Here is a 71,298-nt window from a genome sequence, read left to right as displayed (position 1 = left end):
AGATTTATCAGTAATCAGAGACATCGTAAGGAGCTACTGTAGTATACTTAATATTTAATGTGCAGCATACTCAATATTTAATGTTTAGATAAACATCTCCACAGCTGTAGTGTCATCCTCCCCCCATGTTTTTATGATCCTAAAAACCAGAGCACAGGACAAACAGCAAATTGTCTGCTGGCTTGAGAAAACCGTCAGGAGTCTCTACATCAAATTATTCGTTCTACTACCTAGACTAACGGGTTTTCACACTGGGCTCTGATCGGACACCTCAGGTATGAAAGGCCACAGTCCTATCAGAAATGTTCTTTTCTGCCATCAGCATCGAGCTTTTGTAAATGCTGTTTGTCTTACTCCTTTGAGGATCAAAGTTAAGGACCTAAATTAATATAAGCTTAAGTTTAATGCACAACTTAAAATTGGCTGCACGCATACCACCTACTATATAATCCTAAATCAAAAAGATAATCTCTTTGTGTTGCTGCTGCCTTTCTGGCCAACTACACAGGCTGTAACAACGTCCCTTAGCCCATACACGCATAGCAGTGAGCAAGCTGGACTCTGGACTAAAGCAGGACGCTTTATGCTAGAAATGATGGATGGAGAATACTTGCATCCTCCACATTCTTTGTATCTACAAGGCAAAACGTGGCTGGAAGCAACTTCCACAGCACTCAGTCATGCACCAAAGTCAAATCATGGGTAATGATTTCTGCAGCCTGGCCACAGCCCATTGAAGGCACCAGTCTCGGTTCTATTCCCACAAGCTGTGCTCGAACCTCAGTGGAGGGGCAAAGAGGCACACGGGTTTGATCAGCACAGCTCCTTTTAATGGGATTTCTATTTCAGAACTGTTTCTTTTTATGCCCTCAAGTCTTTCTTGGTAATATCACCTGTGGCCTAACGTGACAGCAATGCTAAATTATATCTTGATGGCTAATTAGGGTAATTAAAGTGAAAATAATCAAATCAAAGTAATAGGCAAACTCTTAATAAAATGTCAAATAATCTCTATTCATCATAGAGGGTTTTTTTTCTCTTTTGAACGTCAAAGAACATGGATAAGAGAAAAGGTGGAGCTCAGAAATGGCCGCAGCTTAAAGGAACATCATCAGTCTATACACACTGAAAAATGTAACTGATTTACCGCTAAAAAATACTTTATTCTTAAAAAATAAGGTTAGAAAAGTAGAGTTCACCACAGAGTTTCCTGGTTTGTAACTAATTCACTTTAATAGCGACAGCAAGGGCCATGGGCTCGGCACGCTTCTCCTCAGGTAACGGTTTCTGTTCCCGCCCGCCCCCGCCTCAGCCTGCCAGCCCTCAGGGAAGGCGAAGAGAAGCCAAGCCACAACAGCACATCCCGCCCCGCTCCGAGAACCCCGACAGCGGGGCCAGGCCCTCCGCAGCGCCGCGCCTCAGGGCACAACGGCGAACGGGGCTGCAGCCCGGTGCCCTCAGGCAGGCGGCATGGCGCCATCGTGCCCCGCGCTGCGCAGGCCTGCGGCGGCTGCCCGGCCCGCCCGCCAGCGTTTGCGGTCTCCAAGCAACAGGGAGCCCGGCCCCGCTCTCCGTCCCGTCCACGGCTGCCTTGCCTCGCCTCACCTCAGCTCGCTTCTCGTCGCTTCACCTCAGCCCTCGCCTCACGTCGAGTCGCCGCAGAAGGTTCTGGCGGGAGGAGCCGGCGCTGGGCCCTAGCACTAGGCCCTGGCCTCGGTCCCGCTCGGCGGCCTCGCCCTCGGCCCGGTCCCGCTGGCAGCACCCGGCAGCCGCCCGCGCTCAGGTATTTGTGGTCTCCGCCCTTCGTGGCCGTGCCCTGCCCGGAGCTTCCCTCGCCCCATGGAGGGCTCGGGCTGGAGCGGGCTCCCTGCATCAAACCCCGGCTCGTGGGGCAGAAAGGTGCACGTTTTGTTCCTCTTTTCCTGCCTCTTGAAGGCAAAGGAGGAAAGGCAAATGGCAGGCAAAGCATGAGGCGATCTTCTGTGTCCTCTGTGTCCACCGCCAGCACTGATGCACCATTTGATAACTAAACACCACACTGACATCTCAGCCAGGGAGGACACAGCCCAGGCCCACACCCTGGGCAGTCAGTGGTGCTGGGAACCCTGGCACAGTTGTGGGGCTGCTTTTCAGCCAATGTTTCATGGCTGTGGACTAAGAACCTCTGTGGTGTTCCTTCTTGTGGCTTTGCTCCCTAGTAAGCCTGTCAATGACAGAGCACTGGCTTTTTACAGCACCTAGGCCTGCTTATGTCTGTCAGTTAGAAAGCAAAAGCCAACCTTCCCCAGAGCCCCTCACGTTGCTGGTTTTGTTTTACAGGCCTGTGTGATGCTGCTCGGTGAAGATGCAAGCACAGAACATGTCAGCTCAGGAGCTTGCGGCACTGCTCTGCAAAGAAGGGGACCACCATCTTGCTCGGGAAGAGTTACCGACAGCCACTGCTTTCTACATGGCTGCCTTCAGCTGCAGTGCCCCCACGGCGGTACAGAAAGTGAACTCCTTAGACAAAGGCCTCTGGGAGAAAGTGATAGCCACTCTGGAGATGTGGTGTGAAGGCAAGAACCAGATTCCCAAGATCCAGAGCAAGAACTTGGCCATTGTTTCCCTCAGTGTGGGAATTGCAGCCATCTTTCTCTCCACCCTAAGTCCCAACAATGTGGTATCCTCAGTATACAAACTAGAGACCCTGCTCAGGCGAGGGTGTTCAGAGGAGGTGGTGAGTAAATGCAATACCCTGCTCAAGGCTCATCCAAAGTACTCAATGGAGCTGCTGCTGCTGAGGGCATTGGCGTGGGTGCTGTCAGGGACACAAGTCAGCAAGGGAATTGTGGATTATATCCAAGCCTTTGCGATGCATCGGGCTGAGGCAGTGGCCTATGTGTGCACCAGGCAAAGGGGTCACCTGCCACAGGTCATCCAGGCCTTCGCTAATTATCTCCTAACGTATCAGGAGGAAAGCCCAGGCAGCGGTTCCTTGGACCAGTGGCTGGGCAACTGCTATGACTTTCTGTCTGCACTGGCACCGGGTGATATTTGGGTGTGCGGGGTGCAGGCAGCTTACCTCTTGAAGAAAAGCAAATTTGAGGAGTGTGTGGCAGTTTGTAGCAAGGCCCTCAAGGGCTTCTCATCTGATAATAATCTCAGAGATGAGAAAGCTTTGGGTCTGCTCTTGGAACGGGCTGCTGCTTATTTCTTCTTGGGTGGAAGGATGCAAGAAATGGTGCAGGATTTAGCAGAAGCCTTTGCAGCAGTGCCTGCCCAGGCAATGAAACACTTTGAAGAGCTTTTCTCACCACACGACACTGAGAGGATAGAACAGCAGGCTAGAACTGTCCTGGAGGTGAAGTTCGCAGCCTACAGGGAGGCTGTGCGTACTCGAACTGAACTCAGAGGCAATCATGGTACTGAACTGCTCCCTTCTGTCATCCAGACAGTCCATTTGCTCCTCCAGATCTCCCCAGGCTCCAAACGTGAACTCAGTGTTCGGCTAGCAGACTGCCATCTCCAGCATGGACACATCGGGACTGCCCGGGATATCTGTGACCACCTCTTGGCAGCAGAGCAGAAAACTTACTACAATACTCTCTTAGCATTGCGAGGATTCTGCTCCCTTCACACTCAGGACCATCAGCAAGCCCTGCAGGACTTTCAGAGGGTCATTGCACATGATTCCCCACATCCTAACAGCTGTATTAAAGCCTTATGTGGGCGTGGACTTACCCGGATTTCTGGTGGCAGCAATTACTTGACAGCCCTGGATTACATCACAGCTTGTCAGTTAAAGCTGGAGGAAACCATCTTCACAATCAAGTCCTATGTGCCGTGGAACCAAAGAGGACTGCTGCTGAAAGTCCTCCAAGAGGAAGGACAGAGGATGCTCCAGATGAAGAGGTATTCAGGAAGTAGTTCAGCCTGTGGGCAGAAAAAGGAACAGGGCTGTGTAGATTCTTAACAGAAAGAGAACAGCTTGAGTCGTAGAGAGAGTACTTGCTTCAGCTAACTATGAATAGGATACAGACCCTTTTAAAGTTCCTAATTAACATAACAGGTTGAAATAAAATCACATGGGTATGGTTATTGCAGCAGAATATTGTGATAGGATCCACGTAGCCAAATCAGCTCAGTCTTTCAATGGAAGCTAATCCATGATACACCAATTGGCCTTAGCTAGGAAAGTGCAGAATTCTAGTGGGAATATGACAGATTTGTCCTTCAGAGTTATAGCTAAACCCATAATAAAACAAGTTTGTTGGTCGCTCTCAGCTCTGAACTGAAGGATTTGGTGGGCCGTGAAGTACCAAGCCCCTAGAAAGTGTCCTTCCAAGACAGAGCTGAGGTGCTACTGTGCATGCACTTGGTGCTGGCAATCCAAATGCTTTTTTCAATGCTAACTGTATGAATGTCATGTTCAAAGCTGGGAGATCTGAGATGGGAACACCGAACTATTCCAGCTAAATCCATTACAGCCTGAGTTTTCAAAAGTAATGAGTTTTTTTCCTTCAAGGTGGTCTTTCACTTTTTCTTCTTTTGTTTTTTCCTCCAGAGATGCCCCTGGGGTTTACCAGCTGGCTTCTCTCTTGGTGGAGCTGGACACTTCTGATGAAGCATCACGGATCCTTTGTGCTGACGCCCTGTACCAGATGGGCCGTGCAGAAGACGCTCACAAGCTCCTCCTGGTGGCACTCTCCAGAAATCCACAGCGGTCTCCCATCCTGGCTAGACTCGCGCTTCTGCAACTGAAGAAAGGTTTCATGTACGATGGCAACCAGGTAAGGAGCTCCTGACTAGCAGAGAGCATGACAGAGTGATGAGTGAGCAGGGAAGAGGGTTAGATGCATGGTAAAACTTAAAAGGGATCACTTTAGAGATGTAGTCTTGCCACAGAGTGTTCCAAGGGCTCTCAGTTTCCCAGCACAATGCTCTGCTTGCCTCCTGCTCCTCAGTGTTACATGACAATCGTAAGGCTTCAGGTACAAACTGCACTGTGAGGCCACCTCATCACATGCTGTAGAGTTGGAACCCATCCCATCACACAACCTGTGATGGGTTTTCCAGGAGCTGTACCTACCCCAAAATGTGCTTCAATCATTTTTCAGGAATGTTGGTGAACTGGGCAGAGGTCTTTGAAAAGGACAGGAAATAGCTGCATTTGACCTGACTTGATACTGCTTTTACGCAGACTGCAATGAAATTACGTATTACATTGTCATGCTCAGTGGTTCGTATGCATTTCCATCTTAAAACTGAGCAGTTTGCTGTTAGAAGCAAACTTCCTGAATAGCAACAGTGAGGGCTGTTGACACAGTGAAACTTGAAGGTGACGTTCAACCTCTAGCAGAACCTTTAAGATCTAAATACAGGCCACGTATGTAGAACTTTCTGTCTGTAGCACAGGCCACACAGGACTCCTACCTAAATACAGTCCATTTATCATATGCTATTTAATGGCACTTCTCGTCAGAAACTTTAACTAGGCAGAGCATGACTGAGCATCCTGCCCCTGGTGACAATATTGATGGGATTGGTAATTTTCCCCTAGAGAAAAGAAGGCAGAACTGATAATGACTGATTATCCTAATGGAGCATTGTAGAGGTGGGGAGGAGAAAGAAACAGAACCAGAAGCTCAAATATCAGTCTGCGGTTTTCTTTCTTTAGTGGCTAATGACTTGTGCTTCAAACCGTGAAAGAGATTCCGCCCAAGGATTGCAAAGCTGAATTACCGGGTTCTGCCATCAGAGGGAACTATTGCATTTTTTAAAACTCCATGCCCATTACTGCTGGCACAAAGGTTTTATTGCCATCACTTCCCTACTCCCTATGAAAAATAAGAGTTCTGTACAATTTGCTGCCCTTGGGAAGGCTGTAAATGGATGACATGACTTTATTAGAGTCCATACATTGCCCCTGGAAGATGGATTCTCGTCTGCAGCTTCTGCTACAAGTTCTAGCTGGAACATCTGTCACCGAAAATTTGTCTTCAGAATGTTTTTGTGCACCTGCCTGTCAGCACCCAAACACTTGTCTCTGTTGATAAAAATAATGAGTTCAGTGCATGTGTCTGGTGCATCAAGATAACTTTGTTCTTGGCCTGCCTCAGATTTGAATACGGAGAACCTGCTAAGCACATCTGCTTTACTGGAGGAAACATCTTTTGATTCCTCTCTTTGGGAAATCTAGTAAGAAAATGCTGGGTTATTTTCACTCTAGTGAATGGAGACAAAGATGTCAGGCAAAATTCTTTTCACGCTTTTTCCAGATTCCCAATAGCAATCCTAAATTCACTGGTTTCAATTTTACAACCAAAAGGGGTCACTGGAATGCTTCTGTTCCACAGAAACTGTCTCTCTTTGGGGCAAGCATCCTGTGGTTCAGATGTATTTATAAAAGGAGCTAATGCTGCCTAGGTAAGCAAGGCAGCATTCTGAATTTCCCCAGAATTTCCAGAACTGCAGTGGTGGTGGGAGAAGATAAGAATTAATCTTTCCTCCAACATGCATTTACAGTGGGGCCAGCTGAGAAGTTAAGTAAAAGAGATGCATGGTCCTCGGCTGGATGAAGCCCCAGTGAAAGGTGGGGAAGCACCGGGTAAAAGCATACTTGTCTCACTAGACAGTAATATTTCCAGCTTTAGCATATCTTCGTTTCTCCTTTCATGCCAATCGTTCTCTTCTGCCTTTTTCTCTTCCTTTGTTAAGCTGCTGAAGAAAGTAATCAGAATAGGAGATACCTCCTGCCTCCTGCCAATCATGGACATTTTCAAAGACGAAGACAGGAAGCTGATGCAAACTCACTGCCATTTCAGAGCGCTGACCATCCTGAAGAACAAACAGGAGGATGCTGACCTCAAGGAGGCCATTGCCTACCTTTCCTTTGCCATCATTGCTTCAGGTAGGGTTATTAACATACTGATAGGAAACGCAATGTATGTCTTCTGTACACTTTACTACATGGCCCCTAAATTCCACAGACTTATACCATAGTTTTCTTTCTACAACTTAAGTTAAGCAAAAAGTACTTTAACTCTATATTTTCCAGGCACTGGCGTTTCTTATATCAAGCCCCCTGTATCAAACATACTGATAGGAAACGCAATGTATGTCTTCTGTACACTTTACTACATGTCTTCCCAGAGCTATTTTATGTCCTATGCTTTCCTTCTTTACTGTGGTTTAAAAAAGACCCTTTTAGGATAAGCAGTGTAATGGTGTTCTTCTGTTGGTCAAGGAAAAGCAGATTGGCAGGGGGATTCTTTTGTACTTAATGTAGGGAGGCTGTTTATCACAGCAACAGATACATGCTCAAAATACAGGGAAGTCTCAAGAAATTACTACAGAATTATTATTCCTTCTATAGAACTTGATTTTGCAGTAAGTGACTGCACACAGATGACTGAGTAATGTCAAGATCCTGGTGTCCAGCTGCTAGGTTGCACTGTTATAACTTTGAAATGTTTACCCGGAAAGTGAAACTTGATCTAGGAGATTAAAGCTTCTTTGAAAAGACAGTATAATTGTTTCCTAAGGAGATCAAAGCCAAACTAGTGATAAATGAGAGGAGAATTTTGTCCCCTGAACACCTTCCTACCAATGAAATGTACATGGTACCTCCTGTTTCATGCAAATGAACAGTCACTGCAGCAAACAATCTACCTTCTTGTTCCAACATCATGCATCATTATCCTAGCTTTTCCTAAGAAGTGAGATCAGGCTAACATGGAAATGCGTCTGGCATGTTCCAAGTAAAACCATGTTCGTATGGAAATGTGCCTCTCACTCCAAGCAAATGTTATGACAACAGCACTGAGAAGAAAGAGAAATTGGTTTATGAAAATGGAAAAAGAAAACCTGTTAATTGCTTTGAGCTAGTTCCATTTCACAGCCCAGGCATTCCAGCTCATCCACTCCCCACCTGCTAGAGCAGATGCTTTCTTCTCTCATTTGTGCTGCTCCTATTCCATCCCAACAAAATCCCCAAGGGTTCCTTCTAACTAATTGGATCCTAATCCAGCTCAGGTCCTGAGGTGATGGTCATGCCATTGGTAAGTTGTCTCCAGTTGCTGTACATTAATGATGTCTTTGGAGAAAGTTGTGTTGGAGGGATAGATGTGCAGATACGAAAACATTCCCTCATTTTCCTTTTGCTGCTTTCCCGAGCAGCATCACAACATTGTCTTTTAGAGGTCCCCTAAAAATACCTGGAAGACCTTATGGCAGAATTGCAAAGGACAGAGGTTTGCAGACCTCAAAAATTCACAGCTAGTTTGGTGACAAGTGGCGAACAAGGAATTCTCTGCACTGTCAGCTAGCTGAGCCTGGGTATGCCAGAGGAGGCAGAAACACACTTGCCTGCATGGAAAGTTTGAGTGTTTAATAACCGCAGACCACTCCTTTTGCTTCCGTTGGCTGTTCCTGAGGAGTCCCACTCTTGTTGAGACAAGGGGCAATCAGAAAAGCAGCCATGGATATTTGAGGAGGAAGTGTTGATGGACATATGTATGTGTTTTTATTAGAAACCAGCAAGCTTTTGAGCTAGCTAAGCAATGTGATTTTATGATTTTCATTCTGTTACCTTTTCCACTCATTCAGCTTTTTATTACAATGTTCTTTTGGCATGTTTAACTAGCCTGAAGACTCTTTGAAGTGGGGCCTGTGTTTTTGGCGTGCCTGGCACAGTACAGTTCCTGTCTGGAAAGTTAGTTGAGTCACAGTAGGACAGTTACAGTTAAGAGTATGCATTAGCAATTCCACTGGCAACAGAAACAAAGGTAACTGTCACTTAAGTACTTTCATATACTTCATCAAGCAAAGTGGCATTTTCCTACAGCTTCATCTGGATATCCTTGGATATCCTCTCCAGCACCCTCCTTATGCTTCTTCCTGTCACATCTGTGGACTGCAGTTCCTTACCAGAGCACATTTGCCTCCACCCAGCACACATCTCTTATTCCACCACAGCTCTGAATAAAGCATTTACTTTTCACTCCTGCAGTCACCACAACACAACATGAAGGTCTACCACATCATTTGCACTTGGCCACTTTGAGGCCACTTTGAGGCCCTTCAGTGGGGTTTATAGTTGTCACACGCTCCAAGTAAGCATGGCTGCATTTCTGTTCTCCAGGGGGTTATGCTGAAGATTGCCTTCTCATCAGGGCTCGATGCTATGGGCACCTTGGTCAGAAGAAAACTGCCATTTTTGATTTCAATGCTATCCTAAAGGAGGACCCTAGGAATGTGCAAGCTCTGAGTGGACGAGGATTCATTTACCTTGCTCTGAAGCAGCAGAAGGTATTATCATATATTGATTTGGTGGTGGTATTTCTGATGGCATTAAGCAGTATTAGTGTAAGGTACCACAGGTTTTTCATGGACTGACTGAAATCAAATGAGTTTACCAGAGACTTTGGGCAGTGAAAGGCTCTTGGCTTTGGCTGGTGTATCAGTAGTCCACCTGACCTTATTGATTTGCTTTCCCAAGTGTAGAGAGAGAAAAACAAAACCTTAATCATAGCTCTTACTGGCACTGCCATGCATTGATTTGCAATGCAGCAAACTCTCCCTTATATTTGATATCACATTTTCAGGACATGATGTTGCATTAGATGAAATGTAGCAACAACAAGAGGAGAAAGAAAGAACAGTTTCAAGGTTCAGTGAGTCCCTGTCCATCATCTACGAAAGCTTTTGTGTACAATTAGTTTTACAGTGGACTTTGGAAATTGCAGTGTATCACTGCCTGGAAATCATGTCAGATGTCTGCATGGTTTATCTGCTTCTAATATGGTCAATAGCTTTACACTTTACCTGCATATCATACCACTGATTGTGTGGATTTGTGCTGGTTTATCCTGGCTGGCCCAAATCCTGCACTTACTCATTCACAGCATCTCCTCCTTGTTGCTCTAAGATGTTCTTTCAATGATAATCCAAGTTCAAAACATTGCAAATAGTCATTTGAACCTGTCCTGATGCTTATATATCAGCTTTGCAAATGAAAACAATGCATCACAAGGACAGAGAAGAGCAAAGAGCTTCCAAAGGTGGGCAGATGACTTGTGGGACAACAAAAAACTGAAAACATCTAAAATAAAAAATTATCAATTCATAGTTATTGCTGCCATTTCATTTTTTGGCCTTGTTTTCACACAGGAAGCAGTGCAAGATTTGATCTCAGCACTGAAGGTGGAGGCAGGAGCTGTGATCCCAGCAATCCTGGCTTTAAAGCACGAAGCCCAAGGTTTGATCACTCAGTGGCTCCTTCAGCATGGCAGAGCTGCATTAACTGAGCTTGTTGCTACTGAAGACCTTTCAAAGGAAGAAACCCTCAGGGATCTTCTCATGCTTGCAAAAGCACTCATTAAAATTGACAGGAGTGCACCATATCACATCTTCTACACAGATGTTTTAATTGCAAATGGTGAGTTCCAGTTCTTTCACACTGCTGCTCAGAGTAAGGGAACGAAAGAAAGCCAGTGTTAAATGGCAAAAGTACTGCTGTAGAGTACTTTCCAAGAGAAGCTTGCAAATGTTTTGGGAAAGGGTATGAAGTAATTAATATCCTTGGTGTGGACAGGCTACTTAAATCCTGCTTTAGTAAGTTTTCTTTATGCCTCTCTCTCCACATGGAATGGGTTATATAGCTTGTACTGATGTTAACCCCCAGGAAGGTATGAAGAGGCCCTCAAACACCTCCAGGAAGCATTTGGCTGCTCTCTTGCTGATGACTTTGGTAGTGCAAGGCTGGCGGTGCTGCAGCTGAAGAGGAGGAATGTGACAGCAGCAGCTCACTCACTCAGTGTCCTGGCTAAGAGAGATGAAAGGGAGCTGGGGTTTCTCCTGAACTTCATAGACGCTAAGCAACAGAAGCATCTTGCTCAGGTACAATCTGTTTTCAATGCCACATGGGCATTCAGTGGGGAAAGAAATGGGAAGCAATCCTGCAAGGCTGCAGGGATTTTCCCTGCCTTGTCTTGAACAGAAGTGTGTGGGAAGACCATTTATCAGAGGAACGAGGAACAAACTGGCTTCTGCCTCCAGCCTTCACTCCAGCCAGATCAGGGAGTTGAATCCAAACTTCTTTCAGTACAGTGACCTTGCTTCAGTCTCTAATAATTCATCATTACCACTTCTTGCTGCTTGAGGGAATTTCTCCTTGGTCTCTCTAGTATGAGACCTGTTTAATCCCAACGCTAAAATGCAGGGGATGTGAGGGGCAGCAGCTAGAGATTTAACAAGATCATTGCTCGACTGTTCTCTGTACGAGTTACACAGTGCTCATAGCTGCCTTCGGGGGAAGGGGAATTTGTCTTTGTTCATTTTCTTGCTGAAATTAAACTCAGGGTTCTGATTCAGTCACATTAAATGCTTCGATTCTTTTTGCTCTTTTGTGTAACATTTAGAAATGTAAATATATTTGTGTAAAATGATGAGCCCTTGAGATTGGCATTGGTTTTCTCAGCTGAAACCGCGTGACACAAAAATGGCACATTGTTCTAGCCCACAAAGTATGGATTTTTCAGTATTTTCTTCAACTTTCTCCCCCAAAGCACATCGAGCTCTGAGAAAACACCTCCAGTAATACAGCAGGACAAGGTCAGATTGATGGTGAGGAGGTTTAACATTCACTCAAGCATCTGCAATTCTGATTACTCAGAAGCTCCGTGTTCTGAGAATCAGTTTGCTTTCCTTTACTCAATTTGTAGATTGGGTGCACCCTGGTGAGAAGCTATATTGTTATGCTTTCTCCCAGGTTATAAAACAAACAACATGCTGCTATACTTAATGTATCTTGAGAGGAGTGCTTTGTGAGTATCTTAGCGAAACAGCAGGAGGATATAAGTAAACAAGTATTAATTTGCTGGTCCCTAGATAAACCCCATCACAGAGAAAAGAGCCCCTCTCTTCTGATAATGTAAAAAAATCAGTCTTACGGGAAAGAGTTTTAAGAGTTCAGAGCCAATTTGCAATCTTTCACTATATAAAGTTGATAAAGATACAATCAAGAGTGTGTTTAAGGAGGCCCTAAGGAGGTGTCTACAAGTGAAGATACATTTTACAGCTGAATTTCCCTTGCTGCCACATGACTCGTTCTGTGTGGAAGTCACAGCTCAGTCCATCTGTGCTGCTTTCTGAGCAAACACAGGAGGGATGTTCTTACGCTGTCAGGAAGGAAAAAAGAGAATCAAAAACCCCAAACAAAGTTGTGTATAGTTACACTGCAGTGATGGTGCCACAGGTTAGTGGAACCTTTAACAGGGCAGAGGCACTTTATTTCTGTCTTTTTTAGCAGCTGTGTAACAGGGTCTGGAATAAACCCCTTTTCCAGTGGCTCATTTATCATGACAGATTCCCCTCCTGCTTGGGAGGATAAGGGTGGCTAGAACTCAGCCCCAGTGCTGGAAGTCAAATAGAGTCGTTTTCATTTTTTAATCTTGTGCCTTTGTTCAGTGAGTGAACACTTGGACTCAAGCACCAGGAGCCTGTTCATGTGTTCTAATCTTTTAAAGAGTCAATGGCTGTGATTACTTTTATAACTGATCAGCCCAGAATCACAGATCTTTTTCTACATGTATTTTGTGACCAGGGGATAAGTATGGACCTTGCTGGGTTGGGGAAGTAATTGGTTAATTCACCTGCCCAGTGCCTCAGAGGATTTCCCAGCAGCACTTCCTTCTGCCTGCGAGGTTATTGCAGTTTGTGTGTGAAAGGAAGATCTCAGTGAAAGAAGAAAAAGCTTACAGACAGCATTAGTGCCCAGGGATGGCCTGACTTTGCCAGGGCTTCTAATGACACTCCAGAGGAGGTGGCTCTTGCTATTCCCTCCATGTCACAAATAAGGAGACTGAAGCAAAGAAGGGTTTAGTGGTTTAGGCTCAGCCTTTCATCTCAGCACTCCATGTACAAAAGCATTGCTGCCACATTGTTCTAGAGTGTTTGGAGATTACAGGCATTATAGCAACGTGTCATCATTATCCTGGAGTCTGATCTGAAAAGCTAAAAATAGTTCTCCAAGAGCTGAATAGGAAAGGGTGGAGGAAGGAGAGCTCCTTCATGTACTTCATGAAGAACAAAGCAAAGAACCACTTGCATTATTTATAGTTAAAGGGGTCCCATGCTAAGAAATTTGTAAACAACTGGAAGAGCCCCATGGGAGTAGGAATCTGAAAGATTTATCAAGCTGCAAAAGGTCAGAGGAAGGGAGTTTGCTTGCTGCTAGTGCAGCTTCAACCCTCCAGTTTCCTATGTCAGAGGTTAAATGCATGACAGATTGCTAGCTCCTTGCCCAGATCCTCGGAGCTGCGCTCTCTCTTGGCTGTTGACATGCCATAGGGTATCCAGAGCTGCTTCCTACAAAAGCTATATATGGTGTGTGACAGAATTAGGCCCTCAGCCCAATGCAGAAGTTGCCATTCCATGTGCCTTCATGGGATATGGACCCCAAACAAGGTCTGCAGGTAAAGAAGGAAAGACTTGCTCTGAACTGTTCTGAAAACATCCAGTCCACTTCCAAAGCCCAGTGCTTATCAGGCCATCTTCTGGAATTTACTGCCCAGAGACTAAATCTTGGCCAGAATTCCATGTCCATTAAACTCCTCATTCCTCATTCTCTTTCTAAGGAGGTGAACCATGGCCAATTTCAACACAAGATTAGGCACTAGGGACTGGAACCACAAATGCACCAAATACGGGTATTTTCAGGTCTTGATTACACAGTGAGGTAATTAGATGGTAGAAAGGAACACAGAGACCTAATTCAGGAAGCAGTCCAATGCCCAGTCACTGATGGCGCTTTCCAGATGGCACCAGAATTATTTCAGTCTGGAAGTCATCAGCTGGACTGCAGTTCACATCTGAATGGACTACACAGCCTGCCCTTGGCCTTCCAAAGTCACCTGCAAGGAGGCTGGTGGCAAAGTGTTTCTCAAAACCCAATGCAGAGAGCAGCCAAGCTCACTTGTGTAATAACCTTCTGGCTTTCCATGCCCTTCCTATTTTTCTTTCCATAAGTCTTCATATTTATCTTTGTTCAGAAGATGATGAGCAAGGAAGATGCTAATTAATCTGTGTTATACACCAAAAATGAGCCCCAGCTCAGTCCCTTTAAATCAGGAATGAGACTGAAATTGAAGTCCCAGCTTGTTTGGCTCAGCTTTCTGTAAGACATAAGCTGGTGGTGGCAGCCTTGTTAAATATTTGCATGTTAAAAGCTTTATTTATTGCCAGTAAAGAGAAATAATAAAAAAATCCATTTGAGACAAATAGTTCTAATGGAGTTTTCTTGATCTTTGTGAACCTGAGTTTTTGTGGCTTTTTCTGCCTTCTCTATTTTGTTGTTTTCCCCTTCAGATAGGGGCAGACTTGCACTTGAGAGTCACGATTAGCAAAGCCATCAGTTGGGTTTTTTTCCTATAGCTTGGGGAAGCTTCAGTAGAGACCACCCTTCATAATCAGCACATGCAAATGTCTGTGGGCAGTACGTGGGGATGCAATTTCCATCTAGTCACCTTTGTAGCACAGCGTGGCAGGAATGTGGTTTCATGAAGAGAACACTATAAACTTTTAGCAAAACCTGCCCAAAGAGTGGTTCAGAAACTGCTGAGATAAAAGTAAGTGCCCATAAATCTAAGATTTATCTGCATGCGAAGATATGTGCGAATTACACGTTCTCCAACTAGATGCAACTTCAACATTTGAGAAAGTATCCACAATATCTTAGTGTCTGGGTCTACCTGTGCCCAGTCCAGACCACATATTTCAGGTGGTTTCACTTTTAATAACTAATAGTAAGTTACTTTCTGTCCACAGGTAGCAGCCCAGCAAGGAAATTTGATGATTAAAGAACATCACTATGAGAAGGCTCTTGGTTATTATACCCTTGCTGCTTTGGCAAGCAAAGATAGCCCAAGGCATCTTCGACAGAGGGCTGCTTGCCTTATGCACCTGAAAAGATATGACAAAGCTTTACAAGACCTGGAGAAGGTGATCCAGCAGCATGGCCAGAGCAGTCTGCAAACACGCGCTGAGGACCACTGCTCCAAAGGACACCTCCTGTTGTCAGTGGCTGAGGAGGAAGCAGCAGTTAAGCAGTATATCGAGGCACTGAAGCTGCATGAATCTGTGGCATTATGCAGCATCACGAATGGCCCTGGCAGTGAAATGTTAACCAAAGTATTTCTTAAGGTAGCCCAATATAACTTTGAAATGCAGCATTACGAAGAGGCCTGGGAAATCACAGCCTATGGGCTTAAAATTGATAAAAATGCTGAACTGAAAAAGCTGAAAACAAGACTTAAGCGAGAGGCATCAAGCTGTAGCATACATTAATGTGTGTGTTTGGGGATGTGTCTGCTTTCCAAGACTGCAAGAACAAGGGAAAGATTAAAAGCTCATGCTAAACGTGCAATGGACATGCCACTGAACACGGTACAGCAAGATTAGAAAAGAGTTTCAGGCAGTGAAACTAAACTGACCAGGAGATTGCTAAGAAAAAGGCAAATTGTAGTATTCAGTAAGCTTTTAAAATTGCTGTGGGTGTATGCAAGCTCCCCTTGGGAAGAAAGTGTTTTGTCTGGATAGGGTGATCTAATTCTAACACATGGGTTCCAACCATAGTGAAGGAAAAAGAACAGCTTGCAGCTTATGAATAATCACCATGTATTTCCTTGCTATTTGATTCATTTTACACATACTGTTCTAATAAGTACCCTCATTTTCATGGGCCAGTCAAAAAGATCTGTCAAAACTAACTTTTGTAATGTAATTGTGAAGGACCATACGTGTTACAGCACTCAGCTGACCTGCTCCTGAATGGAACTCCCTTGTCATCATCCAGTGGATTTGCAATGATCAGCACAATACAGGGGAATGGAGCAGTACAAATGCCAAGTAAGCTGTTTTTCTGTTCCAGGAAATATAGATAATATGAAGGATGAGACTCAGAGATTAAATATCCAGTCTAGTGACTAATGCACTGTTATATGGGATACACAAATATCTACACTACAGACTTCGCTTTTGATTACCAGATCCCTGTGTCTGTTACGCTGGTCTCTCAGCAGAGGCGCCTACTTAATATCATCTGCCCCATCCTGGATAGTCGTGCAGAAAAGACAGCACTACAGGAGCCAATCGAGAAGTGCTCAATGTACAAGGAGGAGGTTAGGGCTGAAGGCAGCAGCCAAGATGGTAATGTGGTTTCTGCAGTGGTTCAGCACTCATCCTTCACCATCCATGCTGCACAGCATGGGAATCAGCATCTCACCTGCTGTCGAGGGTTCTGCCTGCCATAGCTTCAACACCCGTAAGGACAGTGAGACTCAGGGGGCACAGAGATGGTGCTGATAAACCCACAGGGTTTCATCTGTGCAAAAGGAGCCCACAGCTTCAGTTGGAAGCAGTGTGCCCGTGCTGTGCAAAAAGGAAGCAATGAGGTGGGGCCCAAAGCAACAGACTCGTGTTTGTTTTGACTGCTCCAACCGAATTCTCCCAATCTTTATGGAGTGTGATAATACAACCACGGAGAAAAATAGAAACTACTGTTGAAAACAAAGGTTAAAGCAATGCTGAGACCTGCTCTCCTGCTTTGATTGGGATGAAAAGGAAAGGGAACATTTTCGTTGCATTGTTTTCTGAAAGGCAACATTCCAGAGGGAAACTTCATCCAGCAGCCATGCAGTCAACCCAATAAGCACTCTTATAATAACTTAATAACCATCTCTACCCTTGTGTCTTTTTTGCTTCTCTGCATGCTCTTTTGGTTTTTCTTCCCTAAGAGCACAGGTAAGGCTGGGCTTCTTTTCCTCTTAAATTCAAGGAAAGTTACTCTGCTTTAATCCTAGTGACACAGATGCTCCTAACTTCTTCCTTTTTGCTCCTAATTAGCATCAAGATGCTACTGGATAGCTTCCAACTACCTGACCCCTTTAGGGCTGACCAAAAGATAAAGCATGTCACAAAGGGCATTTACCAGTTGCCTCTTAAACACTGACAGACTCAGGGCATGACCACTTTGGGGAAGCTTGTTCCAGTGTTTTACCACTCTCTCAGTAAAGAAACTTTCCTAGTGTCTAGTCCGAGATATGTAGTCAGACCATGAATCTGGTTCTCCTTCCACTTATCCATGCTGATAGATAGGAATAATATCAGTACAACAAGTGTATGAAGAAAGAACCTGCTGGGTTAGTAGCCTCTGCTGACAGCAGCAGTACCAACTTATTTTTTCTTCTCTGTCCTCTTTCTGTACCCACTAAAGCACTGTGATCAAAGTCCTTATCTTTGCCTGTGCCCAAGCTTCTGATTTTTCTTTATTCCTCCCTTATGTGCTTGATTCTCCAACTAATTTCTTGGAATATGCAATAGATTTTTGTGATTAGTCACAGAGAGGGGTCTGATGAGCAGCATTATGCATGCCCAGCACAATTTCACACTCACCACAACCTGTTCTGACATGCATTTCCCAGAGTCCTGAGGAGCAGACAGGATTAAATGTGACCCATCTACTACTATTACACTGATGGTATCTCCCAGAAATCCAACATGCTGCACTTTGCAGGGGTCCCAAGTACCCACCATTTCTAACAGACAGTCGCCAACACTGGCTTTAGTTATAACTCTGGCTAATTGTGATCTTCCATGCACTGCCATGAAGACTGTCTAAGATGCCCTAACAGGATCACTGCAGTTGAGGCTGGCTCTAGCCAGTGCTGCTATGTGAAACTAGCTATCACAGCAATCAGCAGAGGCCATTACTCTCACTAGGGAGCTTTGGCTGCTTCCCTTTCAGCCTGCTCTCCACCGCCAGCAATAGTTACACACCAGAGATCTATCAGTATTCATCAACAAACATCTCCCTCCCCTCCAGGCTGATAGATCTCATTCTCATCTGTTGCCATACCCATATCAAGGTCTGGGAGCACTCAGCTGAATCCCCTACTTCATTATATACATGCCATTTTCTAACAGGATATTGTTTCCACTTCTTCCAGATTCTGGACGGAGTCTGAACAGCAAAACTGCAGTGGTCATTTCTGTATGTTTCTTTAACATTAAGCTGCAGTCCATCAGGACTGGAGCTGTTTCCAACTGCTTTGAGACACATCCCTCATCCTGTGCACACAGCCAATGGTTTACTTCAAAAAGGAACTCTGCTGTTACTCTTGCTCCTTGCAAGTCTCTTGTGCAATGTGCTTTAGGACATATCCTTGTGGCATGCTGCTGTAAATGTTAGATAACTGTGAACAATTCAAGTGTGTTTATGTGAATCAACACGAATGTAATCAAGAAGAGAGTATGGCCTGAAAACCTATGTAAATAGTGGATCTGGATACCCCTTCATTTGTAATCCAGCTTGAAGCTACATTCATCCCAAGGAAACATTAAATGGCTTTAGTTTAATCAGCTCTGAGCTCTATCCAGACACTACCAAATACTTTTTTGCTCCTTGTGAATTTTGTTCTTTAAAGTATTCCGTAACCTTTCTGAAGCTGCCATATTGCCTGGAAGTCATCTTCCGACTTCCAGCCTAATTCATTCTGCTTCCCAGATTTAGCTCCTGGTGGAAATTTGGCTCTGGCTCACAGCCATACAAACCCAGTAACTTTAATGAGCTTCCATGTGCATAAGTCAGGACGTTCCACTTGCCTTGCAGAGGCAGACGTTTCACTTTAATGACAACTAATCTAAAAGCCATTTCTTTCACTGTCATTCCCTTGCAGAAGATTAACTGTGTTATCATTGTCCTGCTCCTGCATCAAGCAATTGCCAATTTGCCAGCTCTCTGAGGAGTCGCTGTCACCATTCAGTTAATGTGGGACATTAAATTATCACTGCCATTATAGCCAAGACTCAAAGGCAGACTATTCCCATCATGTGTCAGCTAAACTCATCTGTGTTGGAATCTGGTGGTGCAGTCAGCCACTGCTCAATGACACCTTAAGAGACTCATCAGTTAGAAGGGGCAGCACTCCAAAACTGTGGGATTTGGGAGGCTCCTTCACCTCCTACAGGTTGCAGGAATGGCTTTTTCATATTCATTGGCATTCTACAGAACAAGAGAACACTGCGGACCTGCACCTGCCTCACAGATGTCTACAACTGACACCCCAAGCACAGTTTATTTGGTCACAGGAGTGCTGGGGGGGTAGGAGACAAATACCTGGTGACATTGCTGATCGTAGCATTCAGCACTTCAGAACTTATGGGGACAAGGAGGGAACAATTCTGAACATTCTGGTCACTGCCATTGCCCAGTCTTGGCCTTCCCTTTTATCATAGCCTGGTGCCACTAGCCCTCTGGGTTCCACACCTCAGTACAGAGATAACCTGTGCATCTAAGACAGGTGCAGCTATTTAATTCTCAATTAATTTCATTTCCACAGTATATTTCAGGCACGTGATTCATGGCCCAAACCTCCTTGAGACCTTGACATGTATACTCTGTGCTCCTGAGAACCACCAAGTACTTGTTCCGCATGTTCTGCAATGCAAGACTGAGTTTAACCTGCCAGATTAGCTGTGCCTTTAGATGTCTCACCATCCAACCCCATCATTTTTCTATTTGTATGTTGCCTACATGGTTCCAAGAAATCCGGAGTTAGAGCATAAACTGGCATGAGGATTCCCCCACAGACTGTAAAGGAAATTAGGAACACTATCTGATAATAAGTTTGCATGCCTCATTCCTGAACTGTATCACAGTAAATGAGAAAGTTTAGCTGTAAAGCCAGAGGGGGAGCGGAGCAGGGAGCACAACACACAGGAGGATGTTAACAATTCCATTCCAGTCCCAGTTTGCATTTTGTTATGCCCCTCAGTTGTACTTTCATCTCCAGGTCAGTACTGCAGATGCCTAATGCAACCTAGCAAATATGCTTCCTGGGTGTCACAGAGCATGCTGGCTGGGGGCCTGATGGCACGAGGGAGCCACAGTTTTAGATCCAGATCAGTAGTGGATGAAATGAGAAACTGACAGTGATTAGTATTTTCCCACTTAAAATGACCATCTCATGGAGCATCTTGATTGCTTACAAACCTCAGATGCCCTATTATAGACATTGAAGCACTGGCAATACACTTGATATTATTCTCTAAAAGTCACATTATAATCTTACAATACTAGGAACACTCTGAGTGCTGGTAATGGTGTAGGGTTTGTTCTTTTAGTACAGAGCTTTAACAACAGGAACATTTATTCCTTGTCATTTGCTCTTTATTGCAACCTTGCCAACAGGATTTTTGCAGTGCTCTTTCTTTTCTTCTCATGTATCATTTGTCCATTCTTGGGCAATAAAATCTACTTACTGGAGAAGACAGGCAACCAGCCATCTACACAAACTGCCCTGTGTCTACAACATTAATGTGTGTGGATGCTTTAACTGATTGTATTCTCAGCTGGTTTGGATGGCTTCAATGCCAGCTAATGCAATCCAAGTCAACCTCCTAATAAACCTGACTGATGCACTGCTGTATAATCACACATCAAGTAGAGATGTAGATGAAAATGCCACAGAGCTGACAGTTCAGAACAGACTGTATCATTCTGAAAGACCCAAATCGCTTCTCAACAGGGAAACTTGTAACTGACTGTAGGTGGGGGTGGATTTGGTACCCAGGACACCTTTCAGTGCACACCTAAGTCAGTTCATGTCCACAAAACATTTTTCATAGAATCATAGAACAGCCCAGGTTGAGGGACCTCAAAAGACCCCCTGAGCCAAGAGGTCATGGCAAAGGGAACCTGGATGAGATCATCTGGCTCCCTGTCCAGCTGCATCTTGAAAACCTCAAGTGATGGGCACTCTGCCATGCCCCTGGGGAGGCTGTTCCATTACGTGTGTGTTACAATGCACACAAACAGCAATGCACATAAGACCTTACTAAGGAAGGCTCTAATTCTACAAATCCTGGAGCACTGAGCTTCCCAAAGGTTCTCATACTACAGGCATTGCAATAGGGGCTAAGAATTAAAAAATAGAAATAAAACAGACAAGGTGGGAGAGAAGTTAAATATTGTGGACACCAAAACCCATCCATTATCTTCTTAAATACTGAAGAGTCCTGTTCCCTAAAAGAATGAGCCAAAGAAATGGGCTAAAGGAATACTGCTTGCTCTGGAGAAGGCAGCAGCTTGGGAATTATCTGCAGGTAACAGAATGCAAAGGAGGTTTTAGGCAATACAGAGGCCACTTTAAAAAATATAATTCAAACAAAACTAAATGAGGGAGCTAAAAGTTAAACAAACTCATACTGGAATATGAACTTCCAATAGTGCCCTGCAAGCAAGTCACTTAAAGATGGCATTCGTGTCTTCATGTCAGCTCTGGAGGTCTTTTTCTAAGCCCAAACAAAGGTTATAGATTTAATGGAGCAATCTGTGTGAAACTCTCTGCTCTGTGCTGCCAGTTCCAGACAAGACATAATAGCTCCTCTGGCATCAATGTCTATTAATCTAATCTTGACTGATTCTCTGTGTGACTTTCTTTCATCTGCAAAGTGGGGCTAATGCTCCCTCTCAGATGCCTGTCAGTGTCGCTCAGTGCTGGGTACAAAGTGCTTTGAAGATGACATTATTTTTACATTTCACATTATCATAAGAGCTGTGGGTTGTCAGCAAGCCCTTGCCCCAGTCAGTGATGCTGGTGAAGGTCACCCGTCTGTCTGTGCCTCATACCCACTTGTTTATTTGTACGACTGTCTTTGGCACAAGCACAGGCAGCCACTGGTACATGTTGTGTCTTTACTCTGTTGGCATGGGTTAAGGAACAATAAAAACATTTAGATACCTTCCTTTAGGCGTGATGCTGCCTAAGTTGTAGCCCCAGAGTCTTTGGTGTATGTTGGAACCCACATGCCAAACAACAAGTACCTTGTGGGAAACTCTAACCAGAAGCACACCTAGAATCTGAATCCTCTTCTAGTGGGCATGCGAGATGTGAGGTGTGGGTGAGAAGGGGAGGTTTGCTAAAAGCTAAGCATATTTATAAGCATTTTGATAATTCAGGACTTCACACCCAGACAGTCTTGCCAAAAACCAAGTAATGATTTGTTGAAGAGGAGCTTATGGTTTGCTCTTCCGTGTTCCATAAAATGCTTGGGGTTTAAATGACTAGGACTATGCTTTTATACTCCAGTTTTTGTCAACTGGTCTGAATATTTTTTCTTGGGACATGGAACTATCTTCTGTCATTTGTAAGATATAAACAGGACATTTAATGGATATTACAGCTGAAATGTGAATGTGCTTCACAGCTTAAAATAAAGTGAAATATCTTAAATTCATTTTGTTTGTAGTTCATCTTCCCATGCAGCAAAACAATGCAAAAATATACCTTTTAAGTCATGCACACAGGATTTGAAAGCATCGTGTCATTAAAAATGTAATTGCAGTAATTGTCACTGCACTGAAATGAAGTGTATGGAAAATAAGACACTGCCTTCCAACAGGAGTCTTCCTGCTACAGATAACTTGCACAGTCTCTTGGGAAGGAAGTGAAGCATGTCCATAAAATAAGAACTACCCTAAGAATTAATTACTGTAATAGCAGAGACCTTTCTAAATGCTCCCCAGCTGGAAATCACCTTGACCGCCTCGGGACAGGATTGCTCGTGCTGCTGCACAATCTGCTCTCCAGTCTAGATACAGAATCAGCTGATTTCAGGTATGTGGAAAGCGTTAATTCTCCCTGACAAGTCTGAGCAGAGCATTAAATTCATTGGGCATTCTAAGTCACCTGTGTGGGAGAGTGTGAGGAGGAAAGAGAGAGGGAGATTTAGGCACAGTTCTTAGCAAGAGCATTACCAGGGAGAGTCTGTTCCAGATATCAGTGCTGGTAACAGGCATTAGCGTTTGGTTCTGACTGCCAGACAAGGTAAACATGCGAATTCCATCCAGGAACTGCACCAGGCTCCTGACCCCTGCAGCTGGAAAACGTTCTCCACAAGGCAGAGGTAAGAGAACTTTACATTTTCACCTGCTTCTCTGTGCAGAGTGCATGCATTTACAGACCCGCTGCAGCAATCACTGCACACCTTTGATACAGAATACACTCATGTCTGCTATTCTTTTTCCTGCTTCTGATGTTCAGAGATCATTGTCTCTAAAGGGAGGGGGAGTAAAGAGTTCTGAAACATCATCTGAACTTCAGGGTTTTCCCAATTCTAATCTGCTCCACATGTGCATCTACCAGGGCTTATTTACCCTTCACACATCTGATGCCAACCACCTATAAGAAGGTATTTGAGTAGTGATTTCTGGGGTTTTTTAAGCTAGTTGACAGATGACAGCCTTACACCAGCTCTCAAAGACAAACCCATTCTTTTTGAGCACAATGAGTTATCCTCAGTAGTCAACATCCCTGCTACAATAAATCAAAAGGAAACATCCAGCCATTGTCCTGGAGTCAGGCATTGTGCTGATTTACTGGGGGCTGTTTGGTAGTTTGGTTCTTTTAATGTCACCCTATAGCTTCAGATTGTCTTCTGTATTTAATGTGCAATACCAGCCTCATTTCTAGCACAGTCTCTTCAATACTCCTTTCACTCTCGAGAAAGAAGCTGCTTAGACTGGAACATACTGGTTTGGTTACTGAACAGAACTGGTGATGTTGATAGCAAATCTGGCACTTTTAGACATGCATTATAAATCTTGGTTCAGATGAGTTTTCCTATTTAGACCAATCCATATGCACAGAAGAAACACATCTTTGCATCTGTGTAACTTGAACACCGAAATCCAGGTCTCAGCAGAGATTAACTATCTGTAATGCACTAAAGACAAAGAGGTAAGCAGCAGGACTTAAGCAGCCTCTTGGAAGAGTTTTGAAGCTGTTCCCCATACCTCTGCCTCACACATACAAGGAAGTGGCAATTTGTAATCTGCACTAAAGAAGAAACGCAGGCTCTTTCACATGCAGGTGATTTTGGCTCTGGCACTGCACTCCTGCTGCGATATGGGGACAGATGCAGCTGCTGGATTGGACCTGGTGAATAAAACTGACTGAAAGAGAGAAAAAGGAAGATTTCCACTTGTAACCCATCTGTTCCGAGTGGGAAATAATTGTTTTCCATCAGGAGAAGCCAAAGCAATAGAATCAAAGTGAAATGCAAAGCTGCAGTGCAAGGTAGCATAAGGATGTGCTTTGCCTATTAACACATTCATTTATATTCTTTACTGTGCCCCCACTAGAACTACAGTGTCACCCTAAAACTCTCCTAATACAATACCCCATATTGCTGGTTTCCCTCTATTGAAAAAGGGAAGGGCTCCGAAAGAAACTGGAAAGGAAAATAGCAGGCACTTGGGACAAAAAAGTGTGAGATTCACTGGTAACTACTTGTCTGTGTTCCCTCACCTATGGATGACATTTCAAAAGGAGCTGCTTTTGCTGTTTGTATTAGAGACAAGGAAAATACCTTTCCTCAGAGCAATTCTTGTTGCTCTTGATTTATACGTGTCTTTCTGCATGGGCAGAAAGTACAGATCCCTGGCATCCAGAGGTATGTGGGTTTCTCTCACATCTTGGTACAGACCAGCTTATAAGGAGACACAAAGTGTAACAGATAGAGATGGTTGTTTCCATGGTAACAATATTTAAGACACATCATACTAAAGATGTCAGCACCGTGTCCTGTTTGGTTCCGATTGGTTTCGGACACTAAAGGAGCTGCTTATACATCTGATGTAGCTGATTCATACCTGCAGGAGAACTCAAAAGCACTGGCTGGGAAATAACCACCTGGTTGTTCACGCAGCCCCTGATTTTGTTGGAGCACGCAGAGAGCAGCAACCACCAGAACATCTGTTCAGCTGACCCAGCACATCCATCTCCATCAACACGAAACACAACACACCTAGTGCAACCTGAGTAAGTTGTTGGGAGAAGTTCAGTCAGCACTGAGGAAAGACTGTGCAACGCCTCAGGATGGCAGGGAACTAGATCAGGCAATACATTCTGATATGGCCCTAGCATTGGGGTTTTGAGGTACACATCACCTCATTTAACCACCTGATTAGAGCAAACGTATGCACAGGGGAAAAAAGGTATAACCCTTCACCATTTTTCTCTTTAGAATCAGTTCCTTCTAAATGAAGCATTGAAGGTCAATTTGACATTGTAAGCAACTAAGACCCAGCAACCAAACTTCTGAGAAAGGTGGCAGTATCCTTGAATACATCTTATTCCTGTGCCATGTCCCAGGTATAGCCAGATTCTCCCAGGGGAATAGGAAAGCCCATAAATTCCTTCCCAAGAAAAGAGCATTGCATAACAGCTCCAGAGCAGCTCCCTGCCTCTGACCAGCACCACGGTAGCCGTGGGTGGTTTGGGATGCCTTACGCCTGCGGAAGTACCTCTTCAGTAAACAGTCATAGGTGCACAGTAAAAGCATCTAGAAGAAGCAGCCATCCAGAGTGGCTGCTCAAGTCCCACCTCTCCAGCATCCAGTGTACAAATCAACCATCTGGGGCTTTTCCAGAGCTGTAACCCTGCCATTGCAAACTCCACAACTCCAAATGGCAGGAACAGAACTTCCTTTAGTTACAGAGCAAGCAAAACGGGAAAAATCCTTTTGAAGCAGCCCAATACAAATAGCAAATGCCTCACTGCTTCATTTGGGTTTTGTCTACATTGCTTTGTGGAAAAGGCCTGTTTTCCAACAACTGAAACCTACTGAGTCTCAGTTTCTGGAAGAAGAAATCCCCAGATCAGTGTTCACTTTCACATTATTGTAAGGAGAGATAACACTTTTTAAGCTAATGTGTAAAATAAGGGTCTAATGAGTGGTGAACTAGGCCAGCAGATGAAAGAGTGGGACAGGAAGGTTTCTGCAGTCAGCTATTGCCACTGTAACTCTGAAAAGTTGCAACACTTCCCTGTGCCTCAGTTTCCCCATTGAGGTATAAAGGAACTGAACTTCTTTCAGCACTTTCTGGTTGCAATACACTGCGGAAAGAAAGCAGTTTATGAATAACTTTGTCAAATATGGGATTTTAGGGAAAAAGAATAACAAGGAAAAAAACATTTCCACTTTGCATCATCAAATCTCCTTTGCCAGAACTAAAATAGGTCCTTCCCCTTAGAAGCAATGAAGGGAACAGGGACCTCACTGCACTGGTGGGAGGTGTCAGAATGACAGATCACTCTATTTCAGTAAGCACACAGAGTTGCTCAAGACAATCAAAATTAATGATTCTGCAGACATGTCCTTTACAGCCACTGAAAACTGCCTGAGAATGGGCAATGGAAGGACTTTTGTACTGAGCAGGTTATTTCAGAGCTAAGCTGCAAGAGTAAAAGAAATACAAACTACTTCTCACTACTGACTTTCCAGCCTGATGCTCAGATTGGCCTCAACTGAGCTGCTTTGAGTCACATTCAAATCATTTGTTGATTCTCCACCTGTGAAATGGACACAGTAACACCGTGCAGGATCTTACAGCCATGTTACAAGAATAACTACATTAAATCCTGTGCAGTAATTATCTATTGCAGTATTATGGACCTTAACTAAGTCCTCAGAGCCACACTGAAACACCACCACTCTTCTGCAGTGAGGAACATGACCATACATAGGAAACCAATCTTTCTCTAGCTTCGTGCAAACACAAATAAGAGATCACTTAACTCATCACTAAAACCATAACTTTATCCTTAAAAGCATCCTTCCCTCTGTAGCTGGTTTTCACAGATGGACACCAGGATCTGCATACATTTTTTTCACTCCTCTTCAGATGGTGGGATGGGAATAGCTGCCTTCACACTTGACAGAGCCCAAGATAACATGACTTGGAGAAAGGAGGCAAATCCTCACAGGGGCTTTGAGGCATAACACAGACCAGAAGAGGAGACTCAAGACTCCAGCAGAGGAAACTGGCACTCGTTGTTTCCTACTCCATTCGCAGAACAGGTCTGCTTTTCCATTCTTGGAAAACTGTGTGTGCACGTTCCCAGTAAACGAGGCTGCCATAGAGCAATCCCTTCTTTGCCCTCGGCACTTCCTCCTGAGCACGCACAGAACTTGGAGTGCTGGAGAAGCACTCAGGTCATGAGAGGTACCAGCCTGAGAATTTATATAGTGTGAACTTTGGCTGCGACTTACACGAGCTGCATAAAGCAGCCTGCGAGGGGAAAAGAACCCAAGCAAACCGGCTTCTCCCTCCTTCCAAAGTCAGTTCTGGAAAAGAATAACCCCCAAGGGAAATCACATGCCTATCCTGCCTTCTTTCACTCTCTTCCCAGTTGTTACCGGACAGATTTCCAAGCAGGAGCTTAAAAGAATCCTGTTCCATAGCCTGCAACAACCTATAAATCAGTGCGTTTCACACCAGGAGCTGTTCCCACAGACGGCACCGACCGCCGCCAGCGCTCCCGCAGCCGGAGGGACTCGGTGGGTTTGCACTTCCTGACTCCCCGAGAGCAGCCGCCGAGCAACCTGGCGGCAGAGACCGGGGGGCTGCAGGAAACGCGGCAGAAGCCGCCGCGGAGCTGCCGAAGCGCCGTGGCCGGTCCCGGCTGCGTTGCGCTCCCTCCGCCCTCCGCGGCGCTGCCCTGGGGCTGAGAACTGCCAACGGCAGAGCGCGGGGCTTGGAGCATGGCCCTGAGGCACTGGAGGTCAGCGGCTCCTGCAGACACGGGCTCTAGGAGCGTTCTACTTGCCAAACCCTTCATCTGTGCCAGAGGCGGAGCAGACCGAGCTCAGGGGCACTCGCACCTCGAAGAAGCTCTGCTTGGACTGCTCCTGCTGACAGAGCCCCGCAGACCTGCTTATAGCCACTGAAGGAGGAGGAAGATTCTTCCAAACAGCAAAAGACTTTTCCAAGCGGGGAGTGGAAGGAGGCAGTTTTCCCCCCCTCCTTCCCTGTTTGGGAGAAAGGAGTTGCCCAACCTGCTCATGAGACTTTTCCACACTTCCTAAAGCAGGCTTCTGAAGTTATGACGCTGCAGCATGGAGAGGCTGGGGTAGTGCAGTCCCGCACAGCCCCCCAGCAGCACACCCCGAGTGCTGACAGCCTGGCAGGCACAGGAGATGGAGAATGAGGTTGGCAAAGCTGCGGACAATCAGATGGACAAATACGTGTAATAATTTGGAAGTTTCCTTTATCTTTGCTTTGATTCTGCTGCCTTTTCCCTCCCTGATTTGCCATGCATTCATCCCTATATTGATTTAGCTGTGTTGTTAATGCTTCCTTACCATTCCCTCCTCCATTTAGAGTTACAATAATGGGGAAATCAGAAAGTCAAATGGATATTGTGGAAAAATCAGCGAAATCTGGAAAGAAATCGTGGAGCTTCGTATCCATCGGTCTGGCTGTCTTGCTGCTCCTCATGACCTGTGCAGTGGTGGCCCTGGTGATCCTCTATGCCAGCAGCAGAGGTAAGGAATCTGGGAATAAAGAATTCCCCTCTTCCCTCTGCAAAGGGCATAAAGTGTTTTTGCAGAGCTACATGAAAAGTACAGGGAGACAGCGAGGTCACCCGTGTGAGGGATGTGGCTGCCTCTGCCTTGTGCCAGGCTCAGGCATGGAGAGGGTTAGCTTGGATTTTCTTTCATTTTTAAGTTCTGTGAGTAACATTCTATGTATTTAATTCATTTCATGCATTTGACTGAGTGCTGCATTGTTTTGACAACAGTTCTTGTACTAGTTTAGAAGGAAGGTGTGTGTCTGCGTGCTGACATTTCCTTATCTCATAGAAGCCTGAGTCAAGGTTTGTTATTGCCAGCAGTTGTAAAGCTGCAGCTGCTTAGCAGATCAAAAGGGAGGCTGCTTATTACAATGGTGTGCTGCTGAGGAAGGGAGACTACTTCACTATCATATCAGGCAGTTTGATCCCTAGGAGAGATTTCAGTGACTTCCATGCAGAAGTCTTGCCAGGAACCTGACAGTGAGCCACATGAAGGTGCTGTGCCTGAATACGCCAGCAGCAGAGCATGCTCACTCTCAAAACTAAGTTTTCCCACTAGCACATCAAATGCAAAGTCCTATTTAAAAGCTCTGTGAAGCAGCACTGGTAGCAGCAGCTGCTTCATGTTCCTCATTTCCATCAGTGCCTCTTGGATTCAGAGCTTTGCTAAAACACTAGGGAATAAAACTGAGTATGAATAGCAAAACTGAAGTGAGGCATTGTTTTCTCCTTACCTTGCCACTGCATCCCCTGCCTACAGGGAACTGGTTTCCTCAGCACCTGTAAGTAAAACACTGCACAATGCTGAGCAATATTCACAGGAAAAGCCTTTTTACTGCTCACTCCTTTTGCTACCAGCAATTCAGTGTTACCAGCACTTGTTTCAGTATTCGATTAAATCTCAGAGCATTTGGTGCTGACAGTACTCATCAGAAAGTTTATTTTATTGGTTCAGGAGATGGGAGGAAAGAATTGCTCAGGGCTGTGCGCTAAGATAGGAGTTTCTGTATCAAAATATTGAGCTATGCAGAATTTTGTTGCATGCATGCCTAAAGGAGGTGAGAAATCTGCTCTACATCTTTGCTGCTTGGGTGCAGGCAAATCAGAGTTCAGATACCAGTAACATTTGCCGAAATGCTGGTGTCTCATCCCAATCCATGTGAATCATTTGTGCACATGAAGCAAGTGCTGCTACATTTCTTTGCTGGAAGGCTTATCTATCAGAAAGCAGTTCCAAAATCCCAAGCATTTTGCAGGCTCCTATCAGCAGTTAAACTTTCATGGGCAACATTTCCTGGATTCAGACATCCCTGTGCACAATGTGAGTGCGAGGTGATTGCAGAGCTCATGTGCTGCTTGTCCTGTACAGCAGGGAGCCCCTCAGGCTCTTCTCTTTTGCCTTCAAGGAGTGTTTGCAGCACTGACCTGGAGGCAGCTTCTGCCTGTTTATGTTTGGGTGTGCATAGCTCAACCATTTCTAGCAGCTAGTGCCTGTAATACTTGTAAATACTGACTGGGATGTTCGTCTACGTACCTAGCCAACAAACACACTGAAGCTCTCACAGCAATACAGTTACATAGTTCTAGAAGCAGTTTGGGGATTTTTTGACATCTAAAGAAGTTTCCATACCCATAAAGCCTCATCTAAATAAGCTAAAGGAAACTACTGTAAGAATATCAGAGTAATATTTGGGTGAGCATGGAAAAGGAAGCAGACAGAACTGAAGTCATTTGGTTTTGACACCGAACACACCATGCTCTCAGTCTTTCCATCACACCCACACGTACATCTCTGCAGCCTTTTCACAGCTCTCAGCTCTGTTCTACAAATATTTACTAACCTCCAGGTCTCATCACTTCTTGGAAAGGTTGCAGGCCAAGGAGCACCACATCACTGTCAGTGACTTCTCCAAACAACTTCTTTGTTACACACAACTGCCACTCTCACCTCACTGCTGGTCCTGACTGCTCAAAGTCATCTTAATTTAACCGATATTTTATTCACTTTCTGGCTTCCCAGTTTGTAGGGTTTCTCAGAAGCAAGATGCACAGGTGTTGGGGGGTTGCTTGTGTCTGCATCCCCACAGGTTTGAAGATGCTGACATCTGGTACAGCCCTCTCAGATGAAGAGCAGTTAAATTTGGAAGTGACATTATTTGTGGCAAACAATTCAGTACTAGAATAGCAACACAGGCAGTCTGCAGTGCTGACAGCACTTGTGCAGATGAGATCTGTGCGATAAAGAGAGAAGGTGCTGAAAGGTAAAGCTCACACTTGACTGCCTGGTGGCAACTGTGGATCTAATTGTTTCAATGTGTGCCATCCCCAGCCATCTGTGGCCCTCAAAACACAGTGAGAAAACATTAAACACAACCTGTGCTTGTACAGAATGATTTGCTTTGCTTTTGTTGTCTAAAAAGGAACTTCAGAAATGCTGTGAAAAGCAACATGTGTTTTAAAAACTGGACATGCAAGAGATGAACTGGTGAAGGGTGGTTGGTGCTCGACAGAGCTCAGAAGTTACTCTTCAGCCTGCAGAGTGCTCAACGATTCTTTTCTAACTACAAGACTATTGACAGAGCAAGAGTGTGACCTCCTTAATGAAGCAAATGCAAGGGTAATGCTGCAGAGGTCTTGAATTTCAAGAGCCAGGAAGGAACTTAGTACTGCACAAAGTAGCTCCAGTAATTAAACATTCCTTGTCCACTTCTGTTCCTTTGCATCCCTCTCTGATTGTTTAAGAGGTGTACAGAAAGAAGGTATCTCAGGAGGAAGAGGTAGGGAAATGGAGTGATTAATTTTAAAAGAGGAAAAAAAGCCTGTAAGGATCTGGATGAACTTGGCTGTGGGAGAAGCCAAGTGGGAGGTGCGATTTGATGGGAGAAGAGATAAGAATTGATTCCCTGCAAACCCTTCCACTGATGTCTTCACTTTCTCTGCAGCAGGGGGAACATGGGATTCAGAGCTGAACAATCTGTGCCAATCTTCTTCTACAAATCACTATCTTCATGCCTTATATTAGTGTCAAACATGAGGCCATGTCCCACTTATGATCCCACTCACAACTCTAGGTTCAGTAATTTCCCATTACATCCACAGGATTTAGACATTTGTTTTGTTTCAGCTTTCAGGCTTTGAAGAACATTAACCCAAGTTGTCCCTCCCACACCTCTATTGCAGCAGTCTTTGTCCGTGGCTATAAAGTAGGAGTCTTTATGTCACAGCTCAACCTGTCGGCAATATTTAACTAGGGAGGAAAAACAAGTACATAGAGAAATAGAGGTTATTTCTACTAAAACTTGGGCGGCTGTTTTTAGCAAAGTAGTTTGAGAAAATGAAGCGCAGAGTTGCCTGGTTCAGGCTTCAGAAGGTGTGGTTTATGTTTGTTTCCAGTGGTTCGGAGCTCCAGAGGTGCAGCAGGCAGGGCATCAGTCAAGGGAGCAGAGACCCAGTGAACACATTGTGAAGCAGAACAGGGCAGTGTTGGTCATCTGTCATACAGTCAGGTTGGCTTTGTTCTTTGTCAGGAGTGCTGCTGAGGCATAAGAGAGAATTGATAGGAAGACAAAGGAACCCCTTTCAGAAGTAGCTGAGAGCCCCTCCCCAGCCATTTCTGGGGTTGTGGCACAGTTTCAGAGCCCTGAGTGTGCAACCAAGGTTTCAGAACAGATTTGGCTTCCCTGTTACACAGCTCAGTTACATTTCCACAGTCACAAGGGTTCTGTGAACGTGGGGATTCAGAATCTTGTTGAAAGCAGTTGGGTTTCAGAGACTGAAGTGAGACATTGTCAGGTTACATTAAAGAAGCTAACCAATTGTTGCCCATGCTTTGCTCATCGCATGTTCAGATTGCCAGACACTGAACTGTAATAAAGCATGCAGTTATTCTAATGCAGATCCGCTCTCACGCAGCACGACAGCTCACGGCTGAACCCTGAATGGTACATTCCCAATCACAGTGGGGGCTTTTTATGTTGCTTCCACTGATGAACTTCAAAGTCCTCTTCTCCTCCCCACTGCTTTATTTCTCTCTGAATTACTGTAATCTTGTTTGCTGTCACGTAAACACTTTAATTGGAAGGGTTTTTCAGTAACTCTTTTCTGCAAACATCCTAGCATAAGGGTCAGACAGAAGTTTAAAACCACAGCTAATCCTGTTGTAAAGGAAGTGTATCAGGTTTTCCTTTTCCAGTGTGGAACCAAGTAGTTGTCTATTTAACACCATGAGCTACTGAGCTAGTTCAGGCTCACAAAAGGAAATTAAACCAGCAAAATTAATTAGTTGGTGACTGGGGCAAAGGCCACTCATGAGGCTGGGTGCTTGGATACCCCCACCCCAGTGCCATAGGGAACAGCACACAAGTGGCCTGACCAGCACCACAAGCACATTCACTTCAGTACTCAGCATGAAAAATTATACGTTCATGTGCAAAGGCTTCAGTGTAAGTCCACAGCAGAACTTTGAAGGTCATGAAAGAGCTTGGATGCTTAAAACATCTCAATAGATCTCAATAGAAAGGGATCTGATACACTCAGTACGTGTCAAGAAGACTGTGGAGGCTGTTAGTACATATTCTCCTTTAGGAGAGTTCAGACTCACTATCAGGACTGCTGTAATACTGCTTCCAATAAATTCCTCACAAATCTGCAGATAAGACATGTCTTCACAGCTGTCAGTTGGTACCATTTACTGGCACTAACATCCACTCACTTGCTCTAAAACTAAATAGGGCTGTCACTGAGGTTGGGCTGCTGGCAAGTGACACTGGTTGCTTTTTCTTTCCAAAACAAGTAAGTTACCTGCTTCCTTGTTCCTCTTCCTGCAGGCACTCACTATGGCACCAATTCAGGCAGTGTATGTACCACCCCTGGATGTGTTACAGCAGGTAATGATTGTTACTGTGAATGACTATTGAGAACTTTCCCTCAAAGAGAATGCATTCGACACATGGAGCTATTCCCCTGCTTATTTTTGGCATCTGCTTGTACACCTCAAGACAGCAAAGACCGTAGCACAGATGTTCCCATCACTGCCTTCATTTATGGGTACCTGAGCTAGGGCCCTAGAGGAGAACTGGCCTGCCATTCAGAGGCTCCCTCTGGAAAGCAGTACAGTTGCACTGCAAGTGTCTGTCAGAGGTTTCCTTGCATTGCATGAGAAAATAGGATCCTTTGAATTATAGTACAAAAGTCTTATCCTCTATAAGTAGCATGAGCAAGGTGCCTTCTTGCCAAGCAGCTTCTTGATAGCCTTTGGTAGGCCCAGAGATTACTGGGCAGCCTCTGGAATTCACCTCTCCAATTCTGATACCCAGCTGCTAGAATAATCCAGAACATGGACCCAACAGCTGACCCATGCAAGGATTTCTACCAGTACGCCTGCGGGGGCTGGCTGAACCGGCACGTCATCCCAGAGACCAGCTCCAGATACAGTATCTTTGACATCCTGAGAGATGAGCTGGAGATCGTCCTCAAAGGTAGGAATGAGGCTCCTCTCTGCTTGGCTGGGTACTTGTGGTTGGTTTCACATGTTACTTACTGCATGTTTGACAGAGAAATAAACTTCCATTGAAGTGTTGTGTTGATTGGGAGTTTTTTCTCTCCTTTAATCTCCACATCTCTTACTACAGCCATTTTGTGGGAACATCCTGCTCCCACTAAAAATTAGCCATAGGTGCTGTGGTAGTAACTTCAAAAGGAGCACAACAAGCTGTAGCATGACCTTTCTGACACTTTCTCCATTAATAGCCTCTTTAAAGAGCACTCTAGTTGCACAGTGATTGAAGCCTACAATAACAGGCACTTATCATTGCCCTGAACTCTGTGATTTCTGTGACAAGATCAAAGCTCTCCAGAGCAGAACTCTCACTGGTTCTTTCCCCAGGTGTGCTGGAGACTTCAGATCAAGAGGACAGAGAGGCATTTCAGAAAGCAAAAATACTTTACAAATCATGCATGAACGAGAGTGAGTCTCTTCTTTTTCCATTAATTCTCTTATTCAATACCAGATGTACAAAAGTACCAATGTACTCTTAAGCAAAAGGCCAGTCAGTATCCATCTAATCTGCATGGCTTTGCCTGGAGAGCTAATCTTCAGATGAAGATGCCTTGGTACATCATTAAGGCTTAAAAGACGCATTCTGGGGTGTAGAAAGGACAGATTTATTACCTACCTTTATTAATAGAAAGCCTTCCCTTCTAAATGCAAAAATGCGTCCCATTTCCTCCTTTCCAAACTTATTCAGGCAAAATCAGTACTGAAGTCAACATAAGTACTTGATTAATTTTCTGAAGACCAAATGTAGGATGATTTAACTATATCTTTTATTTTCTGCTATGACAAGCGCAGTTTCAGATTTAAAATGTCAGGCCTGTTACCTGTGTTAATTCATTCCCCCTCAACCCCCATGAAAACAATATAATGTCTGGTTTTCCACTCTCAGGTCTTATAGAGCAGCGAGATTCATTGCCTCTGCTAGAGGCCTTAAGGATGGTTGGAGATTGGCCAGTGGCTTCTACAGACTGGAATAAGACCAAAGGTAATGCTGTGCCTTAGAGTGCAGGAGTGTTAAGTCAGAATTAGGAGACTACTGTCATTGAATTAGATCCTCATTTTAACTTTTCCTTCATTAATAAAAATCAGGGTATCATACATATTTAGCAGTGTCCTGTACAAGTATTCCCACATCATGTCCACTCTGGTTCTAAATAGTTTCAGCAATAAGCTTGAAACTACACAACTGAATCAGTCCTCATACATATTGATAAATGATGTATGTTTTCCCTTTTATCTCCCAGAGGCAAACTGGAGCATGGAAGAAAAACTCTCCATAATGAACTCCAGATTTAACAAACGTGTCCTCATCGACATGTTTGTGTGGAATGACGACCGGGATTCCAGCAGACACATCATTTATGTAAGGAAAACATTTCACGGAACTATTTATATGCCAGAATCATAATGGATGGCTATTGACACTGCATAGAGATCAGCTTCCCTTAGTCAGGAGGTGTGCACATCACTGGCAAAGTCTGTGCACCAGTTCTGAACCTCAGTGGCAGTCCTGTTGGGAAACATTTGATGGAAGCATAATTTTTGTTGTAGTCAAAGAAATAAAATAATCAATGGACCTTTGCTGATTTACAGCATTTAAGGGCTGTAAATTCTTGTGTCCTGCAAAGTGGGGTTTAATATACAGCAGGAAACCATGCTTTTAAAGTATGTAGATAATTCTTCAGAGCCCGTTCATGTAGCTCATGGAGGAATTCCAGCCCTCAAGTCAAACAACTTATTTTCTAAGTTGCTTAAATTTATTTTTAGGTCCCAGAGGTTACTGAAAGCTTTGGTTAATGACCCACAGCAAGCATCCATCCTGCCCTTATCTAAAATCCAGAGACAGAAGCTGCACTTTCCATCTCACCCCAGTTCCTAAAGGTCTTTGATTAGAGTGTACTAGTGTCATTCCAACACTGAAAGGATGGCACAGGAAGCATTTTGCGTTGCCTTTCAAGGATACTTTTGGACACCACCAGTTCCTGTTCCTCACTAACTAAAGAAATGTATGATTTCCTTCAGATTGACCAGCCAAGCTTAGGAATGCCATCCAGGGATTACTACTTCAATGGCGGCAACTATCAAAGAGTAAGTATTCCTTCTAATTTATTTACAGTGTACTACTAATACAACTTTATTACTTACCCCTGTGTGTTGGAAACCTCAAATACATGAATCATTATGACGTGTGACAATCAGAACCAGACTGTGATGCTCATTGCGACAGTTTTTCCTAATTACACCAAAATTGGAGAGTTTGCTACAGGACTGACAGCTGCAAGTATCAAACCTGCCAGACCTGGTCACTTCATACGATGAGGAGGGTCTCAGAAAATAAAATCATCACTGTTTAGAGCTTAAAAGAGTCTCTAATTTTGAAGGATAGATTCATGTTTTCAGTGCAGATTATCTTGGATTCACTTATATTTTCTTCCAAAGCCACTGCTTCTGGCTACTATTTTATAAACTACTGGCAAGATGGATTATAGACATAGGAGAACTATTGTCATACTGGATCATATTTGAACATATAATACCCCAAAATACATTGGGTGGAACACCAAAATATTCAGAATTTATGTGTTCGTTTAGCAAGAACAAGTTTAAGGACAGTGTTTTACATGAAGCAGCAGAAGCTGTATGAATGGAACAGATCCTCAGCCAGTAAGAATCTGCTGCCATTTACCCTGCTTTCTCTCCCAGATTACATGAAAACACAAACCAAACTCTGTGCAGTTGTGCTGGAAACTGCAGATAGCTGCTGGAACTGGGATTCTGTTCTGCAAGTTTCACCTTTATAGTGCCAGATACAGTAGAAAGGGGGACATTTGTGCATCATCACATAAAAGTCAGACTTAGATTGACTCGTAGGAGGTAGAAAATCAAGTACAGAACATAGACAATCCTAAATTAGCAAAAGAAAACTGGTACTGCTCAATACAGTTTTAATTTGAAGCTATAAAGAAGAAGGGCAGAGGCTGTGGTTTTAACCTTAATGAATAAGGGGGAGACACGACCCCTTTCTGTTTGGTATTTAACAGCTCACTTCCCACAGACAATGAGCCAAACTCTGATGACCCAAACCCCCCCTGTGTTTAGGCCAGCATCTTTTGGCAGAGCTCCTGCTGAGGCCTCTGGGAACCTGGCCTGATTAAGGCTCAGCATTCAGCCTCAAAACACAAATCATCCTCATCATGGAAATGCCCAGACTCCATTTCGCAACAGTTCCTGTATTTATGTGGTTTCCAAGGTCTATGGAGGAGGAGAAGGATGCAAGAATAGGTAGTATTAAGCTTTCCTGTATCAGAGATCAGTACTCCCTCAGCAGCCAAGTATTTTTTCAAGGCCCATTCTGAAGCATAAATCACAGCCATACCCTCCTACTAGAAATAAAGGAAAGGTATCACTGGGAACCATCTGAGACAGAGCTTTTCTTTCAGACAATAAAAACAGTTTAGAAGATTTATGGTATTACTTTCAGAGAACTTGAATCCCTCTATGTTTACCCTGGTATTTGGCTAGTAGGGATCACTGTTCCCACAGTGTAACTCGAAGCACAGAGCTTTCTTTTTTGCTCAAGTAGTAATTCTAACTCAGAATGCCAGAGTCAGATTGCACAGGGAAGCAGAAAGTGTTGCTTTCACTCTGTATTTTGAGACTGCAGACTGCACTCTAAGGTATTCCAGGATGAACTAAGGTCTTAGGTATTGCCGTAGTATCTATAACAGTGGTGGTTCTGGGGGAAACAGGAAAACTGGAGGGGGGGGGTGGCACTGGAGGTAAGGGCAAAGGCTGTGACTCTGGGCTCAACTCTTTCACAGCACACCTTAAAGCTAAAGGAACAAGAGGAATGGCTGCTCAATGAGAGATGATAGACAGCAAACTTTTTCTTCACAATGCTATGCACATGCTCTGTTTCTTGTGTGCAGGTGAGAGAAGCTTACCTGCAGTTCATGATCACCATTGCTAAGATGATCCGGGAAGACAAGAATATGTCTAAAGATGACTCCTTTGTCCAAGAGGAAATGGCAAAAGTTATGGAGCTGGAAACAGAGATTGCAAATGTGAGTACAGAAATCGAGACCTTCTCTGGGTCCTAGGGAGGGAGCAAGGAGCAAGAGGGAGAATCTGGTTTATTTGCATGTTATCTGAGTGTGTGTATGCGCACCTGCATGCATGTGATTTCAGCCATTGTCACTTGTGCCAGCTGATTCTAGTAATAACCTTGTGAATGTCTTCAGGCAACTACCCCAGCAGAAGAAAGGCATGATGTAACCCTGTTGTACAACAAAATGACCTTAAAAGAACTACAGGAAAAGTTTGCATTGAATGTAAGTGTTTAAAGAGCAGTCTGATACTTGCAGCCTCCTCTTACTGCCATGCCCATTGGAAATGGCTTTATGAATTGATCAGTGATGCAACCAAGAGGTATAAAATCATTCCCGTTCTTAATCTTGTATTCAGAGTCTCTTACAAATTGTTTTTCTACTGAACACCACTACAACTACATTGAATCCCATAGACTGCAGAAAGTCCAGACAGCTACTAAGGCACTGAAACATCTGGTATTAGCACATGCCTTTCTGTCTGCCTAGGAATTTAACTGGACCTTCTTCATCCAAGGTGTCATGTCTTCAGTAAGTGTTCAGGTGGACCAAGAAGAAGAGGTTGTTGTATATGGCATGCCCTATCTGCAAGAGCTGAAAACAATTATCTCCAAGTACTCAGCAAGGTAAAGAAACTGGAGAATATCCAAGACAAAAGTCATGGAAGTATTGTGGGAATGTACATGATTGGGCCCACTTGCTAGTTGTGGCAGAGCCTCTGAGAGAAATGACACCACTTCTCTATGCAACATAGGTAATGTCTTCAAAGGTCCTTGGATACCAAAGTCTCCGTGGCACTGGGTGTCTCCCTGCTCAGAAAAGGGTAAATGGGAAGAAAAAAGATACATCACAGGCTTATAGCTCTTGTTGTTCTCTAGAAAGAAATTAATCCCTAACAGATGTGGCAGTCCAGTCCTCAGCCTGGAGGCCTCTACAGCAGGTTAGATAAGAACACTCACCTGCAGATGCTATGAAAGTGAGGACTGGCAGCAATCATTGGCTTTCTTATCTCCTTTCAGAGTTAAAATCCTCCTTTGCCTGCACTAGTGTTGCTCTTCCCAGGGGATTAAGCTTAGCTTTGCTTTCCCACACAGCACCATTCAGAACTACTTCATTTGGCGACTGGTGATTGATCGGGTCAGCAGCTTGAGCCGGCGTTTCAAGGATGCTCGGGCCAGCTACAGGAAGGTATTTCCTCTCTTCCTAAAGAGATCATAGAGCATAGTACTAGAAGAGAGTCCCAGAGTCACCAGATCAAGTCCTTGTCAACACAATGACATCTTTATGTCATGTCATCCCCATAGAAATCCAAGAACAGCAGTCACAGCAATGGAAACCCTTGTCTTAGGTTAGCCTCCTCTTTAGGCAATGACTTAGGGAAGAAACGCACAGGCAGAATTAATCCTGTGCTGCTTTGTATGACAGGCACTTTACGGGACAACATTGGAGGAGGCTCGCTGGAGGGAGTGCGTGAGTTATGTCAACAACAACATGGAGAACGCAGTGGGAGCAATGTATGTCAGGGAGACATTTGCTGGTGAGAGCAAGAGGATGGTATGTAGTTTACCCTTCATACTACTGTACAACCACAATGTCTGCAGTGCCCATTCCCCTCCACCCGATCTCCCAACCTGTTTTATCTGTTAAAGATGTCAATCAGCCAAGAGTCAGAAGGCACAGGGATGCATTTACGATGCCTTTTTAAATGCTGAGTACCATTTTTCAGGGCACAGAATATGGGGACATCATCTGTCAGTAGGAAGCTTTTCACCCCTCCTTAGCTCCGCCTGGGAAAAGCGGCATGGAAATGATTAGTTTCTTACTGCTTCTCTTTAGGTCCGAGATTTAATAGACAAGATTCGTGAAGTGTTCATCGAGACTTTAGATGAGTTACAGTGGATGGATGAGGCATCTAAAGAGAAAGCTCGTGAGAAGGTCAGAGAGAACAAGGAACTTCAGTATTCCATCATGAATACGTAATCTTTGGAATTTTGTAGCATCACTATTCCCAGTTCCTCTGCAAATCACAGGAAGGGACTTTGATGTTTGCTGTCCTGTTCTCCATTATCCTGTTATATTGTCCTTTTCTTTTTAATCCTTTGTTAGCTCACATACATTTTTATTTCCTTTTAATGAGTCTTGTGAACCACATTAAGTCTCAGTAGGCAATAGGGAGCATTTGAACAAGGTCTTTAAATATTTGCTGCCAGTTTCTCACAAACAATTCAGAGGAAACATTAAATTCTTTTCTTCTAGGCAATGGCAATTAAAGAACAAATTGGCTATCCAGATTATATTTTGGAAGATCAGAATGAAAAACTGGATCAGGAATATGCCAACGTAAGAATGCTGTGCATGCCTCCATGTATAACAGCCTACACTTATTTTCTTGCCACTTGAAATACCTAAACCTGTGCAAGTGTGATTTCCAAGTGACTGGACAGCACACAGAATTGATTGTGTTGAACATGCTAACCAAATAAATGCATGCAAAAAGCTAACTAGTAAGTGGTACCTTGTAATCAAAACATTGTGTAGGAGATAGACTCTGTGGTATGAGGAATCCCTCTGTCCCCGCAGCTTACTCATAAACACACTTGGTGTCTGTTTCTTCAGTTAAACTTCAGTGAACACAGCTACTTTGAAAACATTCTGGAAAACCTGAGAGCTGGAGCCCAAAAGAGCTTGAGAAAACTTCGTGAGAGAGTTGACCAGGACATGTAAGTTACAGCCACAACTCACTTCCGAGGTAAGGGTGACGAAGGGTAAGTCCTACACTGTGGATAGCAGGGAACACTTACGTCTGAGAATGTCGAGACACAAGTCTGTCAAACACCTCTTTGCAAAGCCTACAATATCAGTTATTAATAAGCAAGCAAACAAAAACTCCCCAGAGAGAAGCATCAGTCAAATTAATTGTTGCAAAGCCTGTTCCTTTCTTCTGTCCCTCTTCCTGTGACATGGTTTTATCTCAGAATGCAAGCACACAATGCAGACACTGAGAAACCCCCAGGAAGTCACTGGTGAATAATTCACCAAGGGAGTCTTCTGATCAGTCAGCTAAAAACCAGCATTTTCTGCTCCCTCATTTCTGGAGGAATCAATCATGGTGCTCTTTATAGCAAGAATTCTTGCACAGCACTGGTGTCCTTAATCCACAAACTGTTATTGATCTCTGCTGCCTTTTACAGTCTGTCTGCAGACAGATGGTAGCCCTTCAGCCAGAATTCCCAACATCCCTGCTCATTCAAGGCATGGTTTAAAGCACATTTGTGGGAACCCTTTCATGAATTCATGAATTAGGCCTTTTTTGCCTGGTAGTTTGATGATATATGAAATACTTGGCACTTTTTCCAAGTAATGAACAACATCTTACTAGTAATCTCTCTCCAGCAGCTTGAAGGGTTTCCCCAAGGAGACATAAAACCACTTATCACTCCAGATCACTGTTTAATTACACTGAAGTAGAGTATCTAACCACTATTGGCTGACATCATCAGCTAATCATTGCAGTTAAGAATACTAGCCATTGCTCATATTCAGAGCCTTCTGGGGAGGGTGGGGGCGAGTTGTTAGAGGCTACCTGGCCAGCTGCAAGCATTTCATGTCAAGCATGCCAAGGAGAAGCTTATGGACCAAGAGCATGGTCTGAACTGAAGGCCAGTCTGCTTTCACAACAGACTGGCCTTCGGAGAAAAACTGCTCTGAAAAACCTGGGTACCCCCTTGACCTCAGGAACAGATTCCTACTCCCGCTTTATGCATGTGTTACACACAGGTTAGTGCCATACCAGCACGTCTACCACTTACTCCTGTTCCCAGGTTGAGGTGAGCAGTCCCCTCTATTCTGTTAGTTCAGAATAACCAACTTCTCAAGAACTAGAAGATACAGACATGTGTTGTATTTCTTAAGCAGGAAATTTCATTCCATCCCACAGCAGCCCACAAGTAGTTATGTCAAAACACTGGCACCTGGGGCATCACAAGATACTATAAGGACAAGAGATGTGGGAAGAATATCACAGGCTGATGCTGCTGAATACTTGTCATGAGTTTATGGCTTCAGACTGTTCTGCATGGTTCATGACAGCACTATATGTCAGAGGTAGAAGAGAAGGGGAGGAGAAAGAAAAATATAAAGACTAAGAAGTTATCAAGGTATTGAAGGAAGTTTCCAGAAGCAGCCTACTCAACAATTACTTCTCAAAGTTAACACTCATTATCTATGAAATATTGGACTCCAAATACAGACATTTAAAACTGAATAATCACAATCAGATATCTAATTTTTCAAGAAACCAATTTGGCCTTAACTTACTGAGTAACAGTAAGTAAGTAACTTACTTACTTACTTAAGTAACTGAGTAACAGTAAGTAGCCTTCTGCTACTCAGTGTCCTCTAAATGCCAACTGTCTTTTGAATGTAAACTGTTGGTTTCTTCTCAAGCTCAGTCAGCATTGAGATGAGCTGGTATCACATTCTGCCCCAATGTGGCTGTTCAACATTCAAGAGAAAAAGCATTTCTAACTTTAACTTGGCATTGTTCTGGGTAAAAAGTGCCCATAAATGAGACACCAGTTATTTCCTGTGTTAGTATTTCTTTAAGCTGTGTTCAATGGCACCTTTCTTCCTACCTCAGTTCTTCCCATTTATGCAGCCTGCAGTTTTTATCAATAACAACTCAATAAAAATGATGTCTAAATCAGGACTAACTTTGGTGCAATGTTTGTTTTCAGATGGATAATTGGAGCTGCAGTGGTCAATGCATTCTATTCCCCCAACCGGAATCAGATTGGTAGGTTCACAGCAGTTTCAAACAGCTCTGTGGAACTGATTCATCAGTCTGTTATCCAGAGGCAAACCTGCCTGTGTCCGTGTGGGAATTCTGGGCAAGGTGGACAAGCTGTTCATTTCAGGCAATCACTTTGTTGATGAATATTCAGCTCCCTGCTGGGCAGACATAGTTTATAGACTGCAGTTGGAACAGCTTTAGGTTTGAGAGCCCGAGACAGTAACTGCTACTATACGAGTGCCAGCTTCAGAGACTAGAGAACACTCACAGTGTATGCCGGGCTGTCTGTACTCATGTTTCCACATTCCTGATAAACATATGGGCAGCTCTTCAGTTTGCCATCTGTACAGATGGTACTGAAGTTTTATCAATAAGAGGCATACCAGGCTCGAGAAACCTGCCTCTGCTTGTAGAATGTCAGAGCTGGGAGCTGCTAGGCTGACCTTCCTTGTTCTTAGCAGAAAAGATCTACAGACTTAAGACATAGCAAGTATGTCTGGCTGCCCATGCTCTCTGAGCTATGCACATGGCCAGAATACTCAGGTTAAGGGTGAAAATGCTGTAGAGTCTTGGGTGACTTCTGAGTATCCCAAAAGGGAGAGGAACCAAGTAATTCCCAGAAAGTAGTGCTTATTCACATTCCAAGGCTGCAGGAAGATCTACTATCTAAGTACTGCTAAATACCATACAAAGAAAAATACATGCCCTTTTTAGGCCAGACACCAACTGCATCCTGCTCACAGGGCAAAGGCCAGAAATGGAAAACAACCCAACCAACAGTCACAAGGGAAAACTTAGGTAATTGCTAAAAGCAGAAACATCGAAAGCTTTAGCACTCTAACCTCATCAGAAAGAGCCATTTTCCATTTGTGCAACTTCCACTTACCTCCATACTGCAGGTACAGCAAAAACTGTGACCAGTCCTCAACCCGTGAGTGTGCATCACCCTGCAGGCAAGCTCAGGCTCTGTTTTATGATGATGGTAATCAGCTGTGAGCCAGCTTTGCAGGCAGGGAAATTGACTCTTAAAGAAACCTGGTTCCTCTACAACTTTGCCTTTTAAGTAACATGGAAGTAACTGGTTTAAGCAACTCGAAGATGAATGTATAAGCCAAAAATCCAAGCACAGCTACCCACAATAGTGTAGATGTCAGCTAAATCCTGTCTCTAGTTCGAGAATTTTCCACACTAGTTTTGGTTTCCTGCCTCTGTCTTACTCCTGTCTTACATATTTCTCCCTGAAATTGTACGTATTAAACTTTCTATATAGTCCGAAAGGGGTTTGTCTCTAAATGAAATAATTGCTATATAATTTCAGTATCTCACTTCTTACAAAGTATCTTACTATAATTAATTGTTTTCAGTCCTAATTCCTCTAGAAGCGTATGTGCTTTTCATCTTACATAGGTGGGATGGAGACTAAATCCCACTGATTCTATATAAGGTTTTTGCCAGTAGACTGAAGAACAGACCTCCCAATGCTCCCACCCCAGACTGGCTTCCAAGAGCACTTGGTGGTCTGCAGGAATTATCACCAAGTGTTACTGGTAATCAGCATGTGATTGCCATCCTTTCTTTAATGAAAATAAAGCAATAAAATGTCCATTAGTTCCCCTATAAAATGGCTCTATAATACAAACTGTACCTGTCTGTAACAGACAGTTACTGAACATGCTGTTCTTGACTTACTGCAGCATACATTATGGCCCAAATAAGGCTAAAGTCGAAATGTAAATGATGCTTGGTTCTCAAACAAGGAGATACTGTAATTGCAGATGTGCTAAATTAAACCTTCATTAACTTGTCATTTTCCACTTATCAAGAGAGAAACAATTTCACATGAGGAGGCATGATGTTGTTCCTAATCACTTTATATTTTATGCTCCTTACTGATCTTTAAACCAAGCAAACAATCTGTCTGCAAAGTACCCAGAACTAACAGTGCCTTACAGCATCTCCCTCTCTCCTCCCCTCTGTGCAGTTTTTCCTGCTGGGATTCTACAGCCCCCCTTCTTCAGCAAACGCCAGCCACAAGCCCTGAACTTCGGTGGGATTGGGATGGTCATTGGCCATGAAATTACCCACGGGTTTGATGACAATGGTGAGAAGATAACTGGGAAAACAGTATTCCTTCAGTTGCCTTCATTACACTGTCAGAAATGGGTTACACAGTGCTGTGATTGCACACAGGACCACACTCAAAACTCTTTTTGTCTTGGATTTCCATGCAGGCAGGAATTTTGATAAAGATGGGAACATGTTTGACTGGTGGAGCAATTTCTCAGCTATGCATTTCAAGGAGCAGTCTCGTTGCATGGTTTATCAGTACGGGAACTACACATGGGAGCTCGCAGGTGGCCAAAATGTAAGTGAAACTAAGCAATGCCACACCACTGGGTTTGATACCATAATGAATGTAAACTGGGAATACTGGTGTAGCCTAGAAACCCAGCACTATCTGTGTGCAGTGTGTTAATGGCAAGCTGGGCCCATGTGTGCTTTTGCTGCCAGACCCTATGGGGTGTTTTTGGCAAGGGGGAGGAAATATGGTGTTTGCTACTGTATTTTGCCATCCTGCTAGTGTATGTTCTGCCCAGAAGCCCATTCCTGTTATATTCCTATATATTCTCTCTGTTCTGATCTACAGCTTTTACCCTATTAAGCTTTTATTTCCATTCTCTCCTTTCTTTGACCTATCCCAAAGTCCTTCCTTCTGTTCCAGACACGACTGTCTGTGATGTATGACTGTGCTCAGCTCGTGGTTCCGAGCATTGCTAATACTACTGAGTACAGACTAAATGAATGATTATTCTTTTACAGGTCAGTGGAATAAGCACATTAGGAGAAAATATAGCAGATAATGGAGGAGTCCGACAGGCTTATAAGGTAACCTCTAAATATACTGTGGGGTAACTTTATTCCTGGGATTCAGCAATGGCATTATTCTGTCAATAAAACATTGACAATTAATGTTATTACCATATTCAAAAACTTAAAGCCTCAATTATGGATCTAGGAGCTTACATCGCAGTCACAGTGTAGGATTGCTGCATTCTTGCACGCAGGAGAAGACCACCTCATTCTCCTGGCTGTACTTTGAGGTACCACAGTGCTTGATGCTGCGCACTTCTGTCTCAGGTAATCAAGGGTAACACTCACCAACAGGCACAGGATTAGCTTGGGAAAGGTAAAACACCCGTCACTTTTTAAAGCCCTTGATTCTGAAAATGACAGCTACACCTTCAAAGAGCTTCTTACATGGCAACAGAGCACTGATTTCTTGGCAACAGAGTTTGGTGATATTGGGAAGCAGAGCAACTGTTTTCCCAAAAAACATTTCTCTCAAATAAACTCGCAAAGCTGTGCAAACGTGGTAGGGTGCCATGGGATGGCAGGAGCTGCCTGCACAGAATCCTCCAATGTAAATGTATTTTCACCCTCAGCTCTACCTTTGCTGTTTGTGTGCTTTGAGACTGTCAGCAGCGAAGGGGATCAGGTACTAGAACGTTTGAAATCAGCCAGCGTGAGGACACATTAACTTGTCTCCATTATGTCAATAGACCTAAAAAAAGAAAATTGGCCAATTAATGTGTAACAATACCGGTAATGGATTTAACATTGAGCAAGGTTATTATCTGCTATTTTATGAGCAGCTACCTGAAGAGAGAAAAATCATCACCATAGAGCTTAACACTTTATTTCTAGACACAAATTCCTATAGAATAAGTCAGTGGAAGGTGATGATTTTACTTCAAGCTGCAGTCATGGGTGTTTAGGCTCCACAGCATGAACAATTGTGCATGTATCACCAGTGGCATGCCCCTCCCTAAAGCAGCAAGTGCGACCTTCCTGAAGAAATGCAGGGTACATCTCCAGGTGACTCTGTAAAGAACACACAGAGCTCCTTGTGGAGAAGGTCAGCTGGCCAGCTGCTACTCTAAAACAACACTTCCATGCAAGAGTCTGCTATTTTTCCCCATTTGATAACAGCTCAGTTCAGAGATTACTGCACTTAAGCTGAACGTGAATTCTCTCTGTGTTACATGGGTTTTGCCAGAAGAGTCAACAGAGTACTTCTGTGACAGCTTTGTCATAAAAGTAGCTGCACTATTTGTATTAGAAAGATAAAAACTATGAAAATACAGAAGGGCAGACGTGTTGGGTTCATATATATTGTGACTGAAATCTCTCACCCCCAAATAACATTCAGAATACCCACCATGCCTGAATAGGGCACTCTGCCATCTGAATTGCATCTGTGATCATTTCTAGGCCTACTTAAAATGGCTGGAACGGGAAGGGAAGGAGCCAAAGTTGCCAGGACTGAATCTGTCCCACAAACAGCTTTTCTTCCTCAACTTTGCCCAGGTAAGAACACTTGAGTGCAGCCACTACATGCCTCATGAAAGTATAAATTAGGTTATCTTAGAGGTTAGAGAGAAGATCAGCCCCAAGCTCCACTTGGACAATGATTCATTTTTGCACTCATCAAAAGGTCCTCAAGAGAGACATGAAAAAGATGGCCTGGATGAGAAACTCTTAGAGTAACAAATGTGATACAGTAGGTTAAATATTTCATAGTGGGCCAACACACTTGGTGGTGTGCTTCAGACTCTGAACCTCCAGCTCATCTGGGGAAACAAAAGTGAAATCAAGGGCTAATATATCTACCCCAAAGCATCAGATCTTAATCCAAGAACTTGATAAAACAAAAAGTAATTAGTTAATAACTATTCTACTTCCTCAGTACAACATATTCCAATTATACTGTAAGAAATTGGGATGGCTCTTAGGAAAATCTTGGAAAACCAGTAAGCAGCTCCCCAAACTGAATTCCCTTAAATACTGACCCACTAATGATTAATCCTCCTTGTCTAGGTTTGGTGTGGTTCCTACAGACCAGAATATGCTAGCCAGTCCATAAAGACAGATGTTCACAGCCCTCTGAAATACAGGTGGGTTTTACTAACTGATTAACTAATCGATAACTTATTTGGTTCAACCCATTGTGCCAGTATTGCGCAGGAGGAGAGAGAGGCTCACTGGTATGAGTTATATTCTAACAGACAAGATCAATCTGGACTAACTTTAAGAGCTTCTTCCATAGCTTGTAGGACAGTGCTGGAGAGCACATTCCTTTGCTTGGCCTGGTGAATTTGCCAGTCTGTAGAGAATGGACCAGAATGCTCTGTTCCAGCATTTCATTATTCCTATCAGCTGTATTTTTATTGCATAAATTATCCTGTCTTTTGAGACTGGAATTCCAACATGGTTTTCTGTTTTCAAAGCAACAATCTCCATGCCCTGTATCCATGTAAATAAGTTCCTTCTCTTTGTGCAGGGTGATGGGGTCTTTGCAGAACTTTGAAGCGTTCTCAGAGGTGTTCCACTGTAAGAAAGGCACAGCCATGCATCCTCCAGAGAAATGCAGAGTCTGGTAACCAAAAACACTGGTGAGAATGACACGTGCTCTGTGACACAAACAAGTGATGTGCCTGATGTTCTCCCCTTCAGTCACAGCCAAGGCTCATGGTGCAGCTACTGTAGTGAGAATCCAGGAAACTACAGTCCTAGAGCTCTTACAGTCCCACTGGGAAGCACACAGGTATCCCAGGGACTGATAGGCTGTGCTGGAAGCCATGGCGTGCTCCAGAACAGAAATGACTGTTTCAATGACATCCTGACTGTTATAAAGATACTGCATCAGGGTTACAAAGACTAATTCTTAGATAAAAGCAAAACCAACAACCAACTGTACATCTATTTTTCAGAAAGGAATGTTAATTTTAGTCTCTCTTACAAACACCCCTTCTGAGACGCAGCAAACCAGTTTGAAATGCTTCGCTGAACTGTTTCCCAGTGTTCTGAGCCAGTTTCCGGTGCATTCTTCCCAAATCCAGGTTAGAGCTAGTTGAAACTCCTGTGCTGTCTGTATACTTGATCCCTGCTTTGCTGTAAGAGACTGCTGTTTGTCTTACTGTGTACAAAGTGAGCTCTATGTTAAGATGCCTGTCGGCTGTTATCATAATGCAAAGCTGCACTCTCCTGCTGCACTCAAGTTCCTCTGCTCCAAAGAACAACTGCGACAGGACCTTAAAGTGAGGTAAAGAGATCACATTTTTAGGAGTACAAATTCTTGGCATCATGATTAAAAGAACAGGGTCCCTCCCTTCAGAGATGTATTTAAAATGATGCTTATTCTTGTAGAAAGTGTATAAAATACTCTTTGCCAAACAGCAAACATGTATCCATGGAAACGATGAAGCTGATTTTAATCCTGTGCCTTTTCATTTTGCCATAGGCTATTTTTCAGTATTTACACTTGAAAATGTAACAAGTATGGGTTTTTAATAAAAGAAATAAAACCACAGTGGCCAATGCAGCAGTTTACTCTAGAGCAAGGGTTTGGGTGGCTCTCCTCAGTAAGCATGCTAATATAATGACAGGATTTTAAACTGCCACTTCCTGCTCAATTTTAAATACTTTTCCAGCAAACACTTTTCTTTCCAGCACAGAAATCATTGGAAAGGAAGAATGGAACCTAGCACATTGTCCAGAGAAGCTGTGGCAGTGACAGGGCACGGCTTTACAAGCATCATATAACCGTATGTCTCAGTCAGAGACTCTGGCGAACAGTCCTATTACAACAGAACACCTTCATCGTAACTAAAATAGCAGATAAATACATGGAACTAGATGGCATTTAGCAAATGCTGCAGCAAATACTTCAGCGTAGTGGAAAATTCTCTACCCAGAGCTGTTTTGCTGCAGATCTGGTTCCATTTTAGACTTGTATGCAATTAAGGGTCAGAGAAGCTTTATTACATACTTGGGAAAAGAAGAAAGACTCCGATGTTTCCCAGGATGAGGGGACAATGAAGTCTTTCCTTCTCCCATGCTGCCACCTGGTGGCAAATGGAGCTACAACAGAATCACAGAATCCCAAGGGTTGGAAGGGACCTCAAAAGCTCATCTAGTCCAACCCCCCTGCAAGAGCAGGGTAACCTAGAGTACATCACACAGGAACTTGTCCAGCCGGGCCTAGAATATCTCCAAAGTAGGAGACTCCACAACCCCCCTGGGCAACCTGTCCCAGTGCTCTGTCACTCTCACAGTAAAGAAGTTTTTCCAGATGTTCACATGGAACCTCTTATGCTCCAGTTTACACCCATTACCCCTTGTCCTGTCACTGGACATCACTGAGAAAAATGTAGCTCCATCATCCTGACACTCACCCCAAAAGACATGTAAACGTTTCAGCTGGCTCAGGCACACCTCCTGCAAACTCTGATTTGGTGCTTGTGGAGCCCTAATTCAGGTAGCTGCAACAGCAGCAAAAGGCCCTGCCCAGGTTTGTGTGTCCCCACCAGGGTAGCACTCACCACTCCACCTCTGCAGGAGCTCTACCACCGCTGCTCCGTGCTGCTCAGGGACAGCTGCAGCTTTGTGGAACACTATTCACACCTCTGAGCTCTCAAGAGAAGAAATTGTGGGAAGGCATTAAAGGACACAAAGCACTGCAGTGATTGAGTCTGCTTCCTCTCAGTCTGAGGTGCAAAAAGGTGTGAAAGGAGGACTCAGATTCCAGCCACTACCTGCAGAGAAACCAGATGGCTGGTTCGAGGCCTCACTACTCAGGTGAGAAGGTTTTGTGTGGATAGGAGAGGCAGTGACTAAGGAAATGCTCAGTATGATTCAGCTGAGAGAATCTGTGTGACAGTAGCACTTGCTTTACTCTTGGGGTACACACGTGATGGAAGACATGAGAATATATAGATGAGAATACAAACTCCTTTTGCTGTACAAAAAGACACAGCTCTTTAGAAGACTGACACGTCAGACTGTCTCAGGGGTGCAGGTGGCTGCATATCCCTCAGAGAGAGAGAACCCAGACAGCAGTTGCACACAAATGCATTTTATTGCTCTCTACAAACACAGAGACGCATACACGGTATGCAGGTAGCCATACGGCTGTCCCACTTGTGGGAGAAACATTATCCACCATGAATTAAACCACTCAATACAGACAAAAATCATTATTATAATGAAAATGCTAGAAAAAGCATAGCTTACACACAAAATGTATAACATTGACAAATCAAGCCTTTTACCCACTACCTTTTCTTTAACGTAAAGCAGTAACATCCTCTTTTTCTAAATTGAAAAAAGCAGCAAAGTAGTAGAAATATTCCACATAGTTTCCTAGTTTCTGTCCTTTATATACTAGGATTATGAAAGGACCATGGGGGAAAAATCCAAAACCAAACCAAACCCATCTTTGATTCTGTACAAGTTATAAGCAAACAGAGGGAAACTGATTTTAATCAAGTGTGCATGAACAAAAGGGCAGTAAATTTATCCTCTGAGGTGACTGAGCAAACAATTGTTGCTGGTCAAGCCAGAGCAGAGCTGATGCCTCTTACAAGCAATATGAGAGAAATCTCTCCTACAGCAATTCGTGTCCATCACAACTGTTAACACTTACAAAACATCCCCCTTCATTTTGAAGGCATTCACCCCTGGCTGGCAGCACGCTGTATACTGTTACCAGCAGTGTCTACACACTCCAGGACCATGCAACAGAATGCCTGAACTTTTGCCAAAGGATCCCAAAGTCAAAAGTATGCCATTCTGTGCACAGATAAATAAAATACATGGGGAAATAACATTCCCTACAGAAGAGAGGATCAGAGCTGGACTATCAGATGCAGTCAGATCCTTCCTCTAGACTGTAAAAGGCAAAGGTCCACGAAATAAGGACTCCTGGACTACCAGGGCCTCCAGAGGGTGCTGGCATCTTTCGGAGATGCTGGCTTCAGGGTGCTGGGGTTCCCGGGGGAAAAGGCGACCTCTGTGGCAGCCGCCTGGCTCTTCTGGAAGTGGCTTAAAAGTTTTGTCTGTGTTTCATTTCGGACTTTGTGAAGAGAGAGGAAATGGAAAGCTTCTTGCAAACACCTGGAATAGCCCTCTCTGAAGTCAAACTGAGAGCTCTTATGGAAGGGTCCTGCAGCTAGAGAAGGGAAGAAAAGAGGAGGGGAAGAAAGAATAGATTAGAGCAGTTGTTCGTGGCTAGAGGTTCACAAAACTGTCACAGGTCTGCAGTAAGCTGGAGACTGAAACAAAATTCAATACTCACCCTTCACCTGCAGCTGGCTCTGCTGCTTCAGGTAGCTGACAGCCATCTCCAGGATGTCGGCTTTCTCCAGCTTGGAGTTGGGCTGGTGTCTCTGGAACTCCTTCTCCAGGAGCAGTTTCAGCTGCTCAATGCTGCTGTTAATCCGGTCACGACGCATTTTCTCCACCACCGGCTTCCTCAGCTGTAAAAAGCAAAGGAAAAGAGACCTGTTACTAGAAGGATCCTCTCCTGCCTTTCACAGCATGTTTGCTGCCCATCACTGCTCCTAAACAATGTGGATCAGTTTCTCAGGTGGTTTAAACTGTTCTGAGAACAGCTGAGAGCGCGCGACTAAAGCCTTGTTGTGCCAGGACTTACTTTGTTTTTCTCCTTTGGTGTCAGCAGGTTGTCGGGTTCCATGAAAACAGTGCTGGGAGCCATCTGTCCTGGGAAAGGAGGGACGGTCTCGGAGTGGAAGTCGAGGAGAAGCGTGTGGCTGGAGGCTGGCTCTGCCTGGTATTTATACTGTATAACCTCTCCAAGAGTCTGTGGGTCTCTGGCTTGGTGGTGTTTCCCACACTCCACAGCCAATCCGGGAGACGGGCAGCACAATAGGAGAAGCATCTATTCTTGCATGCTCCATTGCCACTGAATAGCCTGGGGATAATGACCTTCTCCCAGATGAGCAGGTGGGGAGTGTGTGGTACGTAAAAAGCTGGGATCAGAATTACGTGTCAGAAACTGGGAAAGAGCTGGCCTTCAATGGGAAAAGGCTGCTGACTAATGCCGCGGATCAATAGCATTCCCGGCACAGTCTGGGGCTCACACGGTGCAGGAAGGAGCAGGTCAGCTGCCGGTGGTGGGAAAGGACGCCCACAGGACAGGCACACGCTGGAGCACGCACCCAGGCACACGCACACACCAGCACGTTCTGCCTGCCCGGGGAAAGAGCAAGATCTCTGGAATTCCACCCGCCCAGGGCCAGCCGTTCTCCCCCAGGTGCTGTGACACCAGTCCTACCTGTGTGAAACAAAAAACAGCTCACTATTTTAATTTAGGCCATGCACAAAGGAAAACTGAGTGCAAAAGGAATCTATATGGCCCATAAACTTGTTAGAAATCAAATTCCTTATTCCTCAATTACTCTCCACTGGGCCAATTTCTATGTTGAGATGCACAATCCTTGTTCAGTAGGTTCCTGCAACAGGAAGAGTTAATGCTCTTGCTATTTGTATCCTATAAACACACAGTGGAGATGTATGTTTGAAAACTTGAACCAGATCTGCCTGCATTTTACCTGCCTTCTGCCCATGCAAGCACTGCCTTCTTTTGTGAGCTCTAAAAGAAAGACACGGCAGCAGTGTTTTCTGCATCCCCTGGACACGTACTCTGGACCGTGTGGAGCAAGGGTGGCAGCAATGTTGCCCTGTTACACCACAAGCAGGGTGCAGTGGGCAGGCAGCAGCACTAACTCCATGTCTAGAACCACACATTTTGGTCCCAGATTTACTCCAAATGGGCTACATGACCTAATCAGTTTAACGCTTTTGTGAGCATTGGTATCTCCCCCTGTAAGATCCAGTACAAGAGTAATAATAATAATAGTAACAATAGTAATAATAAATTAGTGTCAAGTAATGTTAGGGCTTATGTTTGAGGATCTCTTACTGTAGTAAGTAATTACTGTTTGTATTACATTAATATATATGCATTTATGTATATAGTAACATATGTGTGTGGTCACACACGTCTTTTAATGTGAATACATATACCCACGGACACATTTCTCTCTCCCTCTGCAACTCATTATTTGTAAGACCAGGTAAGGTTTAAATGACCTCTTCCAGGATCTGCTTTTCCATCCCCATTGTACTGCTCTTGAATAAGCTCCTTCTTTTCGTACAGAGCAGCAGCTGTTGAGCTCGGAGTCTTTTATGTCAAGTTGTGGGAAAGCTTTTGTGACACCATTTCACATGTTCTTCTCAAAGCTTGTAGATTATCTTTGAGCCCATGTAATGCCACCTCTGAAACCAGTCTTTCGCTCTGTGTATCCCTCTTGGGGAGATTCTCTGAAACAGAAACTCCTGAGTCGTAACTCATTTCTTGAGCTCATTAATCAAGCGCATGAAGAAGAAATGTGCCAGTCCCATGATTGGCAGGGCCCACTGGCACTTTTACGAGAGAGTTTCTGGTTCTCAGATTAACTCACTAATAAGCAGCTACAAGAACAGCAATGATTTCCCCTTCCAGGACAAGTCACATCAGCAGGCACTCCAGGTTTAGTCCAACAGAGCTGCTTAAAGTCTCAGATGCCTTCCCTGCAATTATCCACAGCACACAACAAGAAGCTAAGTCTAATTCTCAGGAATCTGAGAATTATTGCATTCCTGTATCATAGGACTTTTATCTGGGGAGAGGACTAACTTTACATGATAAAGCTGTAGTGGAGCTGACGCATGATTTGAGCGACTTGGTCTGCCTTTGGCGTTCTTCTGTCAGAGCTGTGGGCTCTGGCTGGCTGTCGGCTTTGCCCAGTGGTCCTGTAGATGTGCAGGAGGGTGGTAAGAGCCCAGCGTAGCAGCTGCTGCAGCCCCTCAGTCACTGCAGAGCAGGCTGAGCCCATCACCTCCTACACATCTGTCACTGCTCATTCTGCCTGGGAGCTCTGCACCTGGATTTTACACACAAACCTCTTATTTCTCTACTCAGCACCCAGGGGATTCCTGAGTTAACTCCACTGGAGTAGTCGTGCTAGCCTGAAATAAACACAGTTAAAATAGCTTTTTATTTTCTCTTTGGTTTCATAGTCTGTGAGGGGAAAAATGAGCCAATTACTGACTATCTTGGAAGAGTTACTCAGATTAGATGCTCAATTACCCAAAATAGATGTTCTGCATCTCCTTTGGTTGGAAATCCTAAAGGAAACTGTTAACAAATTCTTCCCCATTATAAAGTTAGCAGAGTCAGTGGACTTTACACTAACGATAATGAATTCTGAATTACACTCCTTCTACTATCCTTCTACTATAGCTCCAAATATACACAATATTGCACAGAAAACTCAATAGGATCCCAAGATACTGGATCTGGATGACATGTTTGAACTATGGCATTAGCAAATAGCCTCCCGCCAGAATCCCTGCAGGATGTTAGCTCTTTAGGAAGACTTAAAGATGATGCTGCTTTCCCAAGTCTTGAGAGATGCTCATTACTCCTGTTGCTTCTTTCCCAATATGTGCTGCCCAGATGGCCTTTTGGGAGCAGGGTTTCCCACTGAACACAATGCAGAGGCAAGCACCGTTGCTAATGTGGTTTGTAGTCAGGCACACTTCCTTTGTGACAGGAATGACTATAGTTAAGAAATGGTGTGGGAAACTCAGAAGTACACAAACTTCCACAGCCTTATGTTAGTAAGTCATGCAGAAAGCTAAAAAGCTTGGGAGCAGGGACAGAGCAAAGCTTTGGAATAGAGAGTGGGAAAGACAGCAAGAAGAGACTCAATTAGTGTCGAGTCCTAGTGACCATCCTGAGGTGACAAACAGAATGGGTCCAACCCTACAGGCCTTACTTGTGTCCTCACTGAAACCAGCAGTAACTTGGGACTCCATGAGGAGTGGAGCAGGCTGCTGGATTTGGCCTGCAGCTTTTGTACCTCCAGAGCTACCTCCTGACCTCCTGTAAACTGGTCTAAACACAAATTCCCTTTATGCCTCACATGGAGTTCATCAAAATCCTAACCAGCAAAAGCTGAGCCTGGATTTTCACCTGCCAAATACCAATATCAGAATCTGGGCTAGTGTTTCCCATTTCTTTCATCCAAGCAACAGAGAATAGTTTGGAAGTATTAATGAAGAGAAAGGCTTTTCCAGAGTATTCCTGGTATAAAATCTGATCTAATTTTCTTAAAGCCAAGCCCAGCTCATATAGAGTTAGGGAATAAATGCCCTCCTGTACTATTACAGGTGATGTGCCACAATGGTTGCCATCATATTTGGGCAGGTCAGCCTTGAACAGCAAGACAGAGGTACTGAGCAACATGGGGTACAGGTGCTCTGACACCTGGGAACAAAGTCTCTTAGTCTGTCAGTGCCTCTCCTCATGGAGAGTTCTACTGAAAACCCAGCTATTCTGCCAGGCAAAGCTGAGCTAAGGCAATGCCTCACCTGCAGCAGAGCATCTCCAAGCTGGCAGGAGGAAATCAGTCCTGTATTTAATCCCCATAGCAAACAGCACTTCAGAATAACACACCCGAGCAATTAAGGATTGGAGAAGCTTCCATATCTGTTTGCAACAGTTTGAATAAGCGTACAGCAGTTTGACTCATATCCAGGGTCTGTGTTTCCCAGGACAGACTAAACAAACCTGGGAAATTAAAGAAGCAAATAGAGTATGTGGCTCAGAAGTCTTCATGACGGCTGTAGCCAACTCTGCCACCTTCAATGGGACAATTTTCTCTGGCCTTACTGGTGGATAAGCAGGATTCTGCTGCTGGAGTCCCATTCCCTGTCATTTCCTTCCAGCTCTTTCCTTGCTCTGCTGCTTGTTTGAGCCTGGTGCAATTGCTGTTTGCCTGCAGAGCTTCCTTCACTTCTTCCTTTTTATTCAGGGTCCATCTTTCCTTCATGCATCAGATTATAAATCTGATTTTTCGTTCTGTCACTCTCTTCCCTCTGTCTGTCACAGGCAGATGTGGCTGAAGGACAACAGTGTCCCCCAGCCCCACAAACTCTGTGAGTTTGGAGTTCCTTCCAGTTTCCCACACTGCTCTCCTATTCACTGCATTCAGGCAGAGGATAAAGGAAGTGTGCCATGCTACAAGCTGAATTAGAAATGGTGTTTGACTTCCCTTTGTACTTCACAGAAACCTTGCTCTGGGCAGACCATCTGCATAGCACTCACTGTGGGGAAAACCATTGATCAAGGCCTGTCAGCCCAGCTGGGGGAACTTGGGAAAGTAATTCCTTGTGCCACTTCAGTTCTTTAGGGCTTAACATCTGGCTGGAGGGGGAGGCAACAGTTGATGGTTTAACAGTCTTGCTTCATTTCAAGTTTGGGATGCTGTTTTGATCCCCTGATAAGCCTTTCTGAAATCCTGATTTTAATAACATGGAAAGCATCCAGAAGACTAAGAATAATGCACTGGCTTTGTATTTTCAAAGTGCTTTACAAATACCAGCTAATGAATTCTCAGCAACCTCCTCTGTGAGATAACGATGTATTATTAGCAATGTTTTACAAAGGAAGAAAAATGAGGCAGACAGGGGAAACACCCAAATTTCAGTATTTCCAATAGCCTCCTAGGTGCAGTGCTCCCATTGCAAGTGGCTGTTTGAGACATCTGGTTTACAATGACGCTCAGCACCCACTTTTTTTTTAATCAGCTTTGGCATCTCTGAAAGGAGCCAACTCCCCAGCTTGTGGGAGAATGTGGATTACCAGCCTGGACCACACTCACAGTCAGGCACCACCTAAATAAGCAGATGCCAAAGTTCTCCTTTGTACGTAAGTTTAGCAGTGGGTTTTGAAAATGCTGTTTAGTACAATTTAAGCCCATGAAATGGCTGAAAAAGAAGATGCACTCAAATCCTTGGTCAGGAAATACACAATGATTTACTCAACAGAAAATAACTTGATCTCTGCAGAAAGCAAACTGAGTTTTAACTTGTTTGCTCATGTTACTACCCAAACCTCAGGCTTAGCAGCTGTCCTTAGTCCTTGTGCACATCTGTCTGTCAGCACCATCAAATTCTGATCAGCTGCCTCCCAGTGGTTATGGTTATTCTGGGATTGGAGCTCTGAAGAGGGGAGGATTCAGTGTGCCCTGAATTACATGAACTCTGAGTTTATGAGGGAATTTCAGGCCCGAGACTCTTGGCTTGAATAAAACCAGTGACTCAGAAATGAGGAAGGAGCCATACTGGTCCAAGGTAGGGAACAACCAGATGGGGCTCAGGGGACGCCAGGCAAGTCTGTCACTATTATCTCACCTCTCCACTGCTGCCCTCCCTAGAGCTGAGAGATTCAATATCCGACACACGCAGATAGGATCAATTGCTGCTCCTGTAAGGGAAGAGGTGACTGCTCTCCTATCTGGCACAAACACCCCATTCCTGCCTTGTCAATGACAGCGAGTGGCTCTTGGGGCCAGACCTTGGGAACCACACTCCCAATTCTCAACCTGCTATTCTCTCTGCAGGACGCCTTCTCCTTGTCAAAATGCTTGGCAGCACTAGTTGGTAAGTCTTGTGATTTTTATCATGAGACACACAATACTTATGGCCTTCATTAAGACTTCACGTCCAAGCCTCATGGTTCTATAAAGAAAATTAAAGGTACCAACCCGAACAAAGTCCAAATGCTCAATAACCAAAAAGTAAGTTAAAAAAGCATCATTATAGAGCACAGTGTAGCCGAGTCACCTGGTAAAAGTAGGAGAGGATATATTCTGTGGTTGGTTTATATAGGTTTTTGAAGGAGGAGGGTGGTAAACACATAACATGGTGGCTCCTGCAAAGCCTACTCCCAGGGCAATGTGTTCCTTTGAGACATAATTGATTCCTGCCATCAGGCACCAGCCTGCTCTCCCCGAGGGTCAGCGCTTTCCCACATCCAACCCCATTATCCCACAGACCATGCCTTTTGTACAACACACTCCAGCTATTCATGTGCAAAGCAGCTGTAATCCCCAGACCTTTCAGAGTCAATATACCAGGAAATAATAAATCCCTCTTGTGCACTCCTGAATATGCTGAGAGGTGACTTGTGGGAATTTCAGCTGGGCAGAAAAATAATAAATTCTCCTTAATTTTTAATTATTTGTAATACTCACTGTGGGAAGACTGTGTCACTGGTGCATGACTATTTCTGGGTCACCCACACAAGCAGCTATAGAAATTGCTTTGGCCTCTAACAAATGCAGATCAAATTGTCTCATATGTTTCTTAACGATCAAAGTCCACTTGCCTTCACTTGGGCACCTGGGAATGGGAGTACATGGAGCATTCTGGATCTAAAGAAAACTAATTAAAAAAGGTTCAACCTATGAAGAATGTACTTTACAGTAATAAAAGACCCCTTTCTGCCAGGGTTCTAGTGTCCAAAGGAGGCAAGACAATGCCACGCCAATGACATTTAATGGAATATTTTATACAAAAGTCTAACAACAACATAACTCTTTCCCTTGAAAGAGGCAGGTTGCACTGCACTTCCACTCCATTGCTTCACTTGTCTTGTGAGAGTGGGAGAGGCTAATCCTGAATAGCAAGTTTTGCAGGATAATTTCTTCATATATTTCCTCCCATGCCAAGCAATTTTTTAAAGTACGTATTGTGTAGAATGCAATAACACTGAAACACCTGAGCAGAACATGGTGCACGTGTGGGCTGGGAGAAGGGGTTGTCATCTGGGACACCAAAGGAAGCAGTTGCTTGTAAACTGAAACTGCCAGAGGCTCTTTGGGGTTCACCTCAAGACAGCACCCTGCCTTTTCAAACCTTATCCAGAAACCTCCACAGAGCAAGTCATAAGAGTATGAGGATTATGAAGGGATGTGGTAATACTGCTGGGATTTGTGGGGCTATATTTCAGGAATCTAAAACACTAGGCCATGCCCACCCAGCAGCAGTATGGTGTGTGGCACAAGACGCAGAGCCAACAGCTTCACCAAGCAGTCAAAGATAATTATTTCCATGCAGATGTGTCAGCACTCAGGACCTGATGGATGTTCTCATTGCTACTATCTTCCTCAGGGATGCTGCCACTAGCCCATTACCTGTAAAAGTGAGGCCAGAGCCAGCTTGGTCCTAAAAAGCCTTCTATTTTACCTGTGTAAGTAACCCTTTAGCAATGCTAGAGCTGGGAATCCATGGGCTGGCCTGAGCAAGAGACAAAAGCCAACTGGAGATCAAACATCACACAGGACAGACCTGCTGGTCCTGCTCTCCAGGCAGCTGTGATGACAAGGGGTGTTCAAGCGAAAAAGCATCACTGCCAGGCTCCCAGCAGATGGAAGTAAAAGAAAATCCTCTGCAGGACAGCAAGAAGAGGCCATCCTCTGAGTTTATAAGGCAGCCCAGTGCTGTCCCTTCTCCACTTTGCTCTCATGGATGCTGGGCAGTATCCCCATGAGGACCACTTCAGCCCTGTTCCTACACCCACCACAGACACAGGCTCAGCTTCTGATTCCAAAAGGTCTCTGAAAGAGTTTAGCAGCACTGCTCCCATTTCCCAACAGAGCAAACTGAGGCAAGGTGAAGCAAATTGCAGTCCCCAGGCCAGCCAGTGCTGCTGCTGAGCTGGGTATTCCTGCCAGGCACCCACTTGCTGCACCTCTGAGAAGCCCCTTCCTGCACATTGAAATGCGCTTTTCAGCCTCACTCACTGCAAGAGCCATGTGAGTTCATCGTGCCTTGACAGAAGCACAGGCTCCACAAAGGGGTTATTAGCACCAGGCTCTGTGGGTTTGAATTTCCCTGCCTTTCCCATACTTTTCCCCTATTGATAACATTTCTTGTTGGGACAATAGAAGTGTGCCTTGCAACTACTCATGACATTAGTGACGGTGCTTGAGCCTGAATAATTTAAAGGGAAAGAATCCAACTCCCAAAAGACCATCTGGCTATCAGTTATAATACAGCAATAAAGGTCAGGGCTGCTTTTCAGGAGCTAGGAAAAAGATGGGTTTTGACACTGAAGAGTCTCTTCAACCAGCTTGGTACATGCCTACCTGTCAGCTCCTAGCTTCTGCCACCATTGCTCCCTTGCAAGGAAAGGGATAATGCAAGATACCAACTTCTGGAAGGAAGGCCAGCCAAAGAATATAGGAGAAAGGCCTACACTTTATTATAGCTGGCAAAAGCTAGGGCATGGTCTCTGAGCTGTATCTTATTTTGTATCATAATCCTTTGACTGCTTCAAAGTGTTCATGAGATGTCTTGTCTCCTGGCTTTCCCACAACACAGGGAATAAAAGAGCTCCAAGGACAACATCTGCCCTTCACAAAGAGCTAAGCCCATTCAGGCCCATACAATGAAAACCACGATGCTGCCTGGTTCAGTGACACCTCCCTCCTTCCTGTCAACTGCCCATTAAACTCAGGCTTCACTTCAGGATTTCCAAGTAAGAAATTGTCTTTGGCTTTCTTACCTCACTGCTCACTTCCCTCCACCATTTCCATTCCAAGATTCCCAGCTATGCTCCCATGCAAGAGCAGTGCGCTGAGAAAAGATAAGCACACATCTGCCTCGGGCACAACAGGCTAGACCCTCGGATGGCTGAATGCAGAACAGCTCTTCTCAGGTAGGGTCTGGGCTATTTTTCGTGCTGCCTCAAGGGCTGTATCCAGGCAGGATTTGTCTCATAAGACAAAATAAGAACTTACCTAAAATGTCCACCTAAAATGTCATTCTTTTTCTTGCCTTTACCACAAAAGAAATAATGTTTGCTTAATTTTCATTGAAATGATAATGTAAATGCAAGCAAGCAGTGCTATCCCCATTTTCCAAATAAGTTTACACAGGGAGGCAGCTATGGTCTCTGAGATCTCATGTTTGCTCTCTGAGATCTCAAACTGTGGCAGGTCCTGTCTGCAGTGGGACAGTGTCTGCAGTGTGATGCTCCTTTGTCAGCTGTGAACAGAGCACACCAGAAATCTCAGGCACTAAATCCCATTCATGACACACCTCTGACTTCCCAATGCCTAAGGCTTCTGGGTTGAATCTGATGCTATTCTTTAGCCCATCTTAACCATCGTTCTTGTAAATGTCTGTATGAAAGAAAGTAAAAAAGGGGAAAAAAAGAGCTACAGGGGTGATAAGGCATGGGCCCAGTTCTGCTAGGAGATGTATGCTTTCCTTAATGAAGGCAATGGGAACACTGGTGCAACGGGCTCACAGACCCCGCTGTGTTAAGGGGAAGACAGAAACAGAGGTTATAATTTCCATTTGCTTCCTATTCCCTATTTGTTCACCCTGTCTATCCAACATCTCGCCATCTTGACTGTCAGTTCTCCACAGCATTTAGAAGTGTTATGAAACAAGCCTATCCTTTCACAGTGGTAACACTTTGGCTAACCTATTAGAAGTGTAATACCTGTATGGGCCAACACAAATACACCCACATTCCGGCAAAGGGCACCTGGGACCCTGGCTGTGAGGTGTCCTCTCCAGAAAGAGCAGAGATGTCCTTGGTGCTGTTGATATTAACCCTAACAGTGCTCCCTTCTTCTTTTCCCATCTTCCCCCAAAAGCGTGCCTCCTCCATGCTGTGAATGTGACTGGCACATGCAGGGACTCAGGAATGCCACTGATCTCAGACAACCAGCTGGAGGGTCAGTGTTTTCCCAGATCCGGGGGCAGCCCTGAAGAGCCACGCTGCACACTCCACCAGTCAGCGTGGGCAGAAGGTTATTCTCTCCAGGGCATTTGCAATCAACGTACCATGCACTAATAGATGCTTCCTCTATTGTTCAACTGTGTGCCTGGATTGGCTGCATGGCTGTGGGAAACACCAGTGATCCCGAGACTCACATATCTGCTGAAGCTCCCTGATGTATAAATAGAGGCAGTTGATAGCTGCCAAAGCATAGCCTCAACACTCAACACAGCAGCCTGACCAGGGGGTCTGTGCCCAGGACTCAGAGCACTAAGAATGGCTCCCAGTAACACTGTCATGGTCCACATGGAGGAGAAGCTGCTGCCAAAAGAAAAGAATAAAGTAAGTAGAGCCCTTGACAGGACTGGAAAGGCTGCCCTGTGCTCTATGCAATGAGCTGCCTCTATCAAGTAAATACTACATGGGAAAATGTGAGATAAAGAGGGAAAAAGTGGTCTGGCGGAAGGCAAACAGGTTAAAGAGAGACAGAGGAGACTACGTAGATTTTCGTAAATTAAATTGAGTGGGGAACAGGCAGGCAGCACCACAAAGCTCTCCTATGGAAGGTGTCTTTGAACATGTGAGGAGAAATAGGTCAGATCTCAGAAAATCCCTAACACTCTGATCCACCTCTGTCACAGCTGAGGAAGCCGGTGGTGGAGAAAATGCGTCGTGACCGGATTAACAGCAGCATCGAGCAGCTGAAACTGCTCCTGGAGAAGGAGTTCCAGAGACACCAGCCCAACTCCAAGCTGGAGAAAGCCGACATCCTGGAAGTGGCTGTCAGCTACCTGAAGCAGCAGAGCCAGCTGCAGAACCATGGTGAGTGCAGAGCACATCTCGCACACCCCTCCTGCATAGCCCTGACCCCTGAAGTAAGCAGAGGCTGTGGTAAAAAATCACCATTGTCCCATGTTTTGGTAGCAATCTTAACCCTTTGTATTTGCTTCTTTCTTTCTTTCTTTTCTAGCATTCATGCACAAAAACCTAGAGCAGGACTTCAACAGTGGATACCTGCGGTGCCTCAAGGAAGCTATGCATTTTCTGTCCTACTATGAACCCAAGAAGGAAACTCAGGTGCAGCTGATCAAGCACTTCTGCAAAGCTCAGATGGGTGCAGATGCCATGTACTCTCCTGCTCCTCGCAGTTCGCCCCTGTCACCCTGTCTGTTTGCCAGAAAGCAGCCTGCCCAGAAGACCGCGGCTGCTGCTCCTACCATCTGGAGACCCTGGCAGACCTGCTGAACTTTGCTTTATTCCTATGTTTTGCTACAAAAACTAGAGGGACCTGTGATTGAATAGTTCCTCTTTAAAGTAGGAAACATTGCTTTCCAAAGGTGGGAGGGGGGCGGTTATTGTTTTTCTGTCACAAGAAATGAGGGTCGCTAGGTAGTTTCCCTTCATAGTGAAGGACTGTGTGTGTATCTTGCAGCAAATTTGCTGCTTTTATTGGCAGCTCTTAGCCAAAGACAGAATCACTTCTGAGGTGATTTAGAGAGCCAAAGCTCTTCAGTTTCCATCACACTTTTGCTTGACGAGGCTGTCAGTGCAAATCTTTCTACTAATTCCCTGGGTCACTGGTTCAAGTGCTCCATTGTCTCCAGATGATGTACTGACCTTCCTAAAGAAGGAGCACTTTGAAGAATGTATTTTGTATCATAAAGAAAGTATTGAGCCTTTATCTTTTGAGTGAAAGCTGTTATTAAGAAATGCTGATTCCTCTGCTGTTCCTATGCTATTTTTAGTCTATCTTCTTTCAGAGAGTTCTGATGGTAACAGATAGCTCTAGGGAAAATTCTCCTCATGTCAGCATGTGCTGCTCTCAGCTGAGGAATAATTGATGCCTTTTGTAAAGGAAATACCTGTGATATACCTTAAGGAAGGGAGGCAATAAGTGCTTTATAATCATTCACTGAACATGTTAAAGAGCTTAAAAAGCTTTTATAAAGTTGTGATGTATTCATCCTGTGTGATGTTCAACTTTGGTGTCTTTACTATACAATACAATAAAACAGTTTTAGTCATTAATCCTTTGGTTTGAACTGATTAAAATGGCTGGGCTGAGTGTTGCAGGTAAACTCCTCCTGCAGTGGGGGAGCTATCAGGTCATGTCATATTTTTGAGCCCGTCATCCCACTACATAGCTTATATTTGTGACATTTACTTGGCAGAACAGGATTTCAGACCCTGCCAAGAAGCAACCTCTGGAAAAGTTATTAACAGTTAAAATGGAGGTGAAACTGAAGTGGGGTACCGAGAGGTGTAGACCCAGATATTTCACAGCAACCTATTCAGACCTCAACAAATCACTAATTTCACAGCCACTTTATTTCCCCCCACTCCCCATTCATTTGCCTGCCAGCCTGAGGTCAGCCCTATGCTTTCTGTCTATTTAGGGGGCAGCAACATGAAAAACTCCTAATAACTTCCAAAGAGTTTAGCACCTAACTCTGGGGAATCTCACCTGTTGCTGTGAAACTAGTTTTTGTGAACTAGTTTTTGTTGTCTTTTAATTTAGCACCTTCTGTTACTGAAACATGAATTCTATTAGGCAGGAAGAGAATTTCTTTACTGATGTGAAATATGCCCATATATGGCTAAAAGTCTACACAATTTGATAATAGACAAATTGAATAAGCATTTCCTCTCCTAAATAACTTCCCCATGCCCTTCTTTTTGTTGAACATTTTATTCTTTTTCTCTGACATCCACCTAAGGGTCCAAACCATGTCATGGATAGGGGCTGTGCCTCAGAGTTGAGAAGCCACCACACTCCACCACACTGTGAAGGTTGTTGCAGAGACAGTCTCTCTGGCAAGCGTTGTTTAAATGATCCTCCCTTGATTTTTCCACCCCACCTCAACTCAGAAAACAGATTTAGCATATCCTCTTATGTGGGGAGTTACAGCAGCCTACCTGGCCTGCACCAGCTGAGGAAGAGAAGTGTGAGAAGGGGATCTTAAAGCCACCTTAAATACCAACAGCCTCTCCAAAAGACAGCACTTTCCCCAATAACATTCACTCACTTTTCCTTAGAAGAGTTCCCATTCCTTGCTAAGCAGGTACTATTTACCTTTTATTTTTCCTTCTCTTCAAAGCAAAATAAATCTGCACAAATAATCGGTTCACAAAACTATTATCTAATCACAGTAACGCATTAATTTGGATATATGACCAACCTCTCAATACAGTGTGAAACACCACTGGTCAACAGCTTCAACTCTCCTCAGATTCCCTGGGAAAGGTGCCCTGGAAAACCTTTGTTTCTACCATATGCTTTTTTTCCTTAAACAAAAGGAACCCTGGAATATTTGATCTTGTCAAATGGCTGCCTAATTAAGCACTAAGCAAACTCAGATCTGCTAAACTGGCAAGATCAAATATCATTCAGACACTGCCAGAGGTACCTGGCCAGTCCTCATTTGATTTGTGATTAAACCCTCTGTTACACATACGGAAACAACCAAAAAGCCAGCTAGCTGGGTCGGGAACATGTTGCTCTACCTTGTCACAGTTGCATGGATCATTTTGGTTATTATTTTACCTTGAATGCACAAGCTGGCTGAATGCTTTTCATCTGTTTGCCAGTGCAATACAAGGTGGAGTTTTGGTACAGTTCTGCAATTCATCAGGGCTGATACTAATGCTGCAGATGAAGTTGTTCCTCCTAATGAGCTATTAAATAATTCAGAGAAGATATTTTTAGGTTTTGTGGTTGCTTAGTGATCTTGCAAAAGTCACTTCACCTTGCTGTGCTCAACTTGTCTGTGCCAGTTAGTACAAGCTTCTGAATCCCAGCAGAATTCAAGCTGTGTGTTTTTAAATCAGGCCTAATCAAGGCAGCTGCAGATAGAAAGTTTGGTTTGGGGGAGTTCAGACTCAGGCAGAATGCAACATGCCCCAAAGCACACCCCAACCTCACCGTGCACCACAGGAACTGGGAGTGGAGTCACACATGGCATGGAGAAGCATGGATGGGCATTCTCTGCAGCTAACATGTTGTCACCCAAGTAAACCCCGTTGTGAGTGTCACAGTTGGCAGCATCCCTGCAGTTTGTTTACAACTGACAGCATCAACGGAAAAGAGAAAAGGAAACCAAAGAAGAGCTGCACAAACTGGAGATGACTGCTGCAGGTGAACCCAGTCCCTCTGGTTCTAGCCTAACACAGGAACATGCCATAGAAATGATAACTGTGCAAAACTCATGTGAGATCAGTCAGGCTTCTAAGCCCAGAACTCCTGCCACCCATGTTGGCATAAATCTGGAGACACAGCTCCTGTCACTCAAACCGCAAGCTCCGATTCTCATTTACACTGAGGCTATACTATATTGCTTTGGCTGTAGCAGGGTGTAGCAGATAGTGCATAGCTGTCAGTGTACCTGAGATTCAGACCTACAATTTGCAGAGTGGCGTAAGGGAGAGAGGAAGAAACCAAACCCTACCAGAAAGCCTCCCCTTGCTCCGGGATTGTGTAGCTGATGCAATTGCACCACTTCTGGTTTTTGCAAGGCAAAGACTTGCCCTCTGGCTTTAATGTAGCAATTACCTGAATGCTAAAAGCCAGACCTCTGGTTTACCCAGTCCCAGCACAGCAAAGGTTACGTTTACAATTTATTAATTATTATCACTTATAATAATGGAACGCAAAGCTTCTTATTGCTCCTCTGTCCCCTGGGGTGACTCTCCCCTGCTCCAACACATTCCCACCCTTAGGGAAGATGTTGTTTATTATGCTGATCCCACAGCCCAGGAATACCCTCCTGACAAAGCCCCTATTAACCTCAGAGTGTGGGCCTGAGTTTCTCAGAGTTTCCCACACTTTCTTCCCTATTTATGACATTCAAAGGGACCACAAAGGAAGCGTGCCTCACAACAGCCCACATTAGTGACGCTCTTCGGCTCTGCATTGTGATGGCCAGCAATTCCTGTCCCGATAGACCATCTGGAGAGCTATTTTCCCAAGGAGCACATTGATCGATCAGTATTATGCCAGAGCCCTTTTAAAACTTGGGAATGTTATGCTCTTTGACACTAAATAGGTGTCTCGAGAGGGGTTGTCAGAAAGATTTTAAACCATTTACGGAAGGCACACAGAAAAATAAAAATCATAATTACTTCTTTAAAAACACCACCAATAGCATTTGTGAGAGGCTGATGTGAATGTAGGAATCGGTCTCATATAAAAATGCTCTAAAAGTGATATAAAATGCTTTAAGCCATCATGTTGTATGCTGTAAGTATAGCCATAGACGTATAGGAGCATTGCTTTTTACATCTGCATAACATAGACATAAACTATGTCTATAACTAATTTAACTAATTATGACTAATAACTTACTGACTAAGTTCATAAACTGGGTTTCTGTACTCTTCTCTGTTAGCCTACCTTCCCTCAGACCTGTTGCTACATTGCAACATGCTGTGTTCCCTCGATGGAAAGCTAAGTATCAGATGGGTTAAGGAAGCTGTCAATTGGTATTACAAATAGTTGCACCTTCTGTGAAAACAGTGTGTGTAGTAAGCTTGCCCCTGGGCTGAGATCATCACCTACAAACCAGAAGCAGAAAGCTCCATGGTCCAGTACCCATTACCTATGCCAGCAGTCATCCCGCTGCTCCAATTTACGGACTGTAATGAACACAAGCCTAGTAATGATAGTCTTGGCATGGGTTGGTTGGTTTGTTACCTTTCCTGGATCCTTTGTGGTTGTCTCTCAACTTAAAGCAAGCTATGGTGCACATGGTGAGCATGGGTCAAATGGTGAGCATCTGCAGTTGGAGACAATTAATCCTCAGGAAAAGCCAGGACTCCTGCCTGATAGCAAGTCTGCAAGTACAGCCACTGACAACTGTTTGCGGATTCCCATTTCCCCTCTCTTCAATTCAATAGCAAGTGAGAATGGAGACACATCCCTGTTTTCATGTGTGATTTTGAAGACTGCATCTTCATGAAGCAGCTCATGAGTGATGTGACTTACAGAGAAACAAGGCCACTGAGAAAGCAAGCCTCTTTGTCCACAGCAGAGATGTCATCTCTCAGGAGTGGGGCCAGATTTCCCACCATCCTCCAAAGAAGGGAATTATTGTGTCCCACCATTTAGTCAACACCACATGTTTGGCAATTTTGGAAATTTGTTTCTTTTAACCAGTAAAACCCTTGCTTCTGAGCCTCAACAATCAGTCTTTCATTTCATTCCAGCTCTCCAGTGACAGCCAGAGAGGCACAAATTCCTCCCATGGAGATAATGCACAATGACAAGGATTTGGACCACAAATGTGGCTCAGCAGGACAGACAATTGTTGCTAATAGCTGAATTTCTAAAAAAGCCCAAATTGAGCAAACTAGTTACAGACTTTCAACAAAGAGCAACTGAACTGCCTGTAGCACAGGACCTTTTCCTTACTGAAATCCTTGCAGAAGTGCACACTGCGCTCAGTTCCATAAGGAATACACTCTAGGGACAGCCTAAGTCTAGACAATTTATTATCCTGATGCAACTGAAAAATATCATTGCTGTTAAGTGTTCAGGCCTTAATAATCAAACCAAACAAGGAAGGAGGGGGAAATATTTCTTTCTTTTTTATCCACCGACATTCTAAGAGAGGGGAGGTGAAGCAGGCACAGGGGGACCTGAGGATTTGCTAACTGACAGAGAGGGGGAGAGAAGCTGGGAGTTGGTGAGCCCAGAGGGCTGTGGGATTTGTGCTGGCTGCCTGGTTCACCATTCACATCAGATGGTGCGAGGCCACAGTTCTGAGGATTTCCCACATTGCCCCATTCACAGTGTTAAACTGTCAACAAAAGAAGTGTGCCTCTGTGGGTCCTTAGAAGAAAGCTGGCGCCTGCTGCACCATCTGGCCAGCACTTAAAGGAAGGGATAATGCTTTAATCAGTGGGAATTGGTTTAGCCCTTTGGAGTCCAAGGGCATTGTGTTGGGGATAGGATGGCATTATTTAAAACCACTCATTTCATATTTCCAGGGCTGAAAATTGGGTCAAAGCTTCCCTCCCATCTCCCTGTGCCCACTGCTGCTGCTAACATACTCCTTCCCATACAGTGCATGGCAGGACCTGCTGTCCATTCCATCCCACATGACCCCAGGGAGAGATCCACAAAACCCTGTGCTTGGCTTCATGCTCCAATAACAGCACAAGTACATGCAGCCAGGGCTGCAAGTAACACTGCTGATACCAAGCTGACAAAGTAACTCAGAAAACCGATTCTGAGTAGGACTCATACTCCCTGTTCAATTACAGGTTTTTTAACAACCCTTAACAATTAAAATTACTACAATTAAAATTGTTTAGATGGATCCCTACGTGCTTCATTTAAACATAAAACATCTTTGGGCTGGGAAGGGAGGAGGGGAGAATGGCTGATCTACGAGAAGCACCACCATGAGAATCCTGGAAGTTAAAAGGGGCTTTGTAAGCTTCAGGTTAACAACTAGTTACAGATCATCCTTTGCAGGATCACATCCTTTTATGCAATAACCCTGTGTGTGCTGGAACACATTGCTGTCTGTGCACTCAAAGACATAGATTTTCAGCAAAATAAAATTATGCCCATGCATGATTCCCCTTAAACCTGTAAATCTCCACCTACAGCTGTAGCAGACGTACTATGGTACGCTGGGAATCTGTCAATACAAGGCCTCACGTGCCTGACTGACAGATCTTAAATGTGACTAGCTTTGTATTGGATTGTGCTTGGGATATCTCAGAGAGGTGGCTTTAATCTTGGATCCTATCTGGTCCTTTCCAGTTCATTACCTATGTTCATGGCACATATACTGAGAAAACCTAACACTGAATAGTCACAGGATATCCTAGGACCTGTATTTACATTCTGGCAAGTGGATAAATACAAGCAAAGGCAAGAATTAACCTTCCCCTGTATCTCAGTTGTCTGTAAAGGGAAAATACATTTAGGTGCTTTACAAGGAGATTCGGGACCAAGGGAACAGCGAGGCATTTACAAAGTGGCATGAAATTAAATAGGATGTGTTTGGGAAAAGCATCATAATCATTACATGCCATGGACTGCTGTAGGAAAGCACAGATTACTCAAACAAAAGTAAGGAAGAGCTCTGATTATAACTTATAGAGGGACTTTCAGTATTTAAACAATGAAGAGGGCAATACCTCAAGCTAACTGCTTAGCACAATTTGTTTTAAGGGTTCTTCCCTCAATTTTAGCCTCTAGCTGCCCAAAAATTATCTGGTACTGTATTCATCTAAGCACGGTTTAATGTCATTGAAAGGGTTTAGTCCCTCTAATTCTACATTTTTTCCTTTTCAACCTTTCTGTCGGTCATGGGCAGAGAGCATTATCTTTTCCTAGGATCAGTCTCCTATGCTTAATTTCACCACAGCCTGGGAAAAGGCAGCACATTGAGATGTTGACGTTCCCAGCACCAGGCAGAAGTTTGATTATAATGTGGGCGAACGCTTTCCCACGTCCCTACCCCAGTGCTGCAGTGCTGAGCCCCATTGTGTCACACACTTCCCAGTCCACCTGCTCCTTTGGGAACAGGGTATTATCCCCAGGCAATTCACAGTCAATTTGCCATGCTGTAATAGATGCTTTCCCTATTGTCCTGGGGCACACATGGATTGGCTATCGACTGTGGGAAACTCAAAGTCGCTTAGGACCCATATATTCGTATGCAGCTGCTGCATATAAATAGAGCAACTCCCTCTCCCTTCTCCACTCGCTAAGCAGCAAGCTCCAAGCTGAAACCAGCACTTGGGATAATGGCATCCAGTGCCTGGAAATCCCGACACTCAAAGAGAAGAAGAGAGTAAGTATCTGCTGTCTGTGAACACAAGGCAAAGAGCTGAGAAGGTCCGAACTCCTATGACAGTGGTTATATAGAGATGGGAAGGGAAAGGCTCACTGCTAACTGTCCTCTTCCCGTTTTATGTTACAGCTCAGGAAACCCATTGCAGAGAAACTG

At 44.3% G+C, this 71,298-nt stretch overlaps 3 protein-coding genes across 5 annotated transcripts; 2 read left to right on the top strand and 1 right to left on the bottom strand.

The window, feature by feature from the left end:
- Nucleotides 1–28,020: 28,020 nt before the first annotated feature.
- MMEL1 (membrane metalloendopeptidase like 1) lies at nt 28,021–48,290 on the top strand (the record flags this gene model as incomplete). Its single annotated transcript, XM_080631278.1, has 23 exons — nt 28,021–28,070; nt 28,205–28,368; nt 33,224–33,283; nt 33,713–33,874; nt 34,282–34,362; nt 34,841–34,936; nt 35,196–35,314; nt 35,974–36,039; nt 37,881–38,015; nt 38,193–38,282; nt 38,547–38,683; nt 39,152–39,245; nt 39,483–39,611; nt 39,894–39,992; nt 40,314–40,397; nt 40,674–40,777; nt 42,794–42,852; nt 44,831–44,950; nt 45,081–45,214; nt 45,670–45,735; nt 47,122–47,217; nt 47,728–47,804; nt 48,191–48,290. 23 exons carry the CDS (start codon nt 28,021–28,023, stop codon nt 48,288–48,290), a joined length of 2,322 nt encoding a protein of 773 aa, XP_080487404.1.
- A 3,204-nt stretch (nt 48,291–51,494) lies between these two features.
- Nucleotides 51,495–62,562, bottom strand: LOC308228137 (transcription factor HES-5-like). Of its 3 annotated transcripts, none has more exons than XM_080631268.1 (4): nt 62,054–62,562; nt 52,343–52,984; nt 51,986–52,166; nt 51,495–51,859 (listed from the first exon to the last, which is right to left on the bottom strand). In XM_080631268.1, the coding sequence occupies exons 2-4, from the start codon at nt 52,586–52,588 to the stop codon at nt 51,618–51,620; spliced, it is 669 nt and encodes a 222-aa protein (XP_080487394.1). In that variant the 5' UTR covers nt 52,589–52,984; nt 62,054–62,562; the 3' UTR covers nt 51,495–51,617. The 3 variants fall into 3 exon arrangements, with proteins under 3 accessions (XP_080487394.1, XP_080487393.1, XP_080487395.1); XM_080631267.1 differs by lacking the exon at nt 62,054–62,562 and adding an exon at nt 53,745–53,931; XM_080631269.1 differs by lacking the exon at nt 62,054–62,562 and adding an exon at nt 53,803–53,931.
- Nucleotides 62,563–62,596: 34 nt separating this feature from the next.
- HES5 (hes family bHLH transcription factor 5) lies at nt 62,597–63,580 on the top strand (the record flags this gene model as incomplete). Its single annotated transcript, XM_080631502.1, has 3 exons — nt 62,597–62,677; nt 62,977–63,157; nt 63,306–63,580. Exons 1-3 carry the CDS (start codon nt 62,612–62,614, stop codon nt 63,578–63,580), a joined length of 522 nt encoding a protein of 173 aa, XP_080487628.1. The 5' UTR covers nt 62,597–62,611.
- Nucleotides 63,581–71,298: the final 7,718 nt, after the last annotated feature.

This window comes from Psittacula echo (genome assembly GCF_963264785.1).
Source record: "Psittacula echo genome assembly, chromosome: 17".
NCBI classification, from domain to species: domain Eukaryota; kingdom Metazoa; phylum Chordata; class Aves; order Psittaciformes; family Psittacidae; genus Psittacula; species Psittacula echo.
Note: the sequence above shows the minus strand (reverse complement) of the source record. Positions and strands in the feature narration are given on the sequence as shown.

Coding starts and splice junctions, on each gene's coding strand:
- LOC308228137 (XM_080631268.1), bottom strand. CDS start 52,588: ATGCTTCTCCTATTGTGCTGCCCGTCTCCCGGATTGGCTGTGGAGTGT. Junction 52,167..52,342: donor CACCAAAGGAGAAAAACAAA/GTAAGTCCTGGC, acceptor TGCTTTTTACAG/CTGAGGAAGCCGGTGGTGGA. Junction 51,860..51,985: donor GAGCCAGCTGCAGGTGAAGG/GTGAGTATTGAA, acceptor TCCCTTCTCTAG/CTGCAGGACCCTTCCATAAG.